Source organism: Gallinula chloropus (genome assembly GCF_964237585.1).
Source record: "Gallinula chloropus genome assembly, chromosome: 5".
In the NCBI taxonomy this organism is placed as follows: Eukaryota; Metazoa; Chordata; class Aves; order Gruiformes; family Rallidae; genus Gallinula; species Gallinula chloropus.
This window is the reverse complement of record NC_140090.1, coordinates 13,371,446-13,443,534: the sequence shown is the minus strand read 5'-3', so window position 1 is coordinate 13,443,534 and position 72,089 is coordinate 13,371,446.

Genomic DNA, 72,089 nt, shown 5'->3' with positions numbered 1-72,089 from the left:
CTAAAGTGAGCAATCCTTCACAGGGGATACAGTATGCTGAAGAGGAATCTTGACAAATTTTAACGGTATATTAAAGTTGGGACACCGGAGACAGGAAGTGTGAAAGATATGTTTTTCCCTCAGATATTATATATGGATAGTCCCACCGTAACTGGACAGTCATTGTGATTGTACAATCAATCCTATTGGATTCCTAGGTGAAGGGTGCAGTTTTTAATAACCCTGTCTCTTAGGGCTCAATCTGTTATCTGTTGCGCAGAATAACACATCTGGCTCCCCTGCCTCCCCCCCACCCCCATCTCTGGGTAAGGCTGTTAAAAGCACATTAGAAGGGAAGATGTAATTTACTTAGCCTGTGATATATACACCCGATACCGGTTAAATCAGTGGATCGCCTGCTGCCATTCACAGACTGCCTGATGGTAGCTTGAGAAGGCAGCAACAGTTACATGAAAAAGCAGGTGTGTATAAAATATTTCCAGTTGCCCTAAGAGTAAGTCATTGACTGGTGTGCGATGAGCTGCAACGTAAGTGGAAGAGAAGGGCCTTGGTTAGCACCCCAGAAGCACAAGCGACAAGTATTATTGTAATTAAGCAAGGTAGTTACATAGCATTTTTACACTGATATTTCAAAACTGGCATTCACAGGCACTTCCGATTCTTCTCATTTATTATTGAGGCTCCTCACAGCAGTCTACAGATTCCTTCCACTTCCCCCTGTGCTTGCATTCGTCATATACGTGACACCTTGGAACTGGTGTATGCATCCGTGATTTGTGCTGTGATTAACACATTATCAGCTTCCCCCTTCCTCGTTAGCTAAAAATAGTCCTGGCTACCCCTGCTAGTCTGTCGCTCAGGTGATGGAGATGGAGGCTGCAGGAACCTTCTGTAGCATTTGGCAATCAGGTCCATCTTGCTCCTGCGTTTCCCAAACCTTTCCTTCATCTCTTGGCATGGGTAATGGCTCTGTATTGCTTTTTTTTTTGTATTGCTCTTGTCCAAAAAATTGGAAGAATTTCCAAGCTGCAGGCTACATTTTCTTCCCTTTCTGCTGCTTTCATGAATCCCAGCAGCCTTTCTGTGTCCCTTTAGCTGTTAGCAACGATGCCCACGCAAGACATAGGAGGCTGAGTCCCTTCTTCCTGCAACGATAGCTGTTGTGGTTGCATCACCCGAATTGTACCAACAAAGCAGAATTTAAAAATACCTAAAAGAGTAAAAGCACTAAAGAGAGTGCTTTATCATGTTGCATGACTCAAAAATGCCCAACAGCATTTTTCTGAAACTTTCCTGGGATATTCAACTGTACGCTGTAAGCAAGCAGAAGAGTATTTTTGGGAAGCTATGTCATGTATTTTCAGGTTAAACTCGCATTTTAATACACATTCTGCAAACAGAACTTCAGGTTGGTGCAAATATGAGGAGATTAAAATATTAGAGATCAAATTAGCCTCAGAATTAGAATCTGCATATGTGCATCTCCTTCCTTAGCCCCAGGCACTTGGCTCTTGAAGTTCCAAAATCTTGAACTATTTGCAAAACAGAGCACTAGAAAGAAATGAATGCCTACACTTCAGAAATAAGAATTCCTGCCACCTCTCTTTTCCATGTTGTTTGCTGTCTCCAGAGTAAGAGCTTCTGTTTCAGAGCTATGTCAAGAACCATGAAGCGTTACAGTCTGACCAAGCATCGACCTAGCACTAAGCAAACTCCTAAACCCTGGAGACAAGTCAGTGGAGAGATTAAATAAACTTCTTTCAAAAATGCTGTCCCTAAACAGTTGCAACAGTAGCACAACGGTATCTTTCCTAAGGTTTTCCTCTATTTCTGATTTACTTTAACCTTGCAGAATTTTTAAACAATTTATGTGGCCTCTGCAGTCCTCAACTTGTTAAAGCTTCTAAATCTTCCAAAAATCTGGATTTTTAATCCCTTAATTTTGTATTCTGCTCTCTTATCTACTCCATCCCAGAATCCCCTGCACCTCTTTTAGCAAGAAAAAAAAAATCTATTTAGATCTATTTCTGAGACCTGTAGAAATAGCAATTGGGTGTGAATATATTAGTCAACTTAATGTTCATTTGGTCACATGTGTGGGTATGATGCTAAGTGTCTGGTTTTTACATGCATGTAGAAAACCCTAATGTGTAAGCACAGTAACTGCAGTTACTTCTTACTTTAGAATTTGCTGAATTAAATATGTACAAGTTGGGATGCTTCAAAGGGAGCTAGTAACTGTAAGTGTCCCAGCTGAGGTATCTTAACTGCTTCTGTAAGGGATATGTTCAAAAAGAGACAAAGGCTAAACAGATTAGTGGTTTTTGGGGAAGAAAGGAACAACAATTTTCCACATCTCACTATTATCGTTGTCATGAATCTGTAGCAAGTGACAGCTTAATTTTCTGAAGTTCGAAGATTTCCAAAAGTCACTGGCTCAGCGGGTTCTGACTTCTTTTGCATGTGAAGATCATGGGATTACATCTAGTTCAACAGCTAGATGAACCAGAACATAAATTTTGGAAAAATCCTTAAACTTGATTTTGCTATTGAGAGCAAGAAATTGCACTGTCAGTTCCACTCCTTCTCATTCCTAGTATTTTGCATGGATGTTTTGAGATCATGTCTGTACTGTTTGAGGTCCCTTGCCTGAGAAGGGGGAAGGAACAGAGCAGGATGGTGAGGGTACACTTGGTGTCCCTGCTAACTGCATGGGCTGACCTGGGGAAGCTCCTTTGCCCCAGCAGACCTGGTGTGGAGAGATGATATGCTGACAAGAGAATGTGAATTTTCCTCTTCCCAAGCTCTTGGCACTTGTTACAAATGCGTGTTTAAAAGCTGTTTCAGATGTTTCAGTCCCTTCGCTCTTCTTTGTCTTTAGGTTCAATCCTCATTTCCCTTTGTCAGCGCAGCATCCAGAATGCTTCCAGACACAAGCTAGGAAGTGTGGCTGTTATGTGTTTTCTTTCATGTTTTCTATAGAAGGAAAACAATGCAACTTCCTAAAACATAATTTCATCTATTCATGGGAACTGTGTTTTATTTGTTAAGTAGAGGAGAATGAGATAAGAATGGCTTGTGCTTGACATCAGGAGTAGCATGATTTGAGGCAGTTTTGACCAAATTTGGCCTGGTGCGGGGATGTATTGCAGGGAAGGTAAATCCCAGGTTTTGGGATGGATTTGAAAGAAGCATTGTGTATGGACCAAGCCTTTGAATAGTGCTTTTCTCCCGGTTGCAATTCTATTGGGGCCTGGCTTGATCAAATATGTAAAGCCCTGAAAACTTTCAAATAAGACTAAATGTGTGCAATTTTATGCCACAGGGATGAGTGGAATTAGTTTCATGTGTATTTTTTCTTTTATTTTTTTTCCTCTCCCCCTCCCTCAGACCTTTTTGACTTGTAGCCCTGTGTAGATGTCACTGGACTACAGAGGTGTCTAAAGTCAAGGTGCGTGGTAAATTTGTGGGCCATACCTTCAATTAGGGTCAACCCAGCACAGCAAAGCTCTGGCTGAATCTGATTAAACAATATTTTGTTTAGTCTGGATAATTTTCATGCCTTGTAGGTCCCCACCAGCCAGACATGTTCATCATGTAGCAATTCACTAATGACCCCCAGGAAATTGTTAATACTAAACCATATTTTTGCATCCAACTCTATTTTGTTGAGCATTCAGTTTTGTTATGGAAATAAAAGGTTTAATAGCTAATGAATGGGTCCCTATGCTCTCTGACATGGCAAAGCAACCTCAGCATCTTCATGTGGCAAAACTTAACTGTTGGGGAAGGGGAAGAACTGCTCCTGGCGTCCTTGAGCAACAAAAGGCATCACGGGCCACGGAGCAGCACGTAGCACACGGGGAGAACGGGAAAACGGCTAATCCCAGCCAGATCCCATTGCAGAACATCTTACTATCTGGCTAATCAGGATAAGTGCTGAAAAGCTTTGAGTGTGATGTCAGATTTATTTCACGATGAGCAGGGAAGATCTCTTGATCCTCAAACACTTCAAGTAAAAGTTAAAAGGGGGGGTGTGAGGTGCGGGGGAGGAGGCGGAAAAAAGATATTGCGCTTTTTTCTTTTTTTTTTCCAAGTGTGATGAACTGTTTTCTCCTCTAAGTGTTTTAAATAGCGGCAGTGTGAAAATTACATTTGCTTTGAATAATTACTAGCGTTTTTCCCATTGCAGTCCTTCTATCGGGAAGCTTTGTATCTAATATTGCTCTCGCATGAAGCTCGGAGGAGCAGTGTGAATGGAGGGGCAGGTCCGTTTTTAAGAAAAAATAAATTATTTTATTTTATTTGCTCAACAGTTCTATGCTGTGGCAACACAGGCTTACGCAGCACTTTATAAGCGTAGGCCCTGATCCAACAAAGGCTTATAGCGCGTATGTTTAACTTTACACTGACTCCAAAGGGAATATCGTGTATGATACGGACTGTAGGTAAGGCCCATTTCCTGCCCTGAGCAGCTTGCGAGTGAAATAAGACAAGACCCAGGACAATCCTGCACAAGTAGGAGTCTTGAACAGGGAAAAGATCCAAGGGAAAAAGACCTTTCTTGAAGGGAATTTTGAGGGAGGAAAAAATTGAATGGATTTTTCATGTTGTATGTGGGGGCAGCAAGTGGGAGACCCCAAGAGTGGCAGGGGCACCTTTGCAGTAGGAGACCAAGGCAGTGGCTGAAGGACTGGAGGCTCTCTTAGGAGCTGGGGTGCAGTATAGCAAAGGCCCTTGATTTTATCTGTTGACTAATAAAACTGGTTGACACTTCAGGGCATTCATTTTTATTCAGTCTAATGAATACTGTCAAATCCTGAGAACAGCTTGTGGAATTCATACATAATTGTTTCACTGATGAAGAAACCAAGGCAAGGAGACTAATGATTTTCCCAAGGCCACAGAAGGAACATCATAATTAAAAAAAAAAAAAAAAAGTCTTTCCCAGGCATGGACTGAACCACTAATTCATTTCTCAACAGAGGGTAGCATTTTCAGAGGCACTATAATCTTTTTTGAGTCATTTAGGCATCCCTAGGAGTTTGTCATTAGAAGGCAATGCTACAAAGGCTCCTAAAAGTCTAGATCAAGTTTAAGAAGAATCTTCAGACTCCTAAAGCATTTGAAAAGATTATCTGATATGAGAAAAGAATATCAGATAGGAAAGGATAGATGTTTACTATCATATATATATATATATATATAGGTTGGCTGGAGAGTATTCCACTGCAGACAAGTAGATCTGGTCTTGTATAACAAGCTGCAAAAACCCCCAATCAATTCTCAGCTTGGCAGTTCAATTCTAGCAAGTGTCCTGCTTTACTGCTCTGTCTTAGGAGCCACACTACCCAGGCTTGTTTCAGCAGACAGTAGCACTTCCTTTTTTTTTTTCTCCCCTACCCATCAGTTTGGAAATCAGGTTCTAGTTGGCAGCATCTTCCTCTTGTGTGGGTAACACTAGGAAAAAATGATTGTTAACTGTAGATGCTCTGTTTAGGGAAACAGAATCCTTTCCCAAGGATACATATCACTTTCCAACTTAGTCATGTGCACACCCAAGCCTGTGTATGAGCTACGTTTCTGTTGCGTGATGCACACTCCTATTTCATTCCAGTAGAGTCCTGGTAATATGAAATAAATACCTGCTTCTAGATGTTTTGAAGAATAATGCTCCGAATCGCCTGCTGTTCAGCAATCCATCTGACAGGTAAACAAATTCACTTAAAACCACTCCATGAATAAGTACTTACAGGAGCTGCAAACACTATACAGGATAAGTTGTTTGGAGAAAGCTTCTACCTGTTTGAGTAGGAAGATTGTCTAAATGATTCACACTCCAGGTGTCTACACACCACTCCAAGGTCCTGTGGGAAGCTGCAGGGCTTATTCCTTCAATGGGATGTGGCGTGCTGTTGCAGGAGGTGGAGGAGCTGCAGCAGCAGGAGGTCAGCAGAGGGAAGACCTCTCAGCAGGTGTTTGCATGGGCACTGCTGCTAACTTTGGCCAAAGGTTAGAGAAAATGTAGTCTTGCCCCCAGTTCTGTGTTCGTGCCTACCTTAGCTGAGTCAGAAATGTTGGCTGGCTGCAACGTCGCTCATAAATCAGGTGATTTGATGTGTGTTTCGGCTTTATTCAAATTGGAAGAGACTTGGTGTGCCTCACTACTTCTGTTCAGAATGGGACCTGTGGGCTCCACAGATGTGATTCGGAACCTGCATGCACCTCTTGCGTTCGGACATATGGGAGCTCTACCTGAGTGAGCCCATTGAAATCCGTCCCTAAGTGCTGGAGTGAAACCTTACGTTATGAAAGGTCCCTGTGTAGTGTCCTTTGGGAAAGGGCTTAGTGTGCTCATTTGCATCTCTATACCCAGAATGCTTTTCCAGCTCATTGCTGTTTCATAGCTGTGCTGGTGTCAGTGCTACAGAGCAGCTGAAAATGGCTTGATGTGCTTCTGCGTGCTGCTACTTTTCCTCTGGAGCAAAAGAAAGGATGTTTGTCTGGAAAGGAAGAACGAGACAAAATGTCCCTATCTTCCCTCACAGCACGGGTAGTCTCCTGGCCACCCAAACAACCGGCAAGAGCTGCTAAGTGGACAGATGCTGGTACTTAAAAGCTTAAGCTTCCTGCAAAATATCACCGTGCTCCCAGGCAAAGACGCAGCTGTGTGAAATTGTGAACCTTTAACGTGATCCCACCTCCCCACGCAGACAGTTTGTGGCAGCTTTGAGAAGTGCTGAGGGTCTGGAGATGTAAAATCCAGACTCGTGTGTGTGTTATAGGGGAAGACAAGCCGGTAGATTCTGCACTGAAACATCAAATGTGGGAATTGCGAGTGCATCTGTTAATGTTAAAAGCACTGGGGTCAGGTGTGAGAGCTACAAAGCATCCTACTGCACTGCAGAATGAGAGCTTGAATGGAAAAGAGCCCGAACGAGTGGTCATCAATTCTCTGTCCTGACAGGCAAGGGCTGTACCCCGTAATGAATATACTAGTTAACGGCATATCGTTGAAGATTCAGCGTGTAATGATCTGCAAGTTGTAGCCTGAGATAACTCAAAGGAAGTACTACATAAATGTCAAAGTTACTCTTAATACACTGGTGGCAGTACTTTTTCAAGGAATTGTCACCGAAATAAAATTAACATGCAAAAGATATGGCAAATCTACTGGCAAATTATGTAAATATTTTGCAAGGGGCAAACTTTCAGTGCCAGGCGTGAAAATTGGGTCACAATTCCCATTAACAATTACACAGCCTGCGTGCCTAATTTTCCAGGCACCATGCTGAAAATTCACCCCACGTTATGGAAGCAATTAATGGCTTAAAATTCTTTTTAGGCCAGTAAATGTGTAGAAGTGTTGATAGCCTTTTCTGTGTGGTATTTAATGAGCTATAATCTGATAACTAGATTAGATTGTTCTCTCATGATATTGACAAAGTGCTTTATATCGTTATTATTGCTATTTAAATACTAGAGCAATGCCAGCTGCGTGGATCGGAGCCCTGTTGCGCTAGGTGCTGTACAAATATCTGTGAACATGTGGTCTCTGCACTGAAGACAGATATAATAACTACTTTGCTATTCTGGTCTGCTTAAGCACCAGGGAAATGCTGAAGGTTCCCACACAGTATGAATGTATTAAAAAGATAATCTGAAGCTATTTTAGTTTCTTATATAGAGGACTTTTTTTTTTCTTTCCTTTTCAATGCTTACACATGACTTTCATTAGCATTAAATGTGTGTGGAGGGAGAGTCGCTCTTAATGTTTGTAGCTCTGCACCTATCCCTTTCATATCAGTTAAATCCCAGCGAATATAACTGTTTAGTAATTGTCTGGTATTTAATTAAAATACAATAACCCCTTTCCAGAGACGCCAGTTGTGAATCTGGTGGCCCAGTCATAAAGATGCTGATTTAATGAATATTCATAAATCATGAATATTCATAGAGTGTCAGGGATGTTCTTTTGTACCCTGCTGCTATGCCAGGTCTCGCTGGCACAGCAGACGGCACATGTTGAAGGAGCTTTGCTCCTAGGGGAGAAAAGAAATATTCGCGCTGGAGCGGGACGTGTGTCTGGGTGTAACTCCGAGCGGAGGCGCTGGGAGGAGAGGCGGCGGCTGGCAAAGAGTGCGCGGGCATCCGATCTGCGTAAGGGGATGCGCAGTCGCGTTGTGGCTACCAGGTGGCAGGATGCATTTCTTCTTGGGGCTATTCACGCTTTTCTAGCTGATGTACAGCTCTGGCAAAAATGTTTTGGTCGACCTTTGTAGTTACGGCGGCCACGGCCATTGCTGTTGCTGTCTGAGCAGAGCCTGACCACTGGGATTCCCACTTACTCTTGCCCTGGCCAGGCTGCACACAGGGAAAGGCACCATAGGAAGTGTCTGGCAGGTCTGACATGCCCAAGGCCGAGTTTGTGCAGGAAAGCCTCTCTTACCTAGAATGCTCCAGTCTGCTTCTTGTAGTGGGACCTTTCTCTGGGGTTTCCAGAGATTTTGGAGCCTCCTTGGTCAGCTGGGCTCACTCCTTAGATATCGTGTGTGGACCATGCTCTTTCCTGTGCCCTCTTGTATGGTGGCAATGACCCTACTGCAATACTCTGTATTGCTGTTGTAGCTAAATACCCCCTAAATTAATTTTGGGTTGCGTAGGGGAATTTAGTGATGCAACTCTTTTCCTTTTTCTTATGAGTAATAAAGAAGAAAACACAGTCACAGAAAACAGTATTTAATCTTGTCACTTCAGATGCAGCTGAACAAAGTCAGTGCTCCTCCACAAAGTTCACAAACTCAATGCTTTCCTTGTGACATGTTTTGAAGAAACTGGGTGCTTACTTTTCCTAGGAATCCCTAATATGCTTTATAAGGAGCAGGCACAGGCGGCAGCATTGTATTCTTTGCTCCTACAGGTTTCAATTGCCCCCGTCTTTACAGGTTGATGGCTGAAATACGCTTTGCAAATGCTGCGTGCCCTTATGGTGCCTGTGCGATGCCAGTGAGGCACTTCACGTTGTGAGACGTGTACCTATGGGTGTGGAGCGAGCCCGCTTCTCACCCCGCCGCACGCTGCCGTGATGCAAATTTGTTCTTGTGAAAAAATGTCAGCGCATAAGTTGATCTCTTCGCTTTGGCAAAGTCTAGAGCAGGAGTGAACACCCATCCCTCTGTCCAGTCAGAGGTGTCAGAGAGTTTCCGAACTCCCGGCACTGCTGGCACTCCTACATGCTGATCCGTCCCTCAGTCCCCTTTGACCACTGCGGTGCTCAGGCTCTGGCTTTGTGCACCAGATCCTTACAGCCCCCCTATCAACACTTCAAACGTGTTCACAAAAACTGGCAGTGAAGGGAGAAGGGCTGCCTATGCTATCCAAGAGAGCTCTGTTTTCTCTGGTAGTTTATTTCACCTAATACACTTCTTTAATAGTTGCCGGCTTCAATCTCTGCTTACATAAACGCTTATTTAAAGCTCTTACGATCAAATCATTCATCTGGACTCAAACTTGCTTCTAAATTTGTGCATGCAAATTTTATTCATGGGCCCAGCTGTGTTCGTGCCGAATTTGCATTTGTGCATATGAATGTGTTGTTTTTTCCCTCTGTCAGCATACAACCACAGGCTGCAGCTGAAAATATGGACCTAGATTTCAAAAATTTTAATGACCGTACACTGAAAGTTTTAGTTCCTTTCCCCAGAGCTGGCAAACTTGTCTGCATAAGCCTTATCTTTATCCTTTGCTATAGGGAGCTCGCTAGTGTATGTTTCTGAAGACTTTCTTGCACGTGGCATTCAAATAAAAAAACGAGACTTTGTTTTGCCAATATGAGTATTGACATGAAAGGGCAATTAACTTTTTGCCTTGCTTTTTATGCAACTAATCCTTTCTTCCTATGTTTGTGCTACCTTGGTTTACTTTGTCTACTGAAAACTTGTTTTGAGAGGAGTTGAAATTTATTTTGTTTGGGGTAGAGGGGGAAGACATGGCAAGAAATCAGTGCACTGGAGGCCGGGAAGAAAAATACCGTTCTGCCTCTGTAAGCTGGGCCAAATTTGAGTGTAAATAAGTACCATTCAGAGAAGGAAACAGTAAATCAGTCTTACAGAACAATTTGTATATCTGAACTCAGAGCGCTACTGGGAGTGTGAAGTGGCAGTGGTGCCATAGGTTTCCCACTCCTCTTAATCTGGAGAGGTTTATAGGAACCTCTTCCTGATGCTATAGCTAGAGGGTTGTGGTGAGCACTTGCCTTCTGCATCCCCCATACCACCTCTTTCCTTTATGCTTGGGAGGGGATTACATGAGAACCCAGTGAATTTAGGCTTTGGTAAAAAGTTTGTTGAATAAACTTGCAGCTGTTTTAAACTTTAGGTAGCTAGAAATATGTTAAAGATCAAGAGCCTTTGTAATCTTGGTTGGGTACAAGTGTATTGTAGAGCACATTAATTTGCTCCTATGAAAACTCATTCAAGGGCTTCTGAAATATGCACTTGAAGTAGGTAATCCAAAGGATAGAATAATCCTGGGAAGAGCATACGTTGCGTCAAGTGAGTTCTATGTAAGGGCTCTTGTGAGCGAGATTATTTTATGTAACTTTGCTGACTTTTTGTGTGGTGTGTGCTATTTGTTTGAGGATGAGGTTTGGGTGGCAGTAGATTTTTAGCCTGGGAAATGCAGCCATAGATCACAAATTGCTCTAGATAAGTGAAGATGTTTGTACTGCTTTTAATTTTCAGTGCTGAAGTGCTGCACAGGAGCCACGGGCACTGCGAGTGAAAGGCAGTAGGGTGAAGCCCCCAGCATCGTCATTCATTGTTACTATGCTGCTTTTCTCCTATAAGAAGTATTAGGTACTCATAATTTTGCTAGAGACTGGGGTCTTTGAAAAGAAACTAAAGGCTTGCTGATACTGTAAGAGTCTGAGGGCATTTAACTTCCTTTGGCATCTGACAAGACTGTGGGAGTTTTGGATGATGGCGATCAGTGCTGTCACAGGCTTGTGTGGGAAGCACGCCTTCCTCTCCAGTAGCAGAGTCACTTTTGGAAAGCTGAGTGGTTAGACTAAGGTCAAGCAGTGACTAACTGACAAATCTGGAAACTATCCTAATTCTGCTCATTGAACTGCTTAGACTGCTTGTGCAACATACGTAACTGTATCAGAAACGTGGTGTAGGAAACGGGACCGTTTCAAATCTGAAGAAAAGCTCTGCATTTAGAATGCAACCCTGGCTTTCATTTGGGGTTGGTTTTTTTGGTGGTTTTGGGGTGGAATTTTGATGCCGTGATCAGCTGTAGCCTGTTTGAGTGTCGCTGGCTTGCTGGCAGAATGGAGATGCGGTGTCCATGCACCAGGATTGTGTACAGGACAGCTTGGAGGGTGGAGTGGTAATTCCATTTCCTGGCCATTCTGTACTGTGATGAGGGCTGCAGAGCATCTGAAAAATCTCCTACCTTGTGCTTTTGTGCCTTTAAGATTTTTGTGTGAATTATTCCTTGAAATAAGACCTCTTATCTCTTCAGTGCCCCATTTCTCAACAGAGTAAGGTCCCAGCCCTGTGATCTTTGCACTTGAGTTAGTTATCCTTAGTCACATAAGGACTCTGTAAAATTTGTAAGTGTAACTAAGTGGAGTTGTAAGATTTCAGTGTTAAAGCTTTAATGAAAAAAATTGCTGTTGGGATTTTTTTTTTTACACAGACCTGTTGTATCCTCTTGCATAATAATCTAAAACCAAAAGCATTTTTAAGGAGGGCACAATTATTCAGTATCCCTAGTTTATCTGAGGATCTCAATGGCATACCTTCACCCAGAATATTCTCCAGCTTACATGAGGAACAAAAGATAATCTGCAGAAATCAACGTTTTCTGCTTTAGAATCCAGTAGTGCTTGTTTGAAGAAATAGTAGATACAGAAGGGAAAATGACAGTCTCTTTAACATATACTTAAGTATGGTAAGTGCAACGATGAAAGCAGACATAAGGAGTGAGAAAGATATAAATGGAAAGATTAATGACAGCATTAATTTATTTGCATCTATCATGGAGAAGTATTTGCAACATTAAAAAGTAGCAGTTTGTGAGAGTCAGTGTAGTAACCCAATTCTCATCTGGGTATTAAAGTTAATACGTGTAATATTTCTACGGTTTCACCTGACTCCCTTCCTTGTTTTGTTCTCTGCCTTGGAATTTACAATGCCCTTTTGTGTTCTTATTCATGGGGTGGTGAGCAATGCTTTGACCTCTTTTGCACTTCAGACATGAAGCATGTGCCTTACCTTGTCTGATGAGTACAGCCGTCTTTGTGCCATTTAAAGGGAAAAAAAAAAAAAAAGAGATATTTGTGCAAGCTGGCAATGCAAATCATTTCTTGGAAAGTATTGCAGAACACAGAGACTATTTGGATATTCTGATTTATGTTGCAACTCCCCGTTCACTCAGTATCCAGGTATGGGTTTGCTTGAGTGCTAAGAGTGTTGAGTGTTGTTTTTTCCTTCCTTCCTCAGTGGCATGCTGGTGTGGTGAGTAAGGTCTGTGTGTCACCTGGAGGGGCTGTAGCTCTGGAGGTGCCCTGGAGCAGCCCTGGAGCCAGGGCTTGCTACCGCCCTTTTAGCTGCGGGATCCCTTTGCAGTTTCAGGTAGCAAACCTGTAGTAAAGATCGGTTTGATGCCAACTGACACAAAGAGGAAAATTGTGTTTCCCTGAAGCTGCGGGGGCTGGGCAGGAGGAGCAGAGGAGTTATTAGGCTGACACAGAGTAATTGCCGGAAGCGGAATTTGGCCAAGCCTCTTGGTTCACACTGGGAGCACCTTATGCAGTTTATGTTACAGTTATAGATTTTTCTGGTGATATCGCTTACCTTAAATGACCATTGCCTCCTGAAATGACCATTGCCTGAAAGACAGCATGTAATGAGATAATGTTCATCCTGACACGTTCCTGGATAATGGTTCAGTGTTCATTCGGAAAGAAAAATTCACTCTGACTAAATTGCCTTTATGACAATCTGATTTTTTAATTTTTTTTTCTTGGAGGCCTCATGTCTAGACCCTGTCCAAACTTTGGGAAAACCTCACATATTCAGAGTCTTATTCAATAGTTTGTGAGGAGGGACAGCCCATGAAACAAATGCACAAGATTGTCTTGGCTCGGTATTTATTCATTGTTTAAAAATTTTAAATCAACAGAGATTCTCTTGCCATTGGAAAGAGATGCTCTTTATGATAAATAATAGCTTTTCCTTTAAAAAAAAAGGTGAACTTGAGCATGAATTCCAGAAGACCAAACTGTTATGGCAGCAAGGCCATTAGGCTGCAATTTGTCTTATAACAGATGTTGTAGAGCCCTGTCACTTCAAATGTTAAAACAGATGGGATATACACTTGAAAATGTACTAGAAGTATTTAATTTCCTTTCCAGCACAGGAGATTTCTTCCCTCCAGGCTCTTTGATGCTCTTTGCTGTTGTATTGGTTGGTGTGGTTTAATATCTGATTATACTGGATTCTATGGAATAAAAAGACAGCACAGTTTTAAGATGCTGCCGTTTGTTAAGAACTTATACACTGGACTTTGAAAAAGATTGCCCTGGAACTTTCAACACCTAAGACTTTCTCCTAGGAAAGCTTTGTATGAGTTCATCTTCTAATGCAATTAATCTTGAATTGCTTTGATTTTGCTGAATGAGACATGATTTCATTTCAAACTGATCTTTTGTTAACCTCTTTCGAGATCTATTGTAAAGCTTGCTATTATCACATGGTATAAAATTGTAAAGATGACACAATATCTGGCACCTATTTTCAGCAGTTATGGGTAACATTGACCAAATCCATACAATATGCATCTACATATTGTAAAAAAAAAAAAATAAAATCCTAGATAATCATTAATGCTCATATGCACATTAGATTACAAGACTACCCTATGCCTTGTAAGGTTAGTGTTGTTTATTATAACTGATTTCTCATCATCTGCAGGAAAGCTCAACTGACTTCATTGGGCTCCATATCAGGTTTTCTAATCCAGTGCAGCTGCTTTTTCAAAGTCTGGGGATTATCAAATCAATCCCCAGATGAACATGGAAGTTGTTAAGTGAAAATGACAATCCTTTAGTGGTGGAGGAACAGGGGTCTAAAAACTTTGAGTGATTCTCCCCAAGACACATGGCAGAAGACTGGGAGAACAGGTATTAGCTTTCATGAGCCAGATTTGGGTGCTCAGCCTGCAAGTCCTACAGGCTGATCCTATAGGTACTACAGACAGATCCATGCCTGTGTTTACAGTTCATACCATACAATCCATTTTTTCTTTTTCACTTGCTCTCTGTATATGACTTATATTTGCTTTCATAAGTCAGTGGAAAAGCGTTGATATTACCAATGTCAGTTTAATTCTTGCTCTATTGTAAGGTGTGAATAATACTCTGATAAATGGCAGTGTTTAGACAGCTAGTGCAAAGTTCAGCGCCTTTACAGCTGTCTGTGCTGGGTGCATCTCAGGTGTTTTTCAGTAAAGCAGGAGAATGTATCGGCTCTCTCAAATGGCATTCTTATTTTCAGGTCTTGAGAGATATTGATTGAGCCTATATTTATAATCAAATACAGAAGGAAAGGCCATCAAGAATGACAGGGACTTTTTATTGTCTTGGGTGTCACAGTTTCAGTGTCTGAGCCTTGGAAGGACAGGACGTACCATGAGTACAGCAGTTGGTAAATGTTTCTTTTTCTTGCTCTTTTTCTTTATGGGCTAGCAATCACAATTTTGGAAATCAATTAATAAAAGCTTTTTCATTCTTTTTCTTTCCAACTTTTTAAATGAACTCATTTTCCAGAGAGTAGACCACGGAGCACATATTAATGATTCCTTTTGTCATGTCATTGGATGCTGTTCTGCCTTTCCACTTGCCTCACCAGTTTCTTAATTTTTTGTAATTTGAGGATAAAATCAGGCTATTGTAGTCTTTTTTTTTTTTAATGACAAGAATTTATACTGTAAAGGGATTTCCTTATTGTAATACTAAAATCAAATGCAATTAGGATTTATTTACTTGGAAGTCTATTTTCCAAATAGTTGCATCTTTTGGAAACAGAGAACTCCAGGAGCTGCTCCAATGACCTGAAGTTTTTGGTGAAAATGCAGGATAAGTGTTCAGAAGATAAATCCTGAGCTACCATAAGATGGAGGTGATGAAGCACGTGTCTTTCATCTCTATTTCCCATGTTGTCTTCATGTAGCTATTATGTCTTCCAGTTCTCATTTGCTGCTTCATAATTACTATCCTTGGCTTCATAGTCTTGGGAGGACTTGGTAGTTTGTGAAGCAAAATGTTACCATTTTATGAAAATTACAGGTTTTCTTTTATTTCCCTTCCAGTTGCATATATGGGGATATGGTGTGCTGCTCCTATTTTTTTTTTTTTTGACCTGTTGCTCAAAAGAGTAATGCAACTCCAAGTAATAAAACTTCAGAAAGTTTATATTTATCATTCTCTGAAGTATACACATTTAGAGAAAAATATTTACAAAATCAGGACATTCAGTCATCATCAAATAATTTGTTAAATAAAATATTGATCTCATGTTTACTTAAGCTTTCTACTGTCCATATTTCTCCCATGAAGTTTTTTCAGTTATTTACCAAGTGAGTCAAGTAGTACTTCAGGTGTTAAAGCTTCTTATGGCTAAAAAGTTATGTCAAGAATTTATTAGAGGCTTAAAGTGACTCTGTAAGAAAGATACCAGGTACTTGGTATGATTTGTGCGCTATAAAACGAACTATGGGAAGAGTAAAATTGCACAAGGTTACCAAAGACTCAACTGAAGAAGGTGAAATTTAAGGAATAAATTGCAACCTCTTTTATTATTCCCTTTGGCTAAGTAGCTAAAACAATTTAAACACCGGATTTAAAAATCAGAAAAGGAATTGAAAAACCTATGTCCATGCAATCCAGAGCCTATTGACAGTTCAGCACCTAAACTTTAAAGGTGGCTTCTATAGAAGCCATTTAGCATGAAGCAAAATGTCTGATCTTGCTTGAACTTCACAAAATATGTAGCTTAGAACTGAAGCACAATGAAAGTGTAGTTTGCTGGAATTTTTTTTATATTGCCTTCATAGCAGGAATACAAAAGCAACTACGTGCATAAAACACTTCTCTGCATTCTAAATATAGCAGCGCCCACTTGAATGAATATTTCATAGAAGAATAACCTATATAAAAGGAATAAATGCAGGCAGCGGCAATATTGGTAGGATATAGTTTTTAAATGGAACAGGTTTTTAATGAGTAAATGAATACTTAATAAAAGTGCTAACTCCTTGTATGAGTAAAAACCTGATAGACCTGTGTTCTGTTGACTACCAGCTAGAAAACTTTTAGAACAGGGAGAGTATGCATAAATTTAAGTTGAAATACAAAGGCAAATAAAAATGTTTCTGTACCTTAGACTTTTTTGCAGCTAACTGTTCACCTGAGATGGGATGCAAGAAAAGGAAGACATAAACACTACCCTGTTGTATATTGAGCCCCAGGTGGAGTAGGCAGCAATGCCAGGGAAGAGCCATGGGGCAGGCTGCCTCTCATCTGGCGGGGGATAAGAATGTACTTTGGTGGTTTCAGTGTAAATCTCTTTGAGGAATTATCCAGGGTCATGTTAGGCAACTGCTTTCCTTCCCAGAGGTTCACTTGAATGGGGTCCTGTGAGGCTTCAGGCTGCTCTACTGACACACATTGCTTTGGCAGGGGATTACTGAGGAACATGATGTAGGATGCGCTAGGTGCAAAGACGACAGCAACCTTTACATTTCCTCTACCACCTAGTTCAGATGCTCCAGTTATGACTCAGAAGAGGTTTGGAGCGTAAATCTGAAAATGCTGGCAGGAGCTCGACCCAGCTGAATAAATTGCATTTTACGTTCAGGCCAAGGTGATGATACTTGAGCCTGCTCTGATGAGGACCATGGCTTGTGTGCAAACTGGAGACTCACTGGATTCTTGATTGGGCTGGTTTTGTAAGTAGTGTGTAGTGCCTGTGGTCAGTGAGTCTGGGGAGGGCAGATGGGGAAAGTGCCTGCTACACAAGAATGAATTAATGAACACTTAAAGCTTGCAAACTTTTGATTAAGCATCACATGGGACATAACAACCCCATGCAGCACTACAGGCTTGGGGGAGAATGGCTGGAGAGCTGTCAGGCAGAGAAGGACCTGAGGGTGTTGATTGACTGCAGGCTGAATATGAGCCAGCAGTGTGCCCAGGCAGCCAAGAAGGCCAATGGCATCTTGGCTTGTATCAAAAACAGTGTGGCCAGTAGGTCTAGGGAAGTAATTGTGCCCCTGTACTTGGCATTGGTGAGGCCACACCTCAAGTACTGTATCCAGTTATGGGCTCCCCACCATAAGAAGGACATTGAGGTCCTTGAGCAAGTGCAGAGAAGGGCAACCAGGCTGGGGAAGGGGCTAGAGGGCAAATCCTATGAGGAGCGGCTGAGAGAGCTGGGGCTGTTTAGCTTGGAGAAGAGGAGGCTGAGGGGAGACCTTATCACCACCTACAACTACCTGAAGGGAGGTTGTGGAGCGGTGGGCGATGGTCTCTTCAGCCAGGTGACAGGAGATAGGACAAGGGGAAATGGCATGAAGCTGTGCCAGGGCAGGTTTAGATTGGATATTAGAAAAAATTTTTTTACTGAAAGAGTTGTCAGGGCCTGGAACAGGCTGCCCAGGCAGGGGATTGAGTCACCTTCCCTGGATGTATTCAGAAAAAGGGTTGATGAGGTACTTAAGGATATGGTTTAACATAGGATGGGAATGGTTGGACTTGATGATCTTCAAAGGTCTTTTCCAACCTTGTGATTCTGTGATTCTGATCTTGAATTTGCTGTTGTAGCCTAACAAGATGTCCTGGTTCTGATCAGGTCAGAGTTAATCTCTCCAAGCATTCGTATGAAGGAGAAGGGGGATTGATGTAAAGGAAAGGTGAGGACATATCCTGAGGCCCAGACTGTGGGAATGAGAAAGAGATATGATGACAATGTACAGGGATTAAAGGGTCTATGATCGTTTGTGAACCACCAAGCCAGGAAAATCAGATGGGTTAGGTTTTTTCTGAAATTGATGAGAATTTCATGATTTAACTGTTTGCAGGCATCTCCTGGGGGGAAAACTGTATTGGGAAAAAGATGATTCAACAAATTCTAGGAAAATATTGGGGTTTAATGCTGATTTTTTTTTTTTTGTTTACTTGTTTTACAGATTGAAAAAATGCATGTAGAGGAAAGGCTTTTTTATAGTTTATATTTTATACAATGGAGGGGAAGTAGCTGAGAGTATGAAGGCAATAGGCAAGTTGGGTGAAATTGAGCACGAAATGAGATTTCACAATCTTTGTGAAGAGATAGAGGAGGAACAGCAATGTAAGAAAAATGGACTTGAGAGAATGAGCTAAGATCCCTCCAGAGGCAAATTTAATAGTTGAAAGTAAAGGTGAATTAGTTGCTAGAACCTTGAAGACATGCTCTTAAGTACAAGTAAAGAAAAAACAAATATTAACTTGGCTAAAGAGAATGCTTTGCACAGGTAGCAAGAAGGAAACACATCTACCCCAAAACAGCACAAGCATGTATGGATTAAATCAGGAAGGTCCAGGCACTAGATGAAGTTCAACTAGTTGGGGATGCTACAGTGAGAAGGAAACACGCTCAGTGTACATTAAGAAGAGGACAGTCTACACAGGGATTGTTGCTCTGCTTTGCTTACAGGAGAAAGCAAGTTGCTAATTGAAGACTCTGGGGAGGATTTTTTTTCTGCCCCCCCCCCCCTTTTTTTTTTCTTTTGAATTGATCCTTTATTAAAAAGCTGGAGGTGTTCATCTTAGCAGTACTAATAAAAACAACAAAAAAGGTATAAGGTCTTAGCCATAATAGAAAAGACCAAGTTAAGAAGTCCTAGGCGAATTATATGTTTTGAAGTTGCCTGATTGTGAATGGACTTCACTCTGGGATCTCTAAGGGTTTGCCTAAAGCAGTCTCAGAGCCATTAATGTTATCTTTGAGAGCTCATGTGAGATAGATGAGGTACCAGAGGCTGGAAAAAGAGCAAGCATGGTGTCTTGCCTTCTTAAAAAAATAAAAAAGGGGGGGGGGGGAAAGGAAGAGCTGCTGAATTATGGACCAATCAGTGTTAACTTCAGTCCACAGAAAAATTGTGGAACAAAAAAAATAATCCAACCAAACATTTGAAAGCAGCTGAAGGATAACAAGAAAATGAATAGCTGCCAGCACGGATTTGTCAAGAATGAATTGTCAAACCACTTGAATTTCCTTGTGCAGCAGGGTAACAGACTTTATAGAAAGGGAAGAAACAGTTGACATCCTGTCTCTTGAGTGTAGAGAGGTCTTTAAAGTTGGTTTACATGACATCAAGGAAAACCTGGGCTAGATGAAAATTATGTTAGGTAGGGACAAAACTAGCTGAAGAAGCAGGTTTAGAGGATAATATTCAGGAGGATGAAGGAGTATCAACACTACTCAATACCTCCTGTTTTCTGCAGAGCTGTGCCCGGCTCTCATTAGACCATGACCTGAGTGATGCAATAGGGATTATAGATGTTAAATTTACATAAGACTGAAAGTGAAAGGGAGTGCAAAGCTTTTTGAGTTCAGAATGGCCTTGAGAAATGGGGAAAAGGGTCTGGAAGAATAGGCTGAAACTCTGTAAAATAAATACAGAGGGATGGTAGTTTAGCAGAAATAACAAACTGCAGGAATACAAAATGAGTAACAACAGTTTAGGCAGCAGTTCTTCACAAAAATCTCTGGGGATTATAGTGGATTACAAACTAAGCATGAGGCAATTTCATGCTGTTGCAAAAATGGCAAACATCATCCTGGAATACATAAATGGTCAAATAATCTGAAAGGTGTGTGAGATAACTCCTGACAATACCTGGCACTGGCAGCATCTTCCCAAAACAGTGTCCGCTTTGGGGGGGGCGTATCCTTGAGCTTCTAGAAGGATGTTGGCTACTTGAAGACAATCCAGACAAGAGCTGTGGATGTGGTCACCATATCCAGTCAAGGTGTTACATCTGTCATGAAGAGATTATGTGGATGGATGCTGTTTTGTCTTGTTCAGGGAAGGCTATTGTGGGGTCCTACCAGCAGTCTTCAAATATGCTAAAGCATGGTTCTGAGAGGAAGAAAAACATTTTGTGTAAGTGAAAATGAAGTTAAACTGTTGTTAGAATAGGACATTAGGAGAGAAAATGTATTTTTATGATAATTTATTCAGTGAAGTCCTGGAATAGACTGTCATCTCTGTGGCTGGAGTTCTCTAAGAACAGGAATGGTATGTTTTATAACTGACTTTATCCTGGAGCAGGCAGTCCTGCAGTTGGTCTCTCCAGGCCTTTTTCATCCTACCTACAATTCCATAATTTCTCTGCTAATGATGATCATACTTCTGTGAATACTTGGGAAGGAATGAAATGGTTGTGGTGTTGCAATTGTTCTATGACTTTAAACTCAAGGATTTCTGCTACAGCTGGCATGGCTGTCAATACCAAAGCAAATAGAAAGTACTTTCTGCAGGCAGCTTGACCCAGCTCAGGCCTGTAGCAGAGAGAAAACAGTGACAGGTTTTTCCTGCTGTTCTGAAACTCCTCGCTGTATATTTGCAGATAATTAGCCTGCCTGTCTGTGTCTTTCAAGTAGTGTGTTGGTGGAACTTCTGAGCAGTACGACTAAATGATTAGAAAAATACTGAGTTCAATCCTGGTTTAGTGAGTTTTTCTGTGGGCTAAATCATATTCTTGTTACCTTAACCAGGCTTCTCATAGTCCTTTCAAATTCCTTCACTCTGATTTTGATTCTCAGCACCCCAGATTAAAGCTCTTTTTCCATACCTACATGCTTTCTCTATTGCAGTTCCAGTGCAGATTTGCATAGCAAAGGAGATATTTGTGTTTCTCCTGACCTCATCAATATTCTGGTGCACAGCATGCACTTATATGATAGTTTATTCCGGGATGATGAACAGATGCAAAAGTGTCTTCAATTGTCTCTGGAAATTAGCAATGGTCAATACATCCTGCAAACACAATGCTGGATGCTGTGGTGCATGCAAAACATGCATGGCAGGCAGAGCACATAGCCTTTTCCTGCCTCTAGCACACTTCATTTAATTTTAATAGTAGAAGGAGATGTGGTATCTTTTGAACATAGATATCCTTGTGGGCTAATGTAAGGCTTGGACAATAAGAGTTTTGCATAGGAGAATTTGGCTTAACCTGTCAGTCTTCCAGAGATTAACAACTTCATCAACTACTGTTGATATTGACAGTCAGTTGCTAGGCTACATGTTTACTGTTAAATGAATAGGCGACTTGGGGCCAGTGTGAATATTCAACAGATTGGCAAATAAGTAAAACGTGCTGTGACTTGATTTGTTAATTATAGTCAAAATAAATGGCTGTATTGATGACTATGATTTTACACAGCATTAGTCCTCTGAAAACAGCAATTAAGTCTGCCATGTAAACATATATCTTGCCTGTGACAAAAAAAAAAAGCCTTAAACAACTGAATACACCACTCCAAGCAGTTTCACTAGGAGTCCTGAAGTGCTTACATTAGTTAAATTATGTCCTTGGGTGTTTTTACACCTCTGACTGAAGCACAACATTCAGGCGGGGTCTGGATTGTGAAAAGCTTTCTTGTTTGCTGCGTGCAGTGCTACTTATGGTCAGGGTTTATCAAAAGGAGTATGATCGCACTTGAGGGAGAAAATCCAAGTAGCTGGATTTCAGGAAGATGCTTTTCTTTCTAACGTTTTATCCTGTTGTGAGAAAGCTGAGCATGAATTTATTACTCTGTATTACTCTCAAAAGAGCATATGCTCTTTCAGCAGACCTTGTGAAAGAGTTCTCACATGTATACTGCATTGCTGGGTTAAACTAGAATTCACTTCCCTCAATCCGTGTTATTCTCTCATTACATTTTAAACTCTCAGTACATCAATCAGCTCATTCTGTGTTTCAAGACTTGCACACGCTGGCAGGTGCTCTCAGTATTCAGCATCTCTTATTGTTCAGAGTTGCACATGTGTAGGCAATGACACTGTTCTGAGATATACATTGCCATTTGATTGAAACTTGGAAAAATATATATATATTCTGTACTCATCTCTCTTGTCAGTGTCTGTTGTGGCACTGGTCAAACCTCTCTTCCAAGCTCTGTCTCAATCTTGCTATCTGTAATGTATAGTTGTTGGGTTTTTCCCCTCGATAAATAATTGCCAACCTAAAGAACACTGGCATTACCAAATATGCCCCAAGTACCGCAACACAGAAAGAGAGATTGTTTTAAGCTTGAGAAAAGCAAATGTGTTTTTGCATAGTAAAACATAACTTTCCTTGAATAGGTCTGTGTTACCAATGCATGATTATCTTGGGGTTGAGTTTGGGCTGCTAATTATGTTTTCCCCAAAGACCGGTTGAAAGGTGCTTTGCCTGTTTCAGGTCTTTTTTTTTTGTCCTGTCAGACACCTGCCCTTCCTTGTAAGCTCTTGAGTAGTTGTCTCCTGTGGTCTCACTGTGACACTCTCAAGATCAAAGTCACAAAAGCAAAGTCATACCAACCCACGCCAATCACAGCTGGTCTCTGGCAGGTTGGTACCAAATGCTAGAGCAGAGAGGGAGTTTTGGCTTTTCTTTCAATGTGTTGCTGAAGAGAAACCACCCAGTGCAGATGCTTGGCAGACAGAAGCTTGGAGAAAATCTGAGTGAAAAGGTATGAGGAAACTAGAAATGGAATAGGACTGAGGAAAAACTGCAACTGGGGATTGAACTGGGCAGCTGGAAGGCAGCAAATAAACAATTGACATAGGAAGAGCTCCAAAATGAAGAAATAGCTGGGAGAGCTATGTGCGTGCTGAGATCAATTTGATTAAAAAAGAAATAGAAAACAAGGATGCTGATAATCAGCTGCAAATGTTGGTTAGCAGCTTTATCTTTGCTTAAGGATATGAGATCAATTCTTTCTGTTAGCATGCTGTCATACAGCTGTATGGTATTCATCACCTTTGACACCAGTGCAGGTTATGTAAAAAGCTTGTAAAAAAAGCAACCCCAAAATCTCCACACAAAAACCACACACACCACACCCCCCCGTATAATGACAGGATCTAGGATCTAAGCAGGCTGTTACAATGAAGGCACAAGGTGCTGGGAATGTGACAGCTCTGTGAAATCTTCAGTGCTCCACAACAATTAAAAAAAATGTTAATAGTTACCAAGGAAAGCACTGAGGATAACACAAAGAGTATCAAGGTTCACCTTGAATGCACTCAAGTTTTGGACCTTTCACTTCTGAATGCTTTTGTAGGACAGGGAAAAAAAAACTTCAAAGGAGGACAAGGATGTTCCAAAGTGTTGAATGGCTTCACAAAGTGGGTGGTAGACCAGCGGAGCTCACTGCCAAATGACACTGTGGATTTGACACGTTTACACATTTAAGTTCATGTAAGACAAAATCATTGAGAATTACTAACCGCATGTAAACTATATATGGGTCAGGAAGTCTCAGAGCTGAAAACAGTTGGAAGCTGAGAGGGTATGGGTGGGAAACAGCATAAATAGGATTGCTCTGTTCTTCCTCATCCCCAGCATCTGATTATGGCTGCCACTGCAGACAAAAGCACTTCAGATACATGGGGTTTGTCCTGGCTATTCTCTTCTACTTGCTTTTCCATTGCCTACACTACAGTTAATTTTCTGACTCAGAGGGGTATTTTGAGGGATTTCTCTACCAAAAACTACACTTACCAAATTAGTTTTATGTCATGCTTTATGCCATAAGTACTGAGATCCTCTTCTTGGGAGCTGACAAATCCTCTTTCAATGGATGAAGCAGGAGCATTTATGCTCCTGCAAATCATGGGAAAACGAGAGAGGACGGTGTTTCCCCAGTGATCATTAACCTTAATGATGCAATGGACCAGGCAACAGAAGATCAGCGTGGGTATGAAACCATACATTGCTGGTTTTCCCGTCATCTCAGGATTCCCACCACATGAGCCGTTGTGCAGAAGCTTCTTCTGTGCTGACCATAAACTTCGTCGCACACCCAGAGTGGGGAAGATGTTCTGTTGGAAGGTCTTCGTATAGAGGGATGGAATAAGTGTCTTCAGGACATTTGTGCTTTTTTTTTCCCAGCAATCCCCATTCTTTCCATGTTTTGTGTGCGGTTGTACTGCCCCCAGGCACTAATAAGGGGTGGACAGTATGAAGAAGCCTCAGGGTGCAGGTAGCTAACTAGGATAGGAGCAATTGCAACAGCCCTTTTTGAGTCTGGAAATGTTAACTTTACACTGGCTGACTACCGTGATGGTTTCACTAATCAACTCAGTGGTTTTAAAATGCTGAAAAATATGCTGATATTCCTCCCAAAAGAAACAGAGTCCTCCCATAGCTGGTGTGTATCCCTGCATGGAAGTAAGCTCTGGGCAGCTTCTCATTTTCCAAGGAAATTTCTCTCCCTTCCTCACTAATTTTGCTCTAGGTAAATCACCTCTTTTTGAAACAAACTCCTAGAATTTCTTTTGAGACTGTTTCAGACTAACAGTCTTAAGCTAATTACAGGCTATTTGGAAATGTATCAGTTCTTGTTCCAACATTTTAGCATGCACCGGGCTATCATCTAGGTATAACAAACAGGCTGAGAGAGGCATGCCATGTAATACCCTCTTCGTTAGACTTTTAAATGTAGCTGATGTATTGCACCAGCCAAAAACCATCATTTTAAATTGCCACAGTCCTCGTCCCACTGTGAAAGAGGTTGGGTTTTTTTTTTTTTCCCCTGTCCCTCTGGATCCACTTCCACTTGCCAATAGCCACTCTTAAGATTCAGGGTAGTAAACCAGACCGAGCTTTCACCAGCATCTAGGATACTATTTACGGTAATAGAGAAGCACACGCTAAATGACTTTGTGTGGTTTTCTGTAATCCAGTGCTGTCACCTTTTTTCCTTAACTAGGCTCTGTCTGAGGTGTGGCTGAAGGGTCTGTTCTATCTTCCTGATGTGTTTCTTCCACGGTTTATAAGGCTTCCTTAGCACTTTCCTGCTGAAGAGAAGGGTGATGTTTAGGTACCCAGTTTCTGCAGGATCGCTCTTGTATTGAAGCAGTAAAACACAACTTATGTGTTTATCAGAGAGAGAATAATTTCTAACCAAACAGACTCAAAAACATTTTTCTTGCTTCTCTTTGAATGCTTGGTAGGGTGCAAGATTAAAACCCAATACATCTTCTTACCATTCATGTGCACCCTCCAATCTTCTTATAGCTTATATTAATTTACCAGATCCACATTTTGTCACCACAGTCTCTCTTTCCCCATTTCCTTCTGAATATTGTCAGAAGTGTTCAGCAAATGGATAGAGATTTACTCTTGTTTCCAGAAGGACTTCAGCAGCTAAAAGTCCCTAAAGATCATGTGTCTCAAAGAGAGTTTTGAATACTCTTCATCTTTCATTTACTGGAAAGCTGCCACTGCCATCAATTTCTAGTGGTGTTTCTGCCCCTAAAGGTGGGACTTGGGCACTGCGAAAGAGATTTGCATGCTGAATCACCTATTCCCTTGCCTTTCTTCTATTTCTGGTGGTGTAACTAGTCTGATTTAGTTAATGATTCTTGTGCATTTTGCATAATTTCTTCTTAAGCACTAAGTAGCCGCCTTTTTTTTTTTTTTTTCTTTTCTCCTTTCTTTCTAAATTAACTGCTAAACTCCCTCCAGAAACTGCAAACTGGTGTGTGAGCCTCATGGCTTGGTTCTGCATAGGGCCACGCTTCTGCCTGCACTGCATCTTGGTGTTGAGGGTCTGGAACAAGCAATGCTATTTCCTCACTAGTTCTGTATTTATAAGCATTCTGCTCTGCTTCAAAAGCTTTTTTTTTTTTTTCTCCTCTAGGATCAATAATGATCTCAACTGCATTTCTTCCCTTTTGCCATTGTTGCCAATTTTTCTTGCTTTATAAACATAAGATTGGTCCTCACTCTTTCAACAAAGCATAATGATGGCATGGACCATATTAGAATTGCTGAGCTGAATTTGGGATAGAGAACTGCACTTTAGAGATCTTGGTAAATTGCTGGCATCTTCTGTTTGCAGCAGCTGTTTCCTTTTGTGGTGTGCAGCTGTGAAAAAAGTTCAGGATCTGTAGTAAATTCTACAGTCAGTACAATATCTTTTTGTCTTTTGCTGATCTTTGTTTCCAACTCTTACCTGAGTGTCTACAAACTGGTTCATGGCCAATTTGCCCTTGAGGTCCCCACTGAAATTTGAGTATATCAGGGAAAGAGTTTGTTCCCACCCAAATGGAAGATTGTGTGGTTTTGTTTTTTGGTTGTGGGGTTTTTTTTTCTCTCCCTTCCTTTCAGAGTGTCACAGTTGTTGATACCAGTTCATTTTCTTTCTCTAGGATGCTTTTCAATTCCCCAAGCCCTTTCTGCAGTTTATCAGATAGCAACTTCCAGGTTGGTCAAAGCTTTTGTAACCCTTTCCAATGTTATTTCAAGCCCACAACTGTTGCAGCTGCACCTCCTAGTCTCTTTGGGCATTTTGCCATTGACTTTCTAATAAGGGTTCATCATTACCAGTATGTTTTCAGGTGCTGTTTTAACTCCTCCTGTGCTTTACATGTTTGAACTGTGTACTGCCTTTTGTTCTGCCCTGATACAGGAGAGATACCAGCTCACAGGTTTTGTTCTTGGAAACCAGAACACGGGGGTTTTCCTCTCTTTAACACTGTTATAGGAAGCCCGGAGTTTGAATTTTAAGAGCAGCAATTGATGATTGAGTCACTTGTCTTTGATGCAATCCTGTTTGTTTACCAAGTCCTGATTTCTGTATCTAAAGGTAGAATCAAACAAGAGATAATTCTCTTGCTTGCAATTCCCAATCTCTTTCAGTCGGCACTTGCTTCAATAGCTTTCTTAAGGTTTATCTTGTACTCATGCTGTTGATGCTTTTGTGGCTCTTTTTGATGCTTCCTTTTGGCTTTTGAGTGGAGATTATCCCGCAAACATCCAAAACAAGCATTCTGCTACCAATCAAGGTCCTAACCATCTAGGCTTCAGGGCTTTATTTTCATTCCAGACTTCCCATATGTTTATGCTTTGGTTGTTCTCCCATTGTTTTGGTTATTTTGCTCCATAAATGAGCTTAATGTTTATTTGTATTTAGTACAAATGAAAAACAGCTATTCCACTCAATGATTTCAACAAGTTTTGGTCAATCTCACTTTGATGCTTTCTTTCTGCTTGCTCTATGGATGAAGGCTACTGAGGTGTGTACATACACTGCAGGGAGAGCTTTGTGGCAGAATAGTATTTAGGATGAGTTCTTGGGTCAACAGGTCTGAACTCCTGAAGTGGTCCTCTACTTGCTGGTTTTCTTTCCATCTGTGTTTTAAAAGGACTGATAGTGAGATTTGGTTAGAGAACACTAAATTTCTTAAATGAAAAATTTAGAGAGTCTTTTGGGTTTTGGCTGTTTGGATTCCCATCCTCCCCCATAAATAATTTATACACTTTAACTTTGTTAATGGTTTTATTAAAAGGTATTGGTTTAGGAAACCTCAAGATTCTTTCTTCCCCTTTCTTTGACATTGAATAGGTGTGGAAAATAAAGTTGATTTAATTTGATAGATAATTCACACATAACTAAGTTTGGAGAATACGTTTACTTCTAATTCCAGACATTGTATCAGACTGTTGTTCCTGTGTCTTAGGACAAGTCTAAAGTCCAAGCTGAAATTCCTTCCCAGCAAATATGCATGGATGTTTTTCCTTCCAGCAAAACTGCTAAAATCTCAACTGTGAGATGTTTAAGGAAAAAGTTGAATGAGATGTGAGGCATGTCATAGTTCAGTGCTGCAGTTTCCCTATGGGGTATGGCCCTCATGTAGATAGTTGGAGACAAGGTCTTACTATCTGTAATACAGATTTGGAGATGCTGCCTGGTGGGTGATCACTACAGTTTTGCATAGATAAAAGTTCCTTATTGTCTAAAGGGATAGGTTTAATGTTTTCCTCATAATAAGTTACCTGAGTAAATCTAGTCATTAGCCTGTGCTTTAATACCCGATCAAACTCACTTTGTGGACCTGGAATCCCTGGGGTTAGAATTGACTAATGTGACAAGTTAACGTATTGGTGCTATAACAGTACTAAAAGTGAGAGATATAATTGGTGCAGATGCTGGGTATTCTGGAGTGACCAGGCATGTGGGATGAGATGAAGATGCTCTTTTGGGCTTTCTCACAACCTCCAGGAATGCAGCAGAGGATGGAAATGGCTGTGACTGGGTGTCAGCAGTGAGAGTCCTGAAAGTGCAATTTTGATAGATAAAAGTGTTGGGTTATAAATTCTTCACTCCTTGTGTCTTCTCTATCTCCTCACCACCTTCCCCAGTTTCATGCCTGCCAAAATGGAACCTTAGTCACCAAAGGCACCCTGGGAAATCATCCTGATTTCATGCATTTCTTGGGTGGAGAGCAGAGAGGCTCAAACCAGGGTAGTCAGAGCATTTGGACTGGATGGAGAACCGCAGCAAGCGCTGTGGTGCTCATGCCAACACAAAATGCCACATTGCACAGAATACAGCCTTTAATTCTATCAATTTCTTGTTCGACACAGGAAAGCAGAGCGTGATTAAAGAAATTGTGTCTTAACTGACTGCTCCATATTGTCATGCCAGAAACAATTAGCTTAACTAGAAAGTTAATTTAATTGCAAATGTGGATGGGCGAACTGTGCCAGCCACTTCATTATCATTATTCTATGTTATTCCTAATGCTTAGTGCTGTTTAATATGTTCTTATGGTATACGGTGGTGTAATTAAAAGATTGTCTCTGCAGAGGTTAAGGTTGCTGCTGAAAATAACTTCCAGTCTCAGTTTTATGTGTCTTTATCCATGGGGCTTCAAGATGTCCTTTAAGAGTGTTTTTAATAGAATTTCCTAGCTTGTTTTTTCACTTCTATAGATGAAAAAGAACAAAAGCATAAGGACTGCCAGAGACATATGTAGCAGTGAGAGTTGACCACAGACATTTTGTAGTAAAAACATTCTGTATTTTTCTAAAGGAAGAGATTTTCCCTGTGAAATTTTTGCCATGCATTTTGAGATACTATATTTAATTTGTCATTTTTACAAAAAAAACCCACCTACCTTGAAAGACTGAAATCAAGGTTGAACACTCAAACCTGGTGTTTAAAATGATAACAAATACTTTCCATACTCAGTGGCACAAACACACGGGGAAGGACTCTTGCAGCGGGCAAATTCTATGTATGAATTCCTTTGGGGAAATGAATCATGTAGGGAAAAAGCTAAAATTTGGTAGGAAAATGTGTGAATTGTGATTTGTGTTTTCTTATGCAATTACAGTGGATGACACTAGTAGCAACCAGTGACCTTTTTATCTGTGGACAACAATGTTATTATTATTATGTTACCTTATTCTGTTGCTTTACTTCGTGTCCCATAATATTTTGTTTACCTGTATTCAGCTGCTGGTTTTAGATTTGATTAGATTTGGAAATAGCTGTGAGGTAAATATATTGCTCTGACAGAATTTGTTGCTGTCCACTTTGAATAGCTAATTGACTCAAGCATCCATCCTTGTCCTTCTTTGGGCTTATGATAATTTTTATGTATGCCTGTTTATTAAGCAGCATTTTGTAAAGAAAAAAAAATCATACCTGCTACATAAGGCTTCATCATGATGACTCTAATACATAATATTGAAGAATGTGTGTGGTTTTTATATTCCTTATTAAAACCCCCTCACAAACCCTATTAAAATTTGGATCAAATTTCAAGATTAAGCCACCCACTCTTTGGCAGACTCCCCTGCCTGGAAAACTCAGCTTGAGAAAGGGAGTGCTACCAAGGTTGAGTGATGGAAAAAATCATAATAAAATGGAATTTGCTCTAGCAACATTGCCTGTAATATTTTTCCTCAGATTCCAGCTATAAAATGCATTTCAGCCCACCTGCTTCAGAGCAGCAACTGATCTTTGCTCTCAAGCTAAGCTGCCCTACCTCTGTTTTCCAGGTTTTTGGAGACAGATGTTTGTTATGGGGCACTAAGTTGTTGCTTACCACAGTATACGACATTAACTGACAGAGTATCTTGGACTAAACAGGCCACTCATCTGATCCAATATGTCATTTCTCACGTTCCCATAGAAACTTAGATTAATCAGTCATTCCTGATGCATTTCTTGTACAATATTGTCATTTTGATGCTCTTTTGCTGCTAGTTTTGAAGACAGCTTCAGATTCGTTTGAGGAAATTGAGCCAACTTTGTGTTGCTTTTTAGCAGCAGGTACTTTGCCTGTAATGAGGAAAATCTCATTTTACAGAATTCGTGCAAGGTAAAGAAAACATAGCTTCATATCCTTAATGAGAGCATTCTTATTCAAGGGCGTTTGACTGTAAAGAGTGCTATCCACAATGGTTAGTGTGGAGAGGAAACCTTAAGTAGAACATGCTATTGTGGCCTTTGAGCGGTTCCCATCTCCTCTATTCAGAAAGCAGAGTTAACTGAGGATAGCAAGAACAAACTGTACATGCACTTGAGAAAAAGAACTTGACTTGGCAAGTTGGCGTAAGTGTAACACAATATATTACCACTTTCTGCTGGGCTTATTCTTTGACTGTCATTGACCAGATCTGTTCAACGGCTGCCATTTTCGGTGGCAAGTAGAAGAAATCCCAATTCCACACACACACTTGCACCTCCCCCCCCAGCCCCCCCCTCCTCCCCACACACACACACTCCCCTTTTACTTTCCAAGAAAGTCAGTTTATGTAATCGATACCAGGTCTGTCTAGGAAGCTGTTTGGATATTTGGGGAAGGGGGGTGGGAAGGTGTGTGGGGGGGGTGTACAGGGGGAAGAGTGGGGGCTGAAGAATGAAGGAGGAACAAACATTAGACCTGACAAAGCTTGAAATATAAAACAAAAAAGCATCTGCGAGGCATAATAAAACAAAGTGTATATACGTGTTGTTCTCACAGAGTATTTGGCTGAGCCCGGGCAACGGGAAAGCATGCATAGCTAACGCTCCTGACTGTGTGAAACCCTTTGTATACTCCAGAGTCTCTGCAAGAGACCTTGATTACAGAGTTTGGCATGATACCCAATACATTTTTTGGAATGGTTTCTTGTCCATCACTGACACTCGTAATGAGAAATTTATACACCATCCAAAGCGGATAAATTAATTTCAAACACTTTTGACTCGGGTCAACAATGGCTATTGGCAGTGCCTATTATTTGCCTTTTTATTAGGAAAAAAAAAAAAAGGGAGAAATTGCTCTTCTTCATGGTGATAGCATGGTAAAGACCCCGAGTATAGTGGAGATAGAATCTTGGCAAGCACATATATAGGTCAGGATAGAGTATTTCACTTTTCAATGTAAATGAAAGTAATTTTCTTCAGTATGAACAGTTTAATAAATTCCCAGGATGGTTTTCATTAAGAAATTTGCATATTGGCTAGTGTAAGATTTTCTGAAAGCAATCAGTTGGCAAAAATAATTTGGTTTTAGTTCTACTTTCCCAATCCAGTTAACAGTCAAGGAATGAAGTATAAATTAGCTATCCCTTTGAGAACTCCATTTAAAACTCAGATACTTAAGTTAGCCTTTTAAAGATGATAATTGTGCATATTCTCATGCAGATATGCACACCAGAAATGGGGAAAAGGCATTAAAACACACCTACACACAAAAACCTGTGGATTGGAAGCAAACAAGAAAATTGCTGCTTCTTCTTGGGATTCTAAAATTATGGGGACATAGAGATAAATTACTAGTAAGTTTCCATTATGTGCAGCTTAAATTAGGTAACTAAATACATTGTCTAATTCAATGTAAATTCTGCTTTTTTTTGTGGCTGATCTTTGACTTTTTCCTTGTGTTTTATTTTGTACACGCAAGGCACAAGGATTTATTGAAGACAAAACCCTATTTATATGCCGAGTTATCCAAATGGAAGAATTTCTGCCAGCTTTTAAAATGTAACTAGAGAGCTTCATGTAAATATATTATTTAGGTTTTCAGAGCTATGTGATAACAGGAAAAAAAAAAGCTTAAAAGTATTAAAAGGTGAAAAATAAAAATAGCAGATGGATTTTGAGGAAATATAAAATATGGCAAAAAATCCATGGGGATTATGTTGTGTGAACACAGGCAATATAGCATGTGCATTTTATTTTGCTGTATTTCAATTAGCTCCTTTGTGCAGAAACTGTTTGTGGTTTAGATTTATGTTTGTACTTTAAATTTAGGCTGTGTTGCAATAGGAGTGGCAAAAACGGTGTGTGCGATTTTTCTGAGAACTGGCTTAGGGACTTTTTCCTTAAAAATGCCAATTTATCTTCCTCCTTACCTACCTGCTTCCTTTGTGCAAGTAGGATTGTCTGAGGAAGGTAAATAGTAGCTGTGTGTCTCGGCGGTTGGAAGGATGCTTCATGCAGCTGATACGCTGGCTGCACTGTGCATAGTGACAACTGAAATACGGATCCTGGGATGCTGTGCTGGTAGGTCCTGATGGCATCACATGGCCACCCATTATTAGGGAAGAACCAGAGCAGGTTTTCAGATGAGCTCAGACTAGATGATCTAATGGTCCCATCTGGCCTTAAAATCTGTGAGTCTATGAAAGACAGTCCTGCAGTTATAAGCATTGTAGAACTGTCAATTCTAGATTTACTTCAGTGTAAGAGGCAGTTGCTTCCATGCTGAAACGTTCAGTTATGTATTATGTGCCTGGTGTCGTAAATGCTCGATAAAATAGACCGGTGTGGTGCAAGCAAGGCAGAGCAGAGCAGCTTGGTGTAATAAGAATGAGGAGAGTTGGTGCTAATATCTGTAGAGGATGAGTGTTTGTGAGAGACGTGAGAAAGGAGTAGAGTGCACTTGGGGAAGAAGAAACAATACACTCCCCCAAACATGGGCACCAAAGCTACAAAACCAAAGGAAGAGAGAAAGGGGCAGCGAGAGGAGGAAATTTGAAAGGACCAAGAGCAGCAAACAGTGAAACTGCAGGATTCAGGGATTAAATACAACCCTTGTGTTAACCCCCTTTATTGTTCTAGGACTGTGCCTGGCTGGCTGTAGATCAGTGTATCAGCTTCTATGCCTTCTTTAACTTTCTTGCTGAAATATAGTGATGGAGATAACAGAGGGGAAAAGAGGTGGAAAACAAGGGAGATGTACTTTTTGGTCCCTCTCCTTGTTAACAGAGCTGGGTGTTCACACCGGGGTGCTGGAGGGGCAGGTCCTGGGACTGAGGGGTGCCTTGGCAAGTACCTGGCAGATTGTCAGAAGGAGGCAAAAGGTTGGGAGGGAAGAGAGGAGCTTGGAAACTTCTCACCTGAGCCCCAGTACCATCAGAAAGGTACTGGGGCTCAGGTGAGACACAAGTGTCTCAGTCGTGCAGTTGTATTAAAGCCATTATTTGGTTGGGGGGGGGGGGGGGTGTTCTTTGTTTGTTGAAGGGGTTTTTTTGGTTGTTTGGGGGTTTTTTTGGGGGGTTATTTACAATGAATATTTGGCTTTTTTTTTTTTTCTGGCTCCTGGATCCTTCAGAGATTTTTTTGTTCTGATAGGATGGATTAATTAAATGTGCTGAAGGGCAGCATGAGCGGGCAGTGCCTCTGCTCTGGTGCAAACATCTGCAGCCAAGCCTGTATCTTCAAAGTACTTGCTCAAACAGCTCATTAGCCTCTGTCCTCCTGCAATTACAACAAAGTATGTGCTGGGAGGACTTAAATTTGTAGGGAGTGGGTTAAAAAAAATTCTCATTGTATAAAAACACAGTTTGTAGAGGCAGGAGCTTCTTACTATAATCTCAACAATTTTGATTAATTTTTGCTGAAGGTTTCAAGGGTCCAGGATGGGGTTTTTTTTTGAAAATGGAGGCATTTCCCCTTGGGTTGCTGGTACCTCTCACCTGAGATGCTGGATTAAATCTGTATTTCTCTAAACCCACAATATCTTAAGCCTTATTCCTTGAACCACTCAAAGGCACGTGTTAATCGCTTGTTATCTACGGTGTGGTATCTTGGTTTTTTTCTTACAAAACCAGCAAAATGATCAGATTTTCCATAGTCAAATATTTGTGCTTTTTATTTTGTTTACTTTGCAAAACAGCTGTTTTCTCACCAACACCTAAATCACATCTCTCTGTTTAGCTGAAGGAGTAAGGAAAGGTGCTCTGGAAGGTGTGGTATGGCAAGGGTTGGATTGCAATTTTATTAAAGTTTTCCCCAGAGTCAAGGAAGGAGGAAGTTGATTATCTTGTAATTGGTATCTCTCTGGGATGATGCACTTGTTAAATCCTTATATGTGATGGGACTATCTAGTTACACTGAACAGATTACCTGCTGATTGCCACTGCTGGGATTTACTGATAATGCTGAATGCCAAAATCTTTCTGAACTGTGAGTGGAAGAATTAATTCCCCCTGCCTTCATTTACTTTCTAATGACAGCTAATATTCTATCTAGGTTTCATTGTTTCCAAGCATAGATACCAGGAAATCTCTTTTGAACAGAGCAGACAGGATTTTCTGGCATTTCTACCTGATGCTTTGATGGGATAGGGAATTGTGTACTTTGTGGCTGAATATCTTTGATTTGTTTTCACTTCTAATAAAGCAGCCAGGTTTTACCCTCTGAGGCACTTTCCCTTGTGCGTTTGGAGATGGGTGTCACCTCTAAGGCCAAAACTGGGTACGAATTTCTTTGGTGTGTCAGGGGATCTTACTTTTCTCTTGGACTTTCTTTGCTACCTAGCTGGTAATGCATTTTTTTTCCATTTGTTTGTTTTGGGATGATAAGCTCTCTCTGCAATATTTCTCACACCTTTTATTTTAAATATAAAAGAGCCAACTGTGCTAGAGGGAAGGACTAGGCACATTCAGACCTGATGTAAGTGGTTGAGTACAATTATTTCCAGGAGAGTGGTGGCAGAACCGAAACAAGTTGGCTCCCTGGCCTCCCCTTGCCAAAATGCAGTAATTCCTATGGCCAGTTTGCTGCATACCGGGGTGCTCCTCACTGTACAGGGCTAGTAAACAGTGAGTGACGGGGATGAATGGGCTGGGGGAGGGGAGGAGAAGGGGGATGTGATATATTCCTGCCGCCGGGAAGCAAACCGGAACCAGGCACCGGGTATCATTGCATAACAGATGATGTATTGTACAGCTTGTACCCTCTCCTAAAGAGCAGAGGTGGGCACGCCAAGGAAAGCTTGAGCCTGGCTCCTGGTGAGTCCCTGGCTCTGGCCTGCCTCCATGGCTGCAAATAAAGACAAGTCAAGGAATAGGCAAGGCAAGTATGCTGGCATGGCCATACTCCCTGTTACTCACAGTAATGAGATTGTTGTGAGGGTGAAACAAAGCCTTGCTACAGGCAGGGGATGGTTTTTTCTTGCCATGGGGTGGAAATCCTGGGAGACCTGCTCTCCCCAGCCTCTCCCTGCACATCTCAGAATCTCCTCTTCCCCTGGTAGAGAGGTAGGGAGGTATCCTAACACCATCCCTGTGAGAGCCTGCTTCCTTTTTCCTCTTAGGAACCCCAAATACCGTGATATTTTGCAGCATCACACCCAGGCTTTAGTGGATACCACAGTCTTGTTACAGGGCGGCAGTGCCAACGTGCCGCTCCTACGTGGGCAACTCAGACTACAGCTGTTTCCAGCTCAGGGTTTGCAAAAATGCAGCTTATCTTCAGCCTTTTAACCACTTAGCAATGAGCACAAAGTGGGTCTGTAAAAAAATCCCAACAAGATACAATACAGAGGGGTGTCTTTTCCCTCTTTGTGGCAGATCAAACACATTTATCTAAGGCTTTAATTTCTTTTCCTTTCACATCATAGTGAGGATCTTTAGCAGAGAACGGAACAGCCGGGTGGTGTATTTTTGGGTTATAACTTGAGAACAAAAGCTCATTAGGACTCAAAGATTTTATATGGATAACACCACCCACGGTTACTTTAGATAGGGTAGAAATGTTTTTATGCTTTAGGGCACAAACTAGCTATTAAATTACTAGGGAACTACAAATATCTACTAGACATATCGATGGGAGTGCAACCAGAACGCAGAGTACTACATAAAATAATTATATACAGCACAGCTAATATTAGATCACATGAAAGTACATGACTGTTCTATAAAAATCATTTGCATCTCTGTATTGGACACTGGGAGGGCACTGGGTTTGTACAGGGAGATGCTGACCTAGCTGTCAAAGGTTTGAAACCTTGCAGCCTCTGGCAGTGGTTCTTGGCAGGGATGTGCCTCTGGAACCACCAGAGGAGCTGAGTTTCCTCAACTAGCAAAAAGTCCTCACTTTTCTCTGGGTAGCTAGGATGTAGAGAACCCAAATGAGAGGAGATGGATGATCCGTCGTGCTGAGAGGATCCACTGAGCAAACGTGTCCTTGACGTGTGAGCCCAAATTGGGGTCGGTGACAAGGACAACTCTGACATCATATGAGTCATGTGAGGAGGGAGGGGTGTCGCTGCCTCCTGACGGGGGGACGCATCTGTTCCACGCTAGCTCGTGAGATGTGAAGAGGTTGCAGTGCTAAGATGCACATAGGGAGAGTGGGAGTGTGCCGCTTAGCAGGGCTTTTTTGAGTTTGGGAATCTCATCGGAGCTGCCTCTCTTCTGCTCTGCGGCTCCCACCCCTTAGCGCAGGTGGCTGTTGGACCAGTGCTGGTGTGGCAAAGGGGCCAGAGGGCCAGGTCTCTGTGTGGAAAAGTGCTGTGGAAAAGGCAGCTGTGGATTTCCCACCTCCATGGGACTTATGAGGTCTGAGTGTTGTCCCTCAGGTGTGCCTAAAAGATAATCAAAGAAAAGCTTAGAAAGAGTTCTGTAAAATGTGTTTTTATTAATTACAGAGCATGTAGCCGCTGTTGGATTAGTTGCCTGATGTATCCACTGTAGACTGGGTGCACTTTGAGCTGCTAACAACTTTGCCAAACTGAGAAGTTGGAGCACTTGTACCAGTGACATTTTCTGAGCTGCCCTGTCTCTTTCTCTTTGTGCATCTGGGTTGTGCATTTGGGGGTTGGACCCGATGATCTCTCGAGGTGCCTTCCAACCCCTACAATTCTGTGATTCTGTAAGGAAACATTTGTCTGAAGGGGAAAAAAAATATAAATATGTACACATGTAATTAAGACCATCAAAAGGTGTGTGTGCCTGTTGGAGCAGTTCAAGCTGCAGAGCTACAAACGTTTCATTTTCTGACTGTTCTTCAGCTAGGTCCTATACAAATACAGCCAACAAAATATCTTCTCTTAAGTACTTTCAAAATATCTTCCCATTGAGTAAGAAGCAGGGCTAGAGGCAAATGTGTGGGATGAATACATGCACCAGCTTCACTGGTCATCACAGTTAGATTTCTATTGGTTTTGTTGTCTTGTTTTTTGTGGGTATTATCTAAAGGTTAAGAATTTTAAAGATGACGGGAGGATGGGCAGCAAGGGGAGGTCACGAGGGTATGTGTTTGTAAATCTAACAGCAGGAGGGTGCTTAGGTCATTCTACAGACCAACTGTAGCGCGGTGATTGCAGTTTTGGTGTAAAAGGTTAAAAAAGCAAGTGGAAATGATAAGACACTGCACACTTGGTGTCCCAAAGAAAGGGGAACCTGTGGGGAAATGCAAAGAGAAAGCTGACCCAGTTCAGCAAGGATCTAAGAAAAGTTCTTGGTGGATGTTGGTGAATCAAAGCAGAAATAGAGATGCTGCCATAGGCTGAAGTGCCTGTTAAGTAATCTGTATACAGAGGGCGGTGATTTGTGTTTCTGTGTGAGATTAAGAAATGACAAGGTGTAGAGGAAATGAAAAGGATAATACAGATCCTGCTGGAATTACTGTCGTAATTCTCCTATTGTGGATAACTGGCAAGACCTGAACCCAGGGCCCTCTGTGCTTGTGTGCAGAAAAGTACTTCTTGACTAGTGGTTACCGTAGCCATGTGGGTACAGAATGAAGTGGGTTGGTTTGTAAAAGAAAACAATCCTTCTCCCCCAAGCATGGTGTGGGTGCAATTCATAGGCCCTGTGTGCGGATTTAGGGAGCAGCCATATGTGCATTCTGCCCAGAAGGGTTCTGGCCTGGTTAGGACCTGAGAAGCAAGCTTCAAGGGGCCAAATGTTGAAGGGGAAACTGACCTGATCTATCTGCGTTCCCCACAGTGTCTGCTTCTGCTCTGCACAGACTTTGTTGTAGAAAACTATTGTTTGTATATTTTATTATTTTAGCATGTCATTTTTCAGCCAAATTTTCATTGGGAGTGCAAGCTGAAAAAGTTTTGGGTAGAGTTGGATAGTACAAATCCTACAATTTATATCTTATCTAAACCATGAAGGAATTTCATGGACCAAGTGAAAAGACACATGTGGAAGGCTGGAGCTTTGTTCCAGCTGAATTTCAGATGTGTATAAGTGCAAGCGTAACAGCTTCTTTAAAAAAAAAAAAAGACTCAGTATTTTATACTGGAAATCTCACTGAACTTCACTATTGAAGCCATCACAGTAGCTACTGGTACTGCACTAACACCCAGTGGCCCAACTCTTATGAGATCCTGCTCTCAGCACTTGTGCTATGTGAGAAATAAAAGCCATGTTGTAGAGAACATGGGGTTGACATGAGTGCTGCTGAGGTGTCCTAGCTCAAAGAGCTAGCTAGCAAGAATGCCAAAGACTTAAAGCACACCTGCAAACTGTGTATTTTCTATTTGTATCCCTTGGGTTTTTGTGTTTAAGCTCATGTGTGGACATTAACGTGCCTATTTACCCTGCTCTGACGCAGATGCCCTGTTATGTACTTCTGTGCACAGCAAGAGAGAGGCAAACTGTGAGAAGCTCAGCCTTCCTCCACTTGGTGAGGGCCACCACATGGTCTGTCACAGCTTCCTCCTTCCCTGCAGCCCTTCACAAACTGCTTTTTACCCGTTTTCGGCTGAGTTGCAGAAAATCTTTTTATTAGGCCTTAAGACTGAAGTAGCTTATCCCTATTTTCTTCAGGATTTTTATTTTTCTCAAAGGAAAGCTTCTAATTGACATTGTAGTGGCCTTTGTAGAATTCTTCCTTCTCCATCCTTGTTTCCTCTGATTTCCCTTATTTTCAGGACTGGATGAGATACTTGTACAGGAAAGTGCTGTGAGTACCACCTGTAAAGTGGTCACAGGGGACAGTAAAATGTGAGGGGGGCAATGAAAGACCTTCGTACTTGCTTCTCCTCTTATGCAAAGGTCTGTTATGCAAACAGCCTTGAGAATGTTGGTATGTTGCAGTCCTGTAGTTAGCCCTAAAATAACCCCAAGAAAATATAGCTTTTGCTTTAGTGGCTCTCCCAACACTGATTTTTCTTAATAATCTCCCTAGCAATACTTATAAAAATGCTTGACTGTGGTTACGCAGATTGTCTGATGTGATCACTAGCAATTATGCTAATCACAGTCTTCTCACAGTTCTTTCCCATCTGTTTGATCCACCTATGGATACTTAGAGTGATATAAATGATAAAAGAGGCTCCGATCACATCATGCTTTCGTTTACTGGTCAGTGTCTGACCAAAGATTTTACAGATACAGACTAGGCAGGAGGTGAGGAGTGAGAGGTAGGAAACTGCAGTGTTTTCCCATTTTTTGTGGAAAAGTAATGGACACGCAGGACTGAATAACTTCCCAGGGGTGACTGTGGCAGAGTTGTGGATTGATTGCAAGCCTCTGGAAAACCTTTTCTGTATGAAGCCACATAGGCAGAGCATCATACAGTAGGAGGGAAAGGACCTCTCTGCTGCCATTTACTGGAACTGAAGGAAAAGGAACGTGAGGGTAAAGAGCAGATTTTGTTTGCCTGCCCCATTGATGTCATTAGCTGTGGGTGGGAAGACAATAAAACATTGTTTTCTTTGCTGTGTGCCTAAAGAACTGCAGTTTGCCAAGTGCGATTGGTAAGTGAAGACACACTCTATTCAAAATGCCAGCCTTGAACAGAGAGGCGGTGCAGCTGGCACCTATCATGGAAAGCAAAGGGAAAAAGATCCCTTCTATGGGTGAGAGATCTGTGATTGTAGGGGCTCATCACGGTGCTCTTCCATGCTAGTGCATCGCTTCTGCAGCACAGTGACCATGCTGTCTCTCAAGGTCTGGGCTAACCAGTGGAGAGCAGGATGCCCAACCGACTGCGTGGCTATGATGTGTCTAAAATTGGTACAGAGAAGGCAGTAAAGCCTTTCTTGGGGAGGAAGATGAAGAATCCACACTGGTGTTGCAGTAAGAAGCCCCAGCTTGGTGACAGCTGCATCCTTGACTGCCAAAGTGGGTAGAGGTCTGGGGATGAAGAGACCGCAGATGGGGTGACATGAGATGATTAGATAAGAGGGTATCCTACTTAATAGTGGTGAAGTGTGTCCTCTCAGAAGCTCTTGGCAGCTGAAGAGGGCCCTGTGCTTTCACACCTTGATGCTTCGCTAACTCCTGATGCTAAACGACAAGCGATGAAAGAGATCTCAAAGAAGCACTTGTCTGTAGGATATTGCAGTGCTTCAGGAAACTGAAGCAAAGGTTTATTGCACAAATTGCTGTGGTGAAGGGCAGTAACTTGTTTGGAAAGTAATGGTCTGCTCCTTTTCCCCTTCATAAAGTTTTCTTCTCTGTATGGGAGACTTAGTGCTTGGGAGAAAGGAAGCACAGCCATTAAAGACTGTACAGGGAAACTTCTGGAGTTTCCAGGTGGAGATGGGATCTTCAGCTAAATGTATGAATGGCAAAAGTGTCCTGAATCCATGAAAAATGCTATAGTACCTATTTTATTTTTTTTAATGCTTCACTCTATGTAAACAACAAACTCTTTGAAGCAGGAATTGTGTTTTCATTCTGTGCATAGACATAACTATCAGCCCAGTGCTCCAGTTCTTACCTGAGAGTGTAGACTGGGTAAATGGCAATTACTTTTCTGAAAAACTTGGATCAATCTCAGACTCACAAAAAAAGCAGCAGCATTCACTTAGAGATCATTTCTGGCCATTGGAGAGAAGATCCTGCCTTTCTGGAGTATTACCTGTCAGGAAAGAGCTGTTTGGACCAAGAATCTTTCGGGGCGTTATATGACATTCAGCAAAATCATATCCGTTAGGAGATGCTTTCCTGCAGCAGATCCAGCTCCGTGTCCCATTTCCGGCTAATACAACACACAATGGGACTACAGATTTCGAAGGAAATAAATTCTTTCCAAGCAGTTGTCGAAACTGTTGAGTCTAGGGAAATATATAGAGATGGATGGGATATGTCATTCTTAGAGGGATGAGTTATTTAAAGCTAGTCTGGGGTATGCTATTCTTAAAGGAATGAGATATTTATTAACCGACTTACATATTCCTGTAATGATTCCAGTGAGAACAATGAAAATTGTGACTGAGTCAACATAAATTTAGAGTTAACTTTTAACTTAAGCTTGGAATTTTCAAAGGCATTTAGCATTGACCTAACTCTGAGCTCTTCAAAGTCAGTGGGAGTTTTGTGACTTGCTTTAGGAGAAAGAAAATTACTCTGATAGAGAATGCTCCTGAAATCACACCCTAAATTGATAAATGCATACTTTTGCTACATCTCTGATACACTTCTGATTGATGCATACTATTCTAATGTGGATGGGTTGTCTCAAATGACTTGTATACTTCCCTTAAGAATAATGGAATTAAAAAAAATAAAAATCTTAAATCTTTTTTTATGGGGGCAGTATATCTCCTGCATCTTGCAAAAAGCTTATTGCACCAAGACTTTAATATATAATAAATAAAAATAGATCATATTTTCAAATTAATTTGTTAGATGCCAAGCTATATCACTGAGTCATTGGATATAATTTATGTTCTTAAAATAGTGCTCAGGTGCTTGCAACAAGCCTTAAAGATACTCAGCTGATGGTGAAATTCGTAACATATGCCCCACCTGGAAAATGTGGCCCTGAAATAGCTGTTTGAAATTAAATTTCCATGCAAAGTTTGCCTATTTTGGGCCTCATCTCCAGCTGGAAGACTAATATTCATTTCTTTGAGAGTTAACTGTTTTACTTCAGCCGAGCATTGCATCCCAAACTTGTCTTTGTCCTGGCTACCTATGATCTTTAGAAAGGCTTGATTGTGCTTTGTTGGTGAGCACTGGGAAATATGTCAGTTATAGAGCAAAATGAAAATGGCGTTAAGGGGAAACCTGAGAATGAAATCTTGATCCTCATGAAGTCAATTGGAGTTTTGCCACCAATTGACATAGGGTCAGGATTTTATTCCTTAACTTTTCTAATGTCTTTACTTTTGATGACTTGCTATGTTAGTCTTCATGATGCATTAATGCTAGTTTGCATGTTCTGATGATATAGTGCCTGGTAAAACACATGATGCAAGCCTAGTATAAACCTCTAGTGTGTTTCTGCTCTGTCTTCTTCAGACATTAAAGGATGTGTCTCTTTGGCTACTGCTCTGCTGGAGCTGAAACTTTCCCAAACCTTGCAGCTAAGCAGTTCAGTGTGTGTTGCATGGGACAGCTACAGAATTCCAATTACTGCAATGGTGAGTAGCACTGAGACATGTAATCCTCAAATTTAAGTCATTAAAGAGGCTGTCCCTGCACACAAGAATGTTCAGAAGATAAACCAAACACATTTAAATATTAAAAATAGACCTCCAGGTCACAATACTTTTTGTCAGAGCATTATTTAGTATTTGGTGTATCAGAATGATTTGCAAAATAAGAATCACAGTCTTATTCTGTAAGTTATCATAAAGTGCTCACAGAAAGACTCTTGGACATCTGTATGCATGTTAAGATAGCAGATGCTGAAAGCATGACAGAGGAGGGACAGAGGCAGGCAGTGCATTTTATATATGTGTATGTATATGTGTTATACACTATTAAAGCAAAGATCAAACATCCTGATTTATCCTTTAACCTGCTCATCAACTAGCTAATTTGCTATAGGCTCTGTAGCAGAAATGAGTCTTGAGAAGGGATTTGGGGGAAGATTTAAAGAGGGATTTGAAATGTTTGTCTACTGGTTGGTCAAGTTTTCCACTAATGATAGCTGACCTGTGACTTCTAACTCCTCTACTTCTCAGTGATTCTCATCAGATGTTTCTTTAATAGGAGGCACAACTATAGCTTTAAATGTTGTACAAACATGTATCATACAATGTCACTTGAGATTTATGCTGATCAGTAGCAGACTGAATATGAATTTAAATGCAGATTATTATACGTTGGATATATCACTGAATGCTCATAATGATGCAAGATCTCTGTACAGATACTCAGGCTTAGCTAAGTGCCTGGACATGGTTTTATTTTAATGTAATTACTTCTGTGAAAATTATAAAGTAAATGATAAAACATTGGTCTTTGTTACTGTTGTCACAGTGTTTTTCTAAGGAAAGGACAGATTCATTTCTTGGTTGCAGCTTCTCAACTAAAAATGAGAGATACCTTGATGTTATAAACTATGCAGTGTTGTTGCTCATGTCACAGCTTTCGCCAGGATTCTTTGCAGTGTTCGTTCTTGGTGAGAGGAATAGTGAGAAAAATGGATGTTTGTTTAGAAGGGCTTGTAAGCAATTCGCCTATTATGGGATATACTTCTCTTCTGCAGCGTTTCCCTGTTTTACTGAATTTGTGTCCCGTGTGGTGCACTGACAGTAGTTAATTCCCTGACTGCGTTATTTTAAGTGTCTTCGCTTGTATCAATGAAAAGGTGAACTCAACACTTTAGAATCCTAAATGCACCTTTTTATTTACATGGTTATGGTTTAAGCTTTCTTGGTTTAAATGCCAAAGGCTTAAAGCCTGGAGAGACATTGCAGATCTTCCAAAACCTACCTAGTGATGCCAAGCATCAGGATCAGCTTGCAACTGATAAATGCAGCAAATGCTCCAAGAAGTACTCAGTATTAGATGCAAAGATATTTTACTCTTCTGTGGCTAAAGACACAAAATCAGTCACGCACCTAGTGCCCATGTTTTCTGCCTTCAAACTATAACCCAATAAAAGACCCATCACATCATGTCTTTCAGGCATGTCTCCCCTCTGTTTCCAAACTCACCTTACTCAAAGGCGAACCTTACAGAAGAGGAACCTAATCACAAGCTTCATTATGCGTTCTGCCGTAGCAGGCAAGTGAATAAGCAGGGTTCAGATTGTTTCTTTCAGCTGAAAACCGTATGTGCTGATTGCAACTTTGTTAAATACATAAATAACTGGAGCCCTTCCAATCAGAGCCAGCCAAACCTTTTAATCATATACAGAAGTGTTCCTCGTGACATAATTACGCTATCCAGACTCCTTCCTTCATTGGGAAATATTCTGTCAAACAGTAAAATAATTAGCATGGATTTTAAAATCGGCATTGACATTCTAATGTCTAATTAGGTAATTGTCATTGGCACAGCAATACCTATTAGGAGCATGCAATTTGTGGAAGGGGTTTTGATGGAACAGACTGCAGGTGCAGATGGTCTAACAGCAGGACTCTTACCCGATGTAAACAAAGGTATTTTAATTAGCCATGTGACCCTGATCATTGTTAAAAGGTAAGGGCTCCGCATTCATCTTCCCACCATCTACTTCCTGGGACTTTCAAGGGTAATATTGAAATGCCTCAACCTATGGTAAATTACATACAGACTTGATTGAAATTCTCTTCAAATCTAATTATTGTTTCATTTGGCTTTTGGCAACATTTGTGCTGTACTGCAGTTGGCTCAGAAGTCTTACCTAGTTGCTGGGCTATTTTTGGTTTGTAGATCTCAATTGCTAACCTACACAAAGATATCAACTTTTGCTTAGCTTATTAGGGAAGACTTCCAAGATGTTGAAGTTTAGTTTGCAGCAAGTGGGTGCTGAAAGTACTTTAAAAAGAATGCAGAAGATCTGAGTTTTATAAAATTATAAAGCATCCATTGCAGGTGAGTTCACATGTAACTCAGCACAGTTCTTAGCTTAATTTATTTTAATTGGAAAACAGGAATGTACACACGGTCCCAGTAGGTATGAATAACCTTGAACTCAGAAATGCAAGAGACCCAGTCGGCTCCCTGTCCTGCATCAGCTGTGGGAGAAGTGCTGCATATGTTAGATGTTCCAAGGCAGATGCTGCACCTGGTATCTGAAGCAAAACTTCATGGAAACCTCGTGCAATTTGGGTTTTTTCCGTTATACTGCAAAGTCAACAAATATTGAAAAAAAGAGTGAAGGGAGAAATGCTTTTGTAATTGATGTCTCAATTACATTACAGTTCTTAAAAACCAGTAAGAGTATTTTTTATTATGACAGTTTGGTTTTAATCATATTTAGCTTTTTAGCACTCGATCACATAAAAATGAATGCATGTGCTTCACTGCAGCGATGTGGTGCTATTTAATGTATTGGAATTGTTCATATGAGCAAAAAGGAAATGTTTGTAAAGTTAGGGCCTGAGACTGTGCTACGCTTAGCGCAGTGTCTGTCACATACCCTTCCCAGTCACTTCTGCAGACGACATTAAGACAAAACATAAATTATAAAGCTTTTGATTGAAGAACTTTGCTACTATAATTAAATTCTCAAGCAGTGGAGATGTATGAGAACCCAGCAGAACACGTTTTTTTAAGACAGCTGCAGCGACTGCTCAGATGTCTGATTTCTTCAAAGTAAGGGAATCCAAACAAATTTTTTTCCAGTAATTTGATTTGCCACCGTTTTTAGGGTGGGAGGATCGTTTAGGTGCTGGAGCCCTTGGTAGGTCTTAGGTATTTCTAATAAGAGGGACAGTTTCATGTTAGGACTTTGTGATTGTTGTCGGACAGATTCTCTAATGAAATTCATGGTGGCCTTTTGACTTTATGTTCAGATCCATCCAGAGCGGTAAAATGAAGAATCCGTGCTCCTAACAGAGGGGATGTAACCAATATGCACTATTTTTTTTTAAGCTCTCTCATCTAAACAGAAACATTTATCAGATCAGAGGTGAAAAATAAACTTATTTTATTATCAAAGAAACTCTGGGAAAACATGTCATCTTGAGAACGGCTTGGCTTATGTCACTGCTTTCTGACGCATGTGAATGCGTTTCCACTTCTGTCAGGCAAGTGCTATAGAGACCTTATTGTTTGAGTGTGAAATAATGTATACTTGTTAGTTAATGAGTTCAACCACCATGAGATAATCCTTGAGTGACATGATGCCTGTCTGTGCTTAAAAATAAATAAATAAAAGCTAGAAAGAATACAAATGATAAACACACATTATATCTCTCCTACTGGTGCTGGGGTTTAATTATGGGGGACAATTACCTACCGTAGTCAAAGGATTCGCACATTAATAACATTATATGGGGATAATGTCTTTCTAAGCTGCTATAGCATTTAAAAGCCGGTACTTATGTTGCAATCCAGATTCCGTCTACCCGTCAGTCCTGTCTGGATTATTGCTACATTATGTAATGTGGTCTCTTGTGGGTTTTTTTCCCCGTGTAATTAACATGTGGCTCTGACTTATCCAGTCCGCTCTAATAAACCATCCTTAATGAGTGAAATAATTACAATAATAATAAATCCTACATGATTTCTGAACTTCTCTGTTACTCTTACTATGACATTTGTATTCAAGCAAAATGAAGGCTCAATTAAACATATATGTATCTAATTCTATTCAATTTGCATGCAGTAGTCTTCTGAGAACTTTTCTCTGGCTTTATGCAGGAAAAAACTAACTTCATTGGCAGGGTAGAGTGGACAGACAAGCTTTCCAACTCTGCATTTCCCCACTTAGTCCTGCACTTTCACAGAGGAGAGATAGCTAAAACCCGTCAAAACTTAATCTCTTTTATATCCTTCTTAAATATTGCGTTTTGTGCTTTTCCCACTATAAAACCTGTTACTGATCTCTCCTAAGAATGAGTGAAGGATTTGTGACAATATTACAAAAGCACAGGTAGTTAGAAAATCACAGGAATATTGCTGGCTTCCAATTTATTTTTTTTTCATGATGTACTGCTTTTTGTGTCATTCTTAATGCACTTATTTAATGAGCAGAGTTTATTCTAGAAAAAATACGTCTTTAGTAAGCATCAACTTTCAATGGAGGAAAACAAGTCAATGGCTTGATTTAGTGCCAGCTGCTAATTTTCCAAAATTTAGGGGGGGGGAGAAATGAGCCATAACTTACTCATAAAGTAAATTATTTCCAAAAGTCTAGCACTTTCTTTTGTATTTAGTATAGGTTACTCTTAGAAAGTATAATGTGCCTGCTCTGTGAAGAGTTACTGCTGTGTCTAATTTACATGATAACTGCTGTGTGTTCTGGTGAAATTAATTAAGAGTTTTTCTAGGTGTTTGGTTGCTTCATGCCTGATTTTTCCCATGTTGATACATTAATAACTCAACTAGATAATGATGTGCTTTCATTTTGCTTTACAGAACATCTTAGGGGCAAGCACATCTTAGGGAAACTCTTGTTGGCTTATCAAAAAGCTAAACTTGCAAATATAAATAAAAAAAAATACTGGGTTATTGGTGAAGTAATTAACATAGCATAGAATAGTGTAATTCAGATTGATTCCAGTGGGATTTATCAATTTATGTCAGCTCTTAATTTGCTTCTGGATTTTAAGGGTTCTGGTTTTATTACCCATCACTGATGGTTATTTTTAATGCTGTAAAAATCTGCCCATTCTCTTTAAATATCAGTGTGCAATTGGAAGCAGAGCTTTTAAGAAGATAATTTCCGATTAAAGAAGTGGTTTTTTTCCATGGAACTTGCATCAACCTGTGTAAAGTAATCCATGTACTAACGTAATAACTTCCTAATATAGCTGCACTTGAATTCAAAGGATGTTATAGCATGTAATCTCTTTTTTACATTAAGTATAGCTTAGGTAATACTTTCTCTTGGGATATGGTGGTTTTTGTTGGTTTCTTTTTTCTTTTTTTTTTTCTTTCCAAAGCCATTTTTAGGCTTCAGAAATGTTATATCAATCAACTTGAAAATTAAGGTGGAACAGTGCACCTTTATCCAAACTGCATTAGAGGATGTGTGAGTTAGCTTTGTACAGCAAGGTTTGTTGGAAACATTTTTTTCTTAGGGCAAGGGAAATAGCTGAGGAAAAAAGGAGGACATGGTCTGAAAAACCAACATCAAACTTTTGCTAAAGAGTACTTTGGGAACAGTTGTTTTAATTTAATTTCACGTTCTTCTAATAGCCAATGTGAAGAAGGAGCATAGTTCACACCTGTGGACTAGAGCAGTGGTACTGCCAGGGGAGAGGCAATGTCCTCTGTGATCTGTGACAGAGGTGGCCAGCAGCTGTGGAACAACAAGGTATAAAAGTGTGATATACTATTAAATTATGCTTGTGCTGAAGTAATCCATTTTTATAGGTAGTATGTACTCCAGGGCTTTGGGGTGATACTGCAGCATTGATGGACCCAGGCATCACACCTCCTAACCTATAGGTAGTGACACTCCAGCCTCTCTGAAGCCTACATAAGCAAACATTCATTCAGAATACTCAGTGTGGGTCTTAACTGCAGGACAAACTACAACACACCCTTCAAAGATGGGGTTGGGATCCAAAATTCCTGACCCAGCTGGGTACCAAAAGCATGGGCTCAATAGATACACTTGCTTTACGGCATGCTATAACTTCCTTCGTTAACCTCCTTACATTTCACAGGCTGTAAACTACCTGTCTCTTTCCTTTTGCTGAGAGAAAATCACATTGCCATCTCTCTCCTCCCTTCCCTTCATTTCCCTCCCTTCCCTGTGAACATCCCCTCTGTTTCACTGGTGCCAACTACCTTTCCTTTCAGAGATGGTCTTATAAATACATGTCTTAATTACACTCTAAGCAAATGTTCTCAACTTGTTTTTAGCTTTGAAGTCTGTTGCTTCTATTTCAGACGAGAAATAGAAGAGGACTTGTATGCCCAAAAGCTTGTGTTCTCTCTAACTACACCAGTTGGTTTAACAAGGGACGTTGCCTCTAACTACAAACTTGTCTTGCCTGGTTTCCATGTAAGTGTGAGCCTCCCTGGATAATCAGGGTTGAGAAACTGGAGGTGGAGTGGTTGGTTTGTGACAGGCAACTAGTAGCTGGATGTGTATGGTCTTTATCAAGCTTCTTCTAGTGTATACTGCCTTGTCATCCCTGCAGCTGCTGTGATGGTGCAGGTATACAGGATGGCATATACCCTGTTCTCAGGTGCATGTGTATGTGTGGGGATGCTGGAACCGGTGCCTCCTTGCTTCAGAGCATTTACTCTTAAGATTGAGAAGATGCATTGGCAGGTTTTGTATATGTGGCTTTGGTTAGTCTGGTGTCATCAAGGATTTGCTAATCTATAGTTTGATGACTTTGATGGGACTGAGGGAATGTTTGAAGGCTGGAGAGGAAACTCAGTTCACAGAAAATGTTAGAGGCAATGATTGGGGTCATGACTGCTTAATAACTCCTAGGGTAAGGTAGCACCTTGTTGGTGCTGGTTGTCAGGATTTGCTGTGTATGGGACATTCATTTTGCACTGTAATTAGTTAGTATATTAACACTGCTCAGTCAGAAAGGTAAACTGTTTCCCTGGAGAATATTCCTACTGAATAAAAAATATATTTAGCTTGTTGAGATGGGTCTCATGATTGTTCTTCTCATTATAGAAATGGTGGTGCCTCAGACTTTGACTACGTATCTTGGCTTTTAAAAAATGCATTTGAGACGATGGAAGACTCCATGACAAAGGCCTACAGGTTTTCACTAACGGTAGTTTGAAGGCTACCATTTCTTACCCTTGTCTGATTTCAGAGCTGCAATGATATTCCACAGTTATCTAGAACCTGTTCTTCATGATGGGCTGTGAACAAATTGGGGTATCACATGACCATTTCAAAGCTGGTTTCTGAGGGTTAGAGAAAGTCAGTTGTTGCTTTGTGAAGATAAAATGGGGCAATTTGGTAACGTGCTTGGTTTTGAACTCTGACGCGTTAGGGAGGTAGGTAGATGATGAAGTCACTGTGAAAAAAAAAAAGCTGCATATAAGGCTGTAGGAGCTTTTTGTGAATTTTGATACCCTCTCAGCAACAATATTATGTTGTACCCACCATGCATAAGCAAGGTGACCTATAGGCATCCATGAGTATTGTTTGTGGGATGAGAATGAGAAATTAAGAACACAAGTTTTTCTGTCAGGCAATGGATCTAGTGGAATATACCTGAGCTCTAAATTGCAGAGGGTTATTAGGGTCTTTCTTATAGTGCCTGGTAGTCTTACTTGAGTAGTCTTTGCAGGTTAGCATTTTGGTGGGCTTATTTTTGCCAGCTCTTTGACAAAGTCACAAGGATTCTAGAAAGTTTAAGAGCTTTGTTAATAGACGAATTTGTCCACTACAGTTTTTTTGGTAGATGAAGGTGGGAAGGAAAGAGCTATGCACAAGTTGCTTCATCTTGGTTATGAAAGTTGTTTTTTTTTAAAAAAAAATCCTCTAATGTCCTATTTACTTGTGGTTTTTGGATAGCTTCTCTGTGCAGAAGTGTACAATCATGAAGAGGCTTTCTTGTTTATTAATTTAACAGCTGCAACAGCCTAGTGCCAGATGTTGAGAAGGTGATCTATGGCCATGGATGTTGTAGCTTTGGGTGAGGTTGTGATGGCTTGCCAGATCTGATGGTTTATGTGGTGTATTCCCTCTACTCTTGCCATGAAGGTATTTAGAGCAGTAGCAGACACTGTTGATGTGTTTCTTATTTTAATATTGTGATTAAATTTAAATGACTGGCGATCAGTTAATTGGACACATACATAATTATCTTATGTACTACCATAATATTTGGGGATTCGCCAGGACTCTGTCATTCTTGGCCAAGCAGCAAATAACTCATTCCTGAAAGAGACATTGCTCTGATCTCTCCTATCCTTGCTCCTCAATATTGTCTCACTAGTTCTTACACCCACTTTGTGTATACAGACCTACATTAAAATGAAAGCTTTTCAGGGAATGGCTTCTTTATTACTTTATGTTACAATAGCTACTGTGGTGGAAATTTTGCTTGCTGAGATCTCTGAGGGCACCGGGAATACAAACAATAATAGTACTGAACCTGGGAAAGGGACGCTTTCATCTGTTTGATATTTACATTCTTTGTGAGGGAGAGACTCGGCTGTGCTCATAGTTTTGCGTTGTGTGTGAACATGCTTTCACTGGAGTTCTGGCATGTTCGTTTGGTGTCTTCTTGCATTGCCTCCTACTCTTACACTGCTCTGATAAGCTCTGCAACAGCTCACATCCACAGCTGAGCAAAGGAAAGGATGCTAAGCTCATAAAGCAGAGAAATAAGGGCTAAGGATGAAGCTGCAGTGAAGTATACATTTATTTACTTTATGAAACAAAAATAAAGTGTCTTAATCCCATCCCTGTACTTCACAGTCTCCCCCCCCCCCCCCCCCCCTTTTTTTTGCATCTTTCACTTCATTATGATAATGAAAACACATATAGGATGAGTCTGTGGATTTGGGTTAGGAGAGTAGTTTGGTTTGTTTTACCTGAAAGGGACTGTTTTCTGGTGTGGGCACACAGCACACAGCCCACAGGTAAGGGCTTCCAATCTTTTTTTTTTTTTTTTTAAGGTTTACCTCTGGTTTATGTCTCACATATGTAAACTGTATATTTACATTTTTTCTCCTCTTAATAGTCTGCTATGTTGAATGTGCAGTTAGGTATACACAGAGAATAACAACATTGGCTCAGAAAGCCAGCCGTGAGTCTTTGTACTGAATGCAGAGAAAATTTATGGTAAGCACAACAGTCAGAATCATGCAAATTACCAACTGTAGCATCATAAAGATGTAATTACTGGACCAAAATGCCAAATTTTCAGTCCTCTTCTGATTAGTTGTTGGAGCAATGAGTTATCACAAGATTGCTACTTGTTAATATTGGCAAATCAACAGCTGCTATTCTTTGGTATAATAATATAACTAAATTCTGTGATTGTCATGTATCTAGTTTTACATCAGATATGATTATGCCCATTAGGATTAAAGTCATTATATGGTAGGATTAGAACCGAGCATGATTTTGGATAATGACAGTGTTAGTGTCACCATAGATTTTAAATTATATTAATTCTGTCAATATGCAAAAATACACTAGAAAACCTTTTCACACTAGAAAACATTTTCACAGGGACTGGGGCATGTGTTTGTTTCCCAGTAATAGCATTCAGATGATACCCAGGCTATAAATGAAATAGGATTGTATAATTTGCTGTCTGCTCATAATAAGAATATGCACTCTGTCGTCAAAAATTCAAGTGTTGTAGAAATGATCCCGTCTTCGAGCAAATGTTGCAATTACTTCAAGCTGTCAAAACTCTGCTTCCTTTGAACAGAAGTGTCCAGAGCAAATACTGCAACAATGAATCTTTTTATCATTCTCAATCCCATTTGTGATAAGAGGAATTCCTTGGGGATTACTTTAAATTCTGTACATTAGCAGCAGTTCCGTGGGTTAAATAAGATAAAACAGGCTCTTATCAGATTATTAGTCACATTAGGCAATTACATTCTTATCTCTTAGAAATAATTCTTGCAGCCTTGGTGCTTATTTCTCCTCATTAGAAGAGGCTAATTCCCGATTAAGATCTTTTGCCTTCCGTACAATAAACCTTTATATTGGATTTGCTACATAAATTGAAAAATACCTTGCGGCAGAGAGGGACAGCTGCACTTCCCTTTTAAAAATATACCTTGCTTATAGTTTAAACATCAGTTGTACAGATTTGCTGCCGGCAGTTTGGGATTTAAGAAAGCAACACCGTAGCTTTTTGCCGGCATAAAGTTTGAAGGCCTCCAAACCAACAGGAAAGCAAGCATGTCTTCATTTGTTTTTTCTGGAGTTTGGTTTAAATTGCATGAAAATAATAGTAAGAGAGGATGTTTCATGTGCCATTTGCACAAGGGCTGAAAATATATTGCCCTGTGAGCAAGCCCTCCCCTGGGATGCCTTCACAGTCAGCATCGTTTGCAGAGTAGGTGGGAGGGTTGGTGCAGGGGACAGACCTCTTGCTGTCTTGGAAAGTTTTCTGCAAACATGGTGCCATGCTTGTTGGCAGGTATCTGTCAAGTGAGGGCTTGTGTTTACTGTAGGAACTGGATCAAAGTTGCTTTGCTCTTTCATGTAATTAAGTCAACCCAAAATGAAATAGCCAATTGAGTGATTTACTTAAGATAAGCAATGCACTTGGGAAATGTAAGTGCTTCAGTGGAAATGATGCATCGGAAAAATGAGTCGCATTGCTCTACAGGTCTGTCATTCTACTTGTCTGAAGCTTGTGTCAGTAGCTGGTTGCTGAAACAAACGCCTCCCACTTCCCACCCTTTCGGGAGCATTTGCTTTTGTGATTGTTCAATGCTGTGCCAGCCCCTGCTGCTGTTCCCTGTGCAGCATCATGAATAAATCTGAGTTTTACACTTGGAGCCCTTAGCCAGTGTACATGCATGCTTGTGTGAGAAATGAGTGCAGTCAGTGTTGCTTCAATATTTTTGTAAAGGATTAGCAAAAATGTTTCCCTTATTAGAAATGAGATGATGGGAAGTTTTCAAAGGCAAAAATGGCAAACACCTAACTCCTATTAAAAATAAATGGGAATTAAGTGTCTGCCAATTAGGCCTGTGAAAACCTTTCTGGTGGTCTTTAGGATTGAACCAAATTACATTGAAAACCAGATGGGAATGTGTTAAGGATGAAGTGATTGCTTGAGACAAAATGTTGCCTGTTAGAGGTGGTCCCTAGTGAAGTTTTCAGTGTCTGTGTATACACCATGCATGTCATACTATGTTTACAGAGTACCTTCAGCAAAAAGTTCAATGCATTGGCTGTACAAATATTGCTATGTGCTTTGCTTCCATTTAGTTTTCTTATTTTGCAAGTCATGTTAAAAATTCATGCCCAGAGACGATGTGTTTAGACATCTTATCTGCTGGATTGCATGGGAAAGGCTAATAGTTACTTAACTTATTCATAGAGCTCCTGGAAGACAGTTCTGTGGCAAAATTTGAATTTCCAGGGTTGTAGCCTTTCAGAGTAGGAAAAGAAAACTGCATTAGATTTAGAAACTACTGACCTGTGAGAGAGATTAGAGGAGGTTTTTTCCTAAATTGCAGATCAGGGCAGGGACTTGAACTTTGGTTGCCTTTGTCACACAGTGATCAGAGAGCACTGAGCTCTCCCCTGCTGCTATCCAACATGCTGTTACAGCCATCTTCAGGAAATGTTCCCACCTTGAGAAACTTTCTCTAGGCAAAAATGTTTTACCTAGTTCTGGCTGCGTGATGCCATGCAGGTCCAGAAGCTCCAAAGAAGATTCCGTGCAGCTAAGTTCCATGACAAACAGTGCACAAAGATTATATTGTCTAAATAAATCAGAAATGAGAGAAAGGAAGTATTATCTTTACCTAGGCCTCTGAGGCACAAAGATTAAGTCATTTGCCCATATCTTAGGATGTTTGTGGTAGAGCTGAAAATCTGAACCCCCATCTGCTACTTCCAATGTTGTACTTCAGATTTGCTCTCAGATGCGATCTGCCAGTGTCCCAACACTGTGATTTATGCCAACACGGCTAAAGTTCTGTGTCAGTTGTGTACCTCAAGAGATGGGGGATTTGGCAGAAACCATTGCTTCAAGCCTAGCTGGCTCTCAAGCTGCCTGCTCCCTTAATCCCCAGCTGTGTAGCAGAAGAAGGTTGTGGTCTTGGGGCTGCTCAGTGCAAGTCCCAGTTGCCCAGGCAGCGAGTAACTGCTGGAATATCGAGGACCTGATGTAGTGCACATAAAATTATTTTTTAAACTATTGTTTTGAGGAAAAAGGTTTACACAGGTAAGGTCTTGGAGCTCAGAAGTTTTCACTACAGTGGAAGATGATTTGACCACTATTTAATCTGCACTTGAGGTGTTTTACACCACCAGAGTAGCACAGAATCATTGGTGGAACAGTAGATCTTAGCTGTTTCTTTACAGTTATCCTTCTACTTCTGTGAGTAAGGTTGGGTGTTCACTAACATTTGTTTCACTCTAAAACAGATAAACAGATTATTTTGTGTAACTTTTATTATTATTTATACTTTTACTCTGGCCTGGTTCCATTTATGAGGAAAGTCTGGTGAAGCAAAACCCGCCTGGCGGGGTGAAGGAGTCTTGAGCAAGCTCCTGTGCTGAAGCTGAATTCTTGGCTCTTACTCAAGAGTCAAGTGTGAAATGTTAGATTGCCTAAGGTGTGATAGACTACCCTCTTTTTCCTTTTCTAATAACTATAGCGTTTTTCTCCACTGTGGTATTTCACAAGATCTATTTCTCTGCCCATTTAAGAAATCTGATGTGGATAACCGAATTACCTGAGTTCATTAATCTTCTCCAGCTTCTTATAGATCAGCATTGGCTGATAAACTACAAACATCATTCTGACTAGGGCTGATGAAAAGAAGAAAGCCTCTTCAAAAGCTTTGATAGACTTTATTTTATTTTTTTTTAACCAAAAGTAAAAAAAAAAATCAGAGAGCTGCTACTTTCCTGGAAAGCCTGTAAATTTTATTGGAAAAATCCCAAGCCAAAACATTTCAATAGGAAATGCATATATTTCTGTTCGGGTTTTCTCTCCTACCTCCCCCATTCTCAAGTTGCTAGACTCAAATTGTTCTTCTATATCTATAGCTATCTAAAAATGAAGTTTCCTACCAATGGGATGCTGTTAACTTCCATGCAAACGTTCTGAGATGTATTGAATGTGGGTTTCTAGAGCTCACATTAGCAGCTATCTCAGGGTAGCAAAGAGCTCAATTAATGTGGCCATAAATTTGGAGCAGTTATGACCTCCATCTCTTCTTCCCCTCATCAACAGTTACATGCCTTTTCTCTTCTAAACACAAGCCTTTTTAAAGTGTGCTTAATAAAGCTATTTTTATTCCCTGGCCTTTTCTCAAGGTTTGATGCTGAATGAAAAATGGGCAGCTCACTAGTAACAGTACATTGTAATGTTTGCTTTGCTGCGGAGGGATTTGTGAATTTTATGCTTGTGGTTACTTGGTTTTAACAAAGTCGGTCTCTCTGGGACCAGCGTTTGTAGAGTAAGCATAATGGGCACTTGTGACACAAGGAGAATTTATGACAAGAGTAAAAACCTGCTCATGGATCTTGTAATAGCCTCAGAGATTGTACACCATGACCTGCCTTTGAAATCACATCAGATGTGGACTCAGTGTTAAAATATACAGCTTACAATGCCCGTACCTTCTACTTCTCCCCTATGAAGTTACAAGGGGGACAGAGAGAGGTGTATTGTGTGTTCTGAGCATTAACTTAATGTTACAGCCTGTGCATCTAGGAACAGCTGGCTGCTTCCAACGCTTTATGTGGGATGGAAAAGATTTCTTCTATTTAACTTGAGTCTATCCCATGACCAGAGACAAGAAGATGCTAAATAAGAAGCCTTGTTAAGGTACTAGCTAAGCTGTTAAGAACCATATTGGTCCTAGTGACTAGATGATGACTCCAGAGAAAGTTGTCTGCTAACTCCAGTTTCCATCCCCTGTGATCTTAATATACTGATTTTCCTTCTGTTTCTCATTGCTGTCCACAAGACCATTGCCTGTTAATCATGAAATTGTGTCTGTGTATTCCCAGCAATTCTTCACTCTTGGAAAAAGTGTTGCCACATGGAAAGTTTCCAAAGCTTAATTTCCTCAAGGATTGCCAAAATATAACTTAATAAGAAAACAGAAATACAACAATATTTTTGTTTCCTTTTCAATCTAATTCTTCGTTGTTGTTGTTGTTTTTCAATCTAGAATTTTTAGTCCTGAGTCTCTCAACACATGTAGAAATAATTGCCAAAATGCAAATTAGCCTGATTAGGAGAACAGCATAAATTCAGTGGCAGACCAGAGAGATACACAGCAATCTGTATACTAGCTTATAAGGGCGTTTGAAAATCTCGAAGAGGGAGTTGGTAGCTTTCTGTTGGTTACATGGGGACCTGCAAATCTGAAAGCATAACTGCTCGCAACCCCCCAGAAAAAGCTTCCCAAAACACTTGCTTGATCACAAGGATGAGGTCATCCTTTAAATAACCTCACCAATATTTCTATGATTCAGTGTTACACGATGCTTTGTAATGGAACGTCTGGCTCCTAGAAAGGCCCCAAATTCTGTTAAATTTTTAAAGAATATTTCTTGTGTATTTCTACATGTTTTACCTTGTTACAAAGTAGTTATTAAGGCTGATTTCCTGAACACCTCAAACTTTATCCTAGGAATTTTGAACATTTTATAAGTAGCTTCTGAAAAATTTAGGTTTGAAATAAATGTGCCCAAGCCTGTGTGTGTGAAAAGACAAGGGATACTGTAGTTCACACGTATGCTCCCTGAGCTCTTAGAAGTGATGATTCTGACATGTCTTAGAGCAAACCCATAAAACGTGGTGATCACTTTTCTTGCTGATTTTTAGATTGGTTTAGCAAGAGAAGAAGGAAAAAACCCCAACAAACCATACAACAAATTAAAACAAATAGTTAATCTCTTCACTTCCTGTAGCACCGTATATTTAAAACATCATTAGTTATATTCAACTGGGTCTTTTCCAATATCACTCACAGCACATGGAAAGTCTCCAACTGACTTCACTAGGTTTTGGCTTGAGGCCTGATACTGAAAAGTGGACTGAGCGTCTGCCTTAGCACTGCTCAGCAGTGCTTGAGAAGAGGCAGCCTGAACTTCAAGCAGTGCTGTGTCTATTGTCCCACCATGGGAAGCTGATTTACTAGGGGGGCAAGTCATATCCTTGGCTGGGTTCTGTGCCATTTGTTGATTTTCAGCCTCTTTCCTCTTTGCAGAGACTGTGTTTGCTGAATGTGGCATTTTAAGGCCGTATAAACCTTCAGATCCTGCATTCTTGAACACCTTGGACACTACCAACAATGAAGCCGAGCACCTACCAAGTCCTGGTGCATGGGGCGAGCACTGATTTATAAGGACGATAACTGTATGGTGCATGTAAATCTCTGCTCAAGCCAAACTTTGCAGTAGAAGTGATCTAAGGATAACCGGTTTTATAGCCATCCTTACCAAGATTTTAGTGCTTTTAAACTTTTATTTGCTTAAATATAACAAAAGTTCAGTTGTAGTCGCAGCTGTTTATTTTACAAGGCAGTTATAGGTGGATTTTGCTGCTGGTCAGGTTTGTAAAAAACACATGCTTTACTGAAGGGAGGTAAAATAATGCCATATCTCTGACAGCCTTGACTATTGTCTTTAAGAGGATAGTTTTTTCTTGTTGGATTGTCCTGTTATGTGTTTTTTCCTGCTAGCACAATAATACAAAGAAAAAGTTTTATGCAGTTTTATTATGAATGGGAGCTGATTCATTAATTCTGTTGAAATTAAAAAAAACTTCATAGGGAATCCTTTAAAAAAAATTAGATTTATTCAGTCATTAAAAAAAAAAATCAAATTATGAAATATGCAGCTGGCTTTAAGTCTTGATGAATGATTGTCCAAAACTTTGGAATTTGGATTTCATTTTGTTAACCTTTCAAAATCCACCAGCTGACAGGAGAATTCCAGTGCTGTGATGAAGCTGCAAATCTGTTCCAGTTGTTTTTTCATGTGAACAACTTGAATTAAATATATGAAGTACCCTAATTCCAAAATTAATTAATTACTTCAAGTAACTATAAGGAAAATCAATGCATTTGGCTAAATTGTACAGTGGAGCATTCCCCAAGTACATTTCAATGCATGATCAGGTAGGAAAGAGTTAACAAATCAAATCTGCATCCTTTTTCCAAAGTGGTTAGAGCCTGAGATTCTGTGTAGCAAAACAATTAAAAGTCATTAGTACACAACAAATTTTTGTCCTCCAAAAGACAAATAGGTTGATTTCCAATAAATGATGTGAAAGAAGTTGAGCCCTCAGCTTCTTATTCATGTTACCTGTGGTCTTGCATGTTTAAACAGTTCTGCTGCTCTGGTTAGCAGCGATACAGATCCTACCATTATTTGCCATCCTTCATTTGCAGTTCTGCAGTAGAGCAAGCAACCTTTAATACAAACCATATTTATGTATATAAATTTATTTATCCACACCCCATCATACTCTTGAACCTTTGTGGAGAGAGGCAAACAATTCACCAAAAGAAAAGCTATTTTTACGCCTTAGCCTTTCTTTGGTAGGAGGTAAAAATGAAATCTAACTGGAGGAAAGTTCCATTGAATAGGAGAAGAAAACAGAAAAAGATTCAATTATATTGTTTGGATCAAGATATTAGTATGTGAGATCCGGTTTCACATAGACTTCAAAAACAAACAAAGGCAACTACTTTTGAGCTTCTAGCAATGTGACTGGCTCCATAAGATCAGAGCTCAAATTTACATGGATCTGTATTAGTTCAGGTATGAAGAGTTTCATTTTGCTGATCTTTTGAAGCAAATTCCACATAGCAGCACAAGAAAGGGCTGCCACATCGGATTTGACACCCTCCAACTGTGCCTTATGCCAATGTTTTCGTTGGTTCCCTCCTTACAAAATAGCTCTTTGCCAGTTTTCTGAGGACTCCATCCTTCCTTTCTTTTTCTCCCCTCCCCCTGCTCCCCCCCCTTTTTCCCCCCCCTTTTTCCCCCCCTCCCCCTGTTTGAGAATTGTGTAGTTTGGGATTGTTAAAGTATGTATAGAAATAGCCATGAATTAGAGGGAAAGGAAGAGCTGGCTTGCAAAATCCCCTCTATTTAGTTGAAAAAATAACCCAATTAGAAAGTGATCTGTTGTTCCCTTTTGGTTAGTAAACAGTCCTTACTATGTGTGCACTTACGAGCAAAACATGTATACAATTAATAGCTTTTCAATTCCTGATCTGCACGTGTAAAGTGTAAAATAACCCAAATCTCACTGAGTTCCTGGCTTACATTGCTTCCGAGGCTCTCCTGGGCTGTGCTCTTGCGTTAACCACCTCCTTTCCCCAGTTGTTTCAAGCTGCTTTGCCCCAGCTTCAATCTTCCTACCCTCTAGGCACAAGGCAGCTCAGAGACATGTGACTGCGTGCTCAGGACCTGCATGGCAATCCCTTCTTCCTGTAAAGAGCTGTAGAAACTGTCACTGGAGGCAGAAATTCCCATAGAGCTCTGGGTAGGGATTAAGCTATGGCAGCATACGATATGGCAGACGGCAGCCAAAGCAACAGCAAACTGCCCAGCGCGGTCCTCAATGCCTCTGACTGCGTCGCTGCCAGCCAGCTCCTCGATCCTGGCGTACAGTCCTTGTCTCGGTGTTGCTTTATGTGCTCGCTCTGTGAACTGCACGCAAGCAACCAAAATGTGACCCGGTGGATCCAGCAAATTCAATTACTCTTAAAAATAACGTGGCTAAGGCAACGTAGACCGCTCTCTATATTGCTGTTGCAGCTCAAAAGCTGCGCTGAGCAAAAGAGAGTAACTGACAGCTCTTATATTATGCTGCATATGGACCGTACCAACCTCTGACAAGCTTATCTCTTGGAAGTTGGATAATATTCATAGTTACTCCCTGAATTCTACAACTTTGTCAAAGTAGCTGCATTTAGTGTGCCGGCATGATGCACTGGATCAGGATCAGCAGTTTTCATACTGTTTTTCAGATGCCTCTGCCATACAAGCTTCCCCTCAGCGGGTGGGAAGTGGTTTGTGATCTAAGGTTTGCGAAGAGAAATAAGCAGGGTGAATCCATGGCATTTGATACAGGCTGTTTCTACCCCCCGAAATGGTTGGTAAAATAGTCACACTTTTGATGAACATCTTGATTTATAGGTGAGGTCTTAATGATATAAAGCTTGGAACGGGTGAGATGGCTTGCACACATGTCGGTTTTAGGTCTGTGTTTCTGAGGCTTTGGAGTTGGAGTCCATTTAGAAATTCCCTGCAATTTTTAGAAAGAAAACGTAACAAAAAATCTGGTGGCATATGGTTGTATTTAGGTGACTAATACTCGCTTGGGCCCACCTTCTTAATTTACTGCTGGCTTCACCGTTCATGAGTAATACATCCACTCCTAGCTCATGCCAATAAAGCTTTATGCCACCACACATATAAGATTTCACTGCACGTATTGCCTTCCCCATTGCTATGGCATTTATGGGGGTTGCGTTAACAAATAATTGCCCAAATGAGTAGCACGGTAAAATCATATAACCTGTAATTAGCTTTAATAATTTAAAAGCCTAAAAGAAGACTTTGTGAGGCCAAGGCTCCAAAGATGCCATTATCTTAAGTTCATTTTCAGATCACAGTAACAGCACGTAAACACACCCTGCAACAAAAAGTGTTGTTCTGCAAGAAATCCTTTAAAAATAAGGTGAAGATTTTTTGTTTTTAAAGAAGGGGTATCTAATTAGTTGGACTCTAGTAAAATACTTACTTTTCTCTCCAATAAGCCATGAGTCTCGTCAATGTTGTACTTCCTATAAATCATCCTTGGTTCTGAATAGCAGCATAACTGATGCCATGAAACGCCCCAGTGCTTCCTTTCCCCCAAATCCTGGATTTGGTTCCTTTCAAGAAAATCTTCTCCAGGCTGTTTTAAGTGACTTGTACATATGGGAGAGAGTCTCATCTGCCTCTGAAACTTGGTTGTCAAGCTTTTTACAGATGATGTAAACTGGCACATCATCATGTTTCTGGGATGGGGATGAAGGCAAAAATAGTTTTTGTTGTTGTGGTGTTTGGTTTTATTTTTTTTCCCAAGTCAACGCTGAGGAGATGCGCATTCTCCAGAATGTAAATCAGATCACAGACCAAGATATGGGAACTGGGAGCTATATTTAGTGAGAACAGGTTCATGAGTGGAAGAAGGGGAGATTAAAGATGACAAAGAGAAGAAACTGTCCCCCATGTGCGGCGTGCTCTTGCCCTGGCTCTATCAGTTCACCCTATGTAAGTGTCATTCATGATGGGGTCACCGAGTTATCCTTTCAGTTGTCTGGAAGCTGTAGGTCACATAAAGAACATCTCTTAAGGATCTGACAAAATATTTTAGACAGAAGACATAATTTTTTAATTCTTCAAAAGACAAGTTAAATGTATTCATTGCATAAGAAATCTATAATTTAACAGCAGCTGTGCAGCAGCCTTTCCATGCTATAGTGCAGTCTACTATATTGATGATTTCAAATATTTATACCATCATCCCACATTCATGAAAAATATTTAAATTAAACATGCATAGGAACAGATGCCATTCTGTTCTGGCAAGAAAACCTAGTCATAAACTTCTGCGTATGAAATGTTATTTCACTTGACCCCTATCAGTAGGAACTCATGAAAATTAAACTGGGAAAGGAGAAATATTGTATGTAAGCTCTTCTCTCAGTGAAACCTTTGAGTGGGTATGTGAAGACAAGATGCTTCCGTTAACAGCAGAACACATTTTGATTTGATAAGGTGAAGCTCACTGCTTTTGCTTCTAGTGCAGAAGTCAGTGCTCAGTTAAAAGTTTATTTTCACCTGCAGAAGGCACCTGTTAAAGAAGCTTTCTGGACCAACTCACAAGTTAGGTTTTTTAGTAGTGTTTTCTTTTAATTGTTAGACAAGATCCAAAGTAACTACATTTAGCATACTAGAATACAAAACTTTGCTTTTGTTCTTGCTGTAATAAAATATATTAATCCAGAGAAAGATTGTTTCTTCCTAATTCTAACTAACATAATGTTATGACAAGGGAAAAGGGGAAGGAAATGTCATGTAAAGGTTGCAGGCTAAGGAGATGTCATCAGCCCCAATCTATTCATGTTAAGCATTTACATCTCTCTGCATGTAGTCTACATGGGACTACATCTGCATATTTGTAGCAAGGTCTGAGCAAACAATTGATTCTATCTAATCTATCTTGGCATTTATACAGTCCTTTGAATTCCGTTATCTGATGGAAGTTAGGAAAAATAAGCAGGTGATTTCATGGTTTTCTTCACTTCTAATAGATCCTGTTTGAGATGTTAGTCTTGGATTTTCTTCTTCTTTTGGCTTTGTATTTTAGCAGTGTTAACAGATTTTACTGTGTACATCCTCCCTTCCCCTCTCCCCAGCTGATGTAAAGAAAAATTGTGGGACTCAATGACACTGCAATAATTATGCAAGGGAAAGGGGAGTTTTTGGATGCATACACTAATTCTGCTTGTGCTTACGATACTGTCCTGGGAATCAGAGCTGGACTGAGAGAAGGGTTTGACTGTTTAGGGGTTGAAAAGATCTCACGATATTGAGCAGTGGCGATGAACCGATGTTCTAAAAAACCTCACCTTGGTACATTACACCAGTCCAGAGCACAAAGTTCTGCCATGGTTTAAGTAAGAGTCTTTTGAGGAAAAGTCTCCTTTGCTTGTGAATTGGGGTCTGTAAGTCCTATTGGGAGACAGCTGTGCGCAGCATTTTGATCTGAAAAGACTGAGTGAAGTTGTGTAGGGGTAATGTGTAATGTATAAAAGACTGTATGTGCCTGAGAGCATGAGGTGCAGTAGGTTCCCTAGTTGACAGAATCCCAAAGAAGTTGAAAGACCTAGTACAAGGTAGTGAACCTCAGCCTGATAGTCAGGCACAAGCTGGTTTATTCTGTTGGCTATACAGTAGAGTTTCTGGTAGCTTTTTTCTTCCTTATTTTTATTGCTGTTATACAAGAAAAAGCAAGATTTGATAGTCAGTTAGAGCCCTCTCCACAGTCTTTTCTATGAAACAGCAAAAGCAAAGACAGAGAAGGCACAAGAGCTGCTGGTCATGTGAGAGAAGGGTACCTTTATTTCTGTGCCCAAAGCAGGGTACAGACATCACGCTTTTCATGGCCTCTTTACTTGCCTTTGAACTTGATTCTGTGTGAGTTCGAAGTAACAGCCATGCACAGCAAACCAAGATGCATGACCTGGGTTATGTAGACATATGCTAACCCTGCTCTCATTGTGTCTGTCCTTCTCTGCTCTTTTACCCCTGTATTTGAAAGTCAGTGTGTAAAATTTTTTTAAAAAAATTCTTTGCTTCATTTTTTGTAAGTGGAAGATTTGTCAAGTGATAAAATAGGAACAAAAGCTAGTAGACCTAGGTTGAAATCTTAGCTCACTCACTGGTTTCCAGCACAGGCCTCTTCTACAAGTTGCTAAAGAGGGAAAGAAGTATATTCCTGACAATGAAGGCTCAGTAACAAGAGAATGAATTCTTCAGAAAGACGTGTTTAGTTATAGACATAGACTACTTATGAATTTAGTATTTGAATATTTGTGATGCTCTTGTATTTACAGGATGTTCTTAGAATAGGTAATTGAAAAACTCCGGGGCTATATTCTTTTCCTTTTTGCATCAGCCACTTCCTATCTGTGCTTTTAAAAAAATAAAAGTCCTAGGTTTGAAAGTTGTCAGGATTTCAAAATAGAACCATGAAAGGTTTTTCCAGTAATGTTCTTGGGCATTTTGGGAACAAAAGTCAACGTTTAAAGAATTTTTAAAAATTAAGAAAAAAAAATAAATGCATGCTAAATCTGCCCTAAGAAATGCTCATCAGAATTTCTGTGTGTGTAATGCAGTTTACAAAAGTATTTATCATAATACTCTGTTTTTCATAGGGTCAAAGGAATTAGACCCTATTTTCTATCAACTACACTTGGAATATTTGTTTTGTACATCTCCAGTCTGTTGTTTTAATATAGTGACTCTGATGTATCATTAGTGTAAATTCTTTGCATTTAAGTAGAAAGTGAATTAGTTGGACTGAATATTTATAGGAGGTCCTGGATTGATAGTCTTAAAAGCCTATAAACCTCTGTTTACATATAGTTTACACAGAGTACAGTTAGAGGACCGGCACTGCAGCAATCCTCTCATCAGAAAATACCGTGGTTAAGGAAACCGGTTGCTTGGGCTCCTGGTCCAGCCGTGGGCTCTCCAAAAAGTGTCAGAAGGGTGACTTGCTAAAGGCCTCCGAATGATGGACAGGACCCGTTCTGGGACCCTCCAAAGTACTTGTAAGCAAAGCAGCTGTGGGAAAATGCTATTAAGATGCAGATAGTATCTTCATAGCTATTTGCATGAATGGAAATTAATAAGCTATCATAACTATTAAGGGTGGGTAGGCTGGCTGAAAATACGCCCTCAGCTATACCAGTGGCAAGCTGCAATAATTACATCGGTTATGACAGAGTTGCCACAGGTTTCCAGTAATGTAACCAGGGAAAGAATTGGCTTTATCTTTGGTCTTTTGATAAGTGGTATTTTACTAATATAATGTGTACACACCAATATCCTGTGAAATTCCTGCACGTCACCAGCGGTTTTTATTCGTGCCCATTAAAATGCATTACAGTGTGGAGGTTGCTGAAATGTAAATTAAAGGCTACAGCGCTTGTAGTTTAACAGCTGCCATGTAGATTGACAGCCTTTGTGCGCCCAGCTGGCAGTGTCAGGTTAGTGGGTCTCTAGTCACAACATTAATCAGCTTTATTAGTGCCACTAATACCAATTTGTAAGCAGACTGCAAGGATCAGACGGCCCAGCTGTCAGGCACTGCACATAGATTATTACAGGATTTCTTTTTATTGTTTAAGATTGGAATTATAATTTAATTAGGGAATTTAACTATTTTTTTACACCCGCTGAAAACTATCAGAGATTTAATAAAAAAAAATTAAAACGTTAACTTCTTTCTCTGCTCCATTCTACCATCTTTTCTGCTCCCCATTCCCCATCCTCCTCCTTGCCTCCACCCCAGCATGCACGGGAGAGAAAATGAATTCGCTTCACAAAACCTGTTGTAGCATATCACTTGCTGAGATGAAGAACTTCTTACACTGCAGCAACAGCTCATATTGTGCTAGTCAGGATTTCCAACTGATTTCAACAGATTTTCCTTACCGTGTTGATGTGATATACCCAGTGCACTGAAGGACCAAGGAATACAGAGATCGTGTTTATAATTTGCTTAAAAAAAAAACCCCAAAACCCAAACCTGCTAGCTGCCTGCCTGGTTCCTAGTTTCTTCATAGTAATTACTAATTTTCAGTCAAAATGTGTGTGTGCATAAGCTCCACAGATCTGAGGACTCTACTAAAATAGAACAATGTTTTACAGTAAATTTTGATTCAAGAACAGCAGAGAAAATTGAATACATGGACATATCTTAAATCTTCCTCTTCTGTTTGGTGTGGGACCTCTTGTCCTTATTACATTACACATCAGTTTCAACTCAGTTTTAATTAATGATTTTAAATTAGGCTAAGAGGATATTAGCTTGCAAAGCCTAGCAATGAAGAATGGATGTTGTGGCTCAGACACAACCTTCCAAAATCTCTGCAGCTCACATCTTATAACACTTTCATGTCGGCCATACAGATTACATTTCCTGCAACACTAAAGCGGCTTTTCTAGTGGGTCAGAAACATGATAGGTTTATCCTTCAGCATGGCCTGAAAATAAAACTGGGGAGGGAAAAAAATGCCCCTAGCATCTACTGAATGCATTGAAATAAGGGAATGCAAAGATGAAATTTCATGGACTTTTCATGCTTATGCAGGAGATATTTTTGAGGAGCATCACAGCTTTTCTAATGGCCCAAAATGCAGGGAAAAGGGAATTCTAGATGAGAGGACCCTGTGTTGGTGTGTCCCAGTCCTCTACTGACTTTTTCCTTGACCTGCTGTGCAGATCACACTCTGCAGGGCTGTGACTTTCATGCTACTGGCTGTCCTCCGTGGTATGATGGTCCTGTGTCCCGCATGGAAAGCTAATAGGACATGCTATTTCTTTTTTGTCAGACCTCTATGCATCCAAAAACCAGCCAGCACTGACATACACTTAAAAAGGTCATATTGCCCTTTCTGAGCAGTAACAGAAATACAGACTCTATTTAGGAATATTATGCTTTTGATATATGAATCCTGACAATCAAATTAACAGATAAAATCTAGTCCTGTATTTTTCAGCCCACATGCTGTGAGCATGAAGTTCAGAAGAAAAGTATAACAAATTCAGTTGACTTTTTTTACTTAAGGTTTTTGATTCCGAAGGAGGCTTACTGGAATTTTGGGCAATTTCTAGATCTGAGGTAGCAGGCCAAGACAGCAAGTGTAGTGCAAATACGTGGAGTGATTTTTAAAAAATGAGAAAAGAATAAAACCATAATAAAGGAAGAATTAAAAAAAAAAAAAAAAACAAACAAAAAACAGGAAGGCTTCTTGTGATGAGCAGTAACAGTGACCTGATGAACCTCAGATGACCGGGGCAATAAGGTGGCCAAGAACGGCTGTCCTGTTACACAACAGAGGCAAGTTATTAGCAGATAAAGTTGCAAAGATTACAGCGCTTACTGCTCTCTGGCAGTAAGCCACTCCTTCACTAAAAGTGCCAACTTGGTCAGTGTCATCATAAGTAATCCTAGTGACACAAGGGCAGGACCTCACCTCCAATAAGTACAAAATCTGGAGAGTATTTGAATAAGGGCTGCTTTTGGATACTTCTAAGAGTTTACAGAGGGTGGGGAAAATATTGATAGAAAAAAAAGGCAGCCTGGTGCTTATATTTAAAGAAGGAAAAGGTTAATAGAGACAGTGCAGCTTAACTTAATTTTTGTTCAGAATGTACTGGAACAAAAAATGGAGACAATGCGTATGCACAGGGAAGCAAACAGACCACAGATTTATCAACAGCAAATCATATCAAATATGTCTAACTTCCTTCTGTAGCAGAACAATAGACCTTTTGAACATGAGGGAAGTTATATTCATCAGTGTCTGTTGACTTGGGTTTTTGATACTGCTTCAGAGTACTTTCTCATAAGCAAACTACAGAAGCATATTTCTGATGAAACCACTGTTGAATGGAGGGCCTCTTTGGAAAACTGTGACTGCAGATCATAGGGAGAGGGAGCAGAGGACACCAGGTAGAATGATCACAGATCCAGAAACCATAATATGGAGGAAAAGAATGAGTGAATAGTTTGTCTGTGAAAGAAAAGATTGAGGGAACACAAAGTAGTCTTTAAATACATAAAAGGGAAAAAATAAACTATTTACTTTGCATAAGACAAAAAGTAATAGGTTCAAACCATAAAGAGAGGTTAGTTGTTAGGGAAAAAAAACACTTCATAATGGTAAGAATAGTCAAGACTTGCTGGGAAGATTAGGGACCTTTTGATATTGGAAAGCTTTGCAAACAAGTTAGGTGAGCATCTGTCAAAATGACGCAAGCATTGCTGCCCTTGTGTTTGGACAGAGAGGTGAGCTAGATTCCTCTTGAGGCCTCTTCCAGCTGCCTTCTCCTATAAAATTTGATTCTGTAACATCAGCAACATAATGCATGAGCTGGCTGTGGGCCTTGCCTTGCCGATATCATCAGCAAGTGCTGCTTGGTGGAAAATAGCACAGGTTGTCTCAGGGCCAAGAAGCCAGCGTGCTCACTGCCGCACCCCAGGGACCTGATCCACTTGGCATCTAGCTTGTTAGACTCTGTGTTCTCCTCACAACAGATCTCAGCTGTAGAACCATCTCTTGCTTTGAGTAAGGAGAAGAGATTAATGTGGAGACTGTGCTTAGCTCTCTCACTCTGTGCAGCACTTCTGAAGAGCATCCTTATGGACCACAGTGGGCACCGAGTCATGGGAACCCACAATGACTACAGCAGAGGAGATAGTCTATGAATGTAGAAATATTACCACTGTTGTTACTGGAATAGTGGCTGATAAATCACCTAGAAATGGTGCAGGATCACAGACAAGCACACGTCTCGACAGTAGAAGTGCACATTTCAAAAGCTCCAAACTACTGAAGAGATTAAACCTGTAAAGACTGCAGAGCCTTTCTACAAACTAGTCAGGCAGAATGAAAAGTCGTCAGATCTTTACAAGCTTCTCTAGCTAAAGCGTGCCTATGCCAAGTTTACCTTTGAATGTAAGTATTTACAGATAAACTTTTCAAACTCAAAAAACTCATTCTAAAATAAACATTTAGATCATTAAGTGTGCGTGTTCCATATTTGATGCACTTAAATATTTTATAGAAATCTTGCAGAAACAGGGGAAAGTTACTAGAACATGTATGTTCTAATTATAATCCCTCTAGAAATTTGCTGGGTTTATTAACCTTATGGAAACTCAGATAAGTTGACTGTTTTAATTAAATGTAAACAACTCCGTAATAACAACCCTGACATTTCTTCCCAGAGAGTGATCCTAGAGGCCCAGTGCACTTAGAAATACCAAGGAGTTGCATTACAACCTGCTGAGACACTGCTGTACTGTCAAAATGATGTGGCAGTGAGTGCGTTTTGAACAGTCCTAACCCGATGTTCTGAGTCTCAGTCAGCTTTAAAAATGTATTGTTTCCTTCCAGCTTTATTAGTTCTTTCATCTCTGTATAAAGGGTAAACTTTCCAGGGTCTAGAAATTTAATACAAAGTTTTATACTGTTTAGTTCCAAATTCAATGGATACAGACAGAACAGAGGCATTTTGGTTTTCCAAACTTGCTGGGTTTATGGGTTGAGGGTCCTGGTCCTCTCAGATGCACTGAGGAGTCCCAGCGTCTGTGCACTGAGAGTTTGCATTTTCTTGCATCATAGTTTGCAGAAGTTATGGCTGTGCCTGGCATAGGTCCCCCTCCATTCAGGGAGATCAGTATGCCAAAAATCATCAGTCAGCAGTAGAGACAGAAGTTAGGAGCTAATTTGTTTCTGTTCATACCATGAAGAACTCACTCTGCACATCTTGCGTGACTGCTGCAGACAACATGTCATGGTGAACATGTGGAAGCAAAGGCTGACCTTGTAGGCACATCTTGCCCTGTGTTTCCACGCACAGCTTTTGGTGTGGAAGGAGTAGAGAAAGCACAGTTACCCTGTAGCATGTGTTGGGGGTTTTGTGAGCAAGGATCTGGTTCTTTCTGGGTCCTGTACCTGGCCATCGCTTCTGTTCTTTAAATGCCTTGTTGCCCTTTCTTTAGCGTGCCTCCTTTAGGCCACCCAGAAAACATATTAGTGAGCACACTTATCAAGAAAGAAAAATGTTCTATGCATCTCTGACAGAAACTAAGAGAGGGATCACTTATGTAAATTATCTATTAACGTGCATTATATATGTTCAGTGCTTAGCTGGAAGCTAAGTGAAGAAGGGGGTTTGTGGGAATGGAGGGATTTGCTCATTCAGACAAAGCCAAAGTATGATTAAAAAAAAAAGAAAACACCTCACAGTTAACCAAACAAGCAGCACCAAGGCTACCTCCTCTGCAAAACAGGGGCAGTCCTTTTGACAGCCAGAGACTGTTCTTTGAAACCGGTTGGAGAGCCACCACTGACACCTGTGAAGACCGGGCAAGAAGCAGGTCAGTGCCACAGCTCCTGTAAGGGGAGAGCTGGAGGACAAAGCGTATTGATCTTCTCTTCTGTGCTGAGGGGAAAGCTCCAGAGAGCAGGAAAGCAGGATGAGGTTGGAATCTACTTTTGCTTGTTATTTGTCAGTTGTTTCTGCAGTTAGAAAAACACCCAGTGCCATTTCTCTAAGGAAGGTGGGTTTTGTATGGAAGTCACTGCAGGGGAAAGGAAACCAGAGGGGAAAAATTTCTTAGGAAGGTGGGATTTGTATGGAAGTCACGGCAGGGGGAAGGAAACTAGAGGGGAAAAATTTCTGAGGAAGAGTTAATCCCACTCAGGAGAGGGATGAAAGTCAGCAGGGAAGTGGGGGAGAGTAAAGCTAATGTTGCTCTCCATGTTTATGTCAAAGGCCTGATCTCTGGCCCCCATTCTGTCCCAGCAAAGACATGCTCAGTGCTGGACCTAGCTCAAGAAAACGCTTGTTTGCTACTTGTGGTGTGCGCAAAAGGCCATCCTGAAGTAGGTCATAGCTGTGAGTCAGGAGGGCTGAGTATCGCTACAGAGATCCTCTCTTGTGGGCACCATACGCAAGGCTTGAGATTATTTTAGAGAAGAAAAAAAAGTACCTGGGGAGCTAGTGTTCTAGTCAGGTTTCTTCTAAATGTCAGCTGCTTAGTGCCTTGCTACAGTGGAGCTCAGTCTGCATTAACTGGCATTTATCAAGGCAATCTGTTTATTTTTTTAACATCTCACTTATGGCAGTTTTAAGTTCTTTACATTGGACTGTAGAAAATCCTCTTACAGATTCAGAAATGATCCCCCATATATTTATATAAACAAAGCTTAGGAATGGGAAATCTAAATTGTTAATCACTTGTGCTGTTTTCTCCATGGAAATATCAAGCAGCTTTCCTTTGAGAGGGTAAAATACCCTCTTTGCACTCCATACAAAAAGGTTTTCTTTGTTACACCTGCCAGCATGAAAAAGGATTAATTTTAACAGAGCTTAACCTAGCCATCTAGGGGAAACCGTTTAAATGACTCCATGTCTTGGTTGCTTTTAATGGCACTGCTCTGGTGACTTCATTTAGTTTTGCAAAATATGAGAGAATTTTTTGACCTATGTCACTCAAGTTTGTTGGATTTCTTCACAACTGGTGTGGATAATACAGGCAAGCCTCAAGTGTACTTCACTGTGGAAAATATATATCTATTTCCTTGGGATTTTTCTATGGCATTAATCAGGGAGAGCAAATAAAAAGTTACGAATGCGCCTTATTTACCATTACTTCATTTTATAAAGCAATGAATCCTAATCTCATGATGAAATTTTGGCAAACATTTGCAAGAGGCTTTCATAGTGTGCTATATAGTAAGTGGGGAAAAAAAAAAGGTTGAGTATTGTTTCTGGGTTAGGTTATTGGCATTTTCTTCTCTTTTTAAGGTATTTTAAAATGAGCCTGTCTTCTGTGGAAAATGCAAGCCCAGAATTTCTGCCCAGAGGGACAGAGTACTGAAAAGAGTAAAGTTAAATAAAGCAAGAGTTTAACAATAGACATACAGCGTCTTTTTATTACCTTGACGCCTTTGGTAGCCGTTAACGTAAGCAGAGAGAAATGCACAGTGC